The sequence below is a fragment of the Protomyctophum parallelum genome, assembly GCF_964188405.1.
Source record: "Protomyctophum parallelum genome assembly, chromosome: 1".
Lineage (NCBI taxonomy): Eukaryota > Metazoa > Chordata > Actinopteri > Myctophiformes > Myctophidae > Protomyctophum > Protomyctophum parallelum.
Window position 1 is genome coordinate 60,348,595 of NC_139697.1, and position 65,874 is coordinate 60,414,468.

General features: G+C 42.2%; 1 protein-coding gene and 1 pseudogene across 2 annotated transcripts; both read right to left on the reverse strand.

Moving 5' to 3' along the window:
* Positions 1 to 3,360: 3,360 nt before the first annotated feature.
* LOC310878869 (phosphopentomutase-like) lies at positions 3,361 to 5,844 on the reverse strand (annotated as a pseudogene). The gene is made up of 2 exons: positions 5,822 to 5,844; positions 3,361 to 4,719 (listed from the first exon to the last, which is right to left on the reverse strand). The product of its transcript is annotated as a phosphopentomutase-like (transcript).
* Positions 5,845 to 14,300: 8,456 nt separating this feature from the next.
* Positions 14,301 to 59,637, reverse strand: mtnr1bb (melatonin receptor 1Bb; the record flags this gene model as incomplete). Its single annotated transcript, XM_083793393.1, is given in 5 exon segments — positions 14,301 to 14,339; positions 14,343 to 14,699; positions 18,545 to 18,889; positions 20,974 to 21,092; positions 59,163 to 59,637. Coding segments are annotated over 5 exon segments (1,047 nt in total). The 5' UTR covers positions 59,350 to 59,637.
* Between the last annotated feature and the right edge of the window lie 6,237 nt (positions 59,638 to 65,874).

Consider the following 65,874-nt stretch of genomic DNA (forward strand, 5'->3'; position numbering starts at 1 on the left):
GCGGACATGGCAACACTGGTGCCAGGTTACAGGCACGTAAGCTAAAATAATGACAAATATACAAGTATATTTGTATTGTATATACTTGTATATACAAGTATATACAAATATACAAGTATAGTCCCTGCTGGCCCAGGCCGTAGCGTAACGGTCTGGGCACCGGACTGGTGATCCAGTCGCGGTGTGCCGCGGGTTCGACTCCCGAACCCGACACGGCCTTTACCGCATGTCATCCCCCCATCTCTCTCCCGTTTCCTGTCAGCCTACTATCTGTCCCTTAAAAAATCAATAAAAGGCGTAAGCCGCAAAAAAAAAAAAAAAAAAAAAAAAAAAAAAAGTATAGTCCCTGCTGTACTAAATATTATTATTATTAGTAATAATAATAATCAAATAATAATAATAATAATAGGACACTATTAATGAGTTTATACAATAACAGCATAAGAATAAAAACTAAAACAAGGCAAATTTTTATTTATACATATGATGCACATCTATGTCTGAGAGAGAGAGTCTGCAGGTACATATTATTATTATTAATAATAACAATAATAATAATAATAAATATAGCTGCAAGAAGAAGAAGTATAAAGAATCCACTTAATTATATTCAATAATAGTTAAAAAATAATTGATTTATACATATAAATGCACATCCTTGTCTGGAGAGAGAGAGAGAGAGAGAGAGAGAGAGAGAGACTCTCTCTCTCTCAGAGAGAGAGAGAGTCGGGCGGGGGAGGCAAGCCTTACGTCAGCGTGAGGAGGGGCTGTACATCGCTGTAAATTCACGAGGCATCAAAATGTAAATGAGCGCGATCGTTTGACGTGAAGACAGCGGGGCGAAGTCTAAGCCAGCCCGGGCGTGCTACGCTGTGAAATAGACAGCGGGAGGCGGTAGCTAGCGGAGAAATGTTAGCTGGGTACCCACACGCAGAGAGGATGGAGAGAAACAGGCACGTTTGTTTGAATCGCAAGTCACTCTTTTTTTGTCTCCACCAGGCCGAAGGCATGGGGAGAGAGTATGTTTGCACTCTCTCTGTGTGTGTGTGTGTGTGTGTGTGTGTGTGTGTGTGTGTGTGTGTGTGTGTGTGTGTGCATGTATGTGTGTGTGCGTGTGTGCGGGCCATGAGGCCAATTTTTGCTAAATACATTTCATTGCATTACTTGTACACATTTTATCCATGCATCACGCAAATCGATATACACTATCGCTATAGTCATGTGATCAACACGGATCTGTCCCATTTCCCATATTCCATCCCGATTGGCTAGTATTACCTTCCAAAGCTTGCAGGATTGGTCCGTTTCAAACAAAATGCCACAAATCATATCGGGAGTCCGGGGCATTTTGCACACACCTTCCCACTAGGCCGAGGACGAAATGCCACATACAATTTTTCAAATCACCCTCACGGTGGCCAATTCCTGTGTTTACCTATAACTGCACCTATTTGTGTACAACTTTGTATGCATACTCCCTGGAGGCCAAGGAAAAACCTTTGCCCTGCATTTTTTACATCTGCCTGTCATAGCGCCACTATGAGGCCGATTCTTTCAAAACACATTTCTTAATATTACTTGCACAGATTTTATCCATACATCACACAAATCAGTATACACTATCTCTATAGTCAAGAAATGTTTTATTAATTATAATAAATATAAATGAATCAATTCACATAGTAATTATGATTTCCCTCACTATCTATTTTTGTCTGCTATAGTGTCTGCTAAATGCCTACATTGTAAATTGATTCCCAATGGGAATTAACCCAAGGGTGAAGAAGACTTTTCAATCAACCATTCACACAATGCTTCACCGGCTTACTGAAATGAAAACTAAGAGAAAGTGCTGCGACACTCTCAATGCAGGGGTCAGGGAGGGCAGTGGTGCTTGAAATAGACCCTTATGAAAGCCATTGCAAAACGTGATCAAGTTGTTGTATTACCTATCTATGGCAGATGAAATAAAAACACCTGGGTTTCCTATAGGCTACTATGGCAGTGTTGGTCAACACAAATGCCCTCAATCTATTTTTCACTGATGAAGGGAGGAAAGGTGGATGTGGAGTGGTTGATACTGATTTTTGTGGGCATGCAGTGAATGCATGCGTCTAGAGGAGATACACTTTTGTGCAAACTGACACTGGTACACACACACACACACACACACACACACACACACACACACACACTTTACACTTAGCGTATCACTTTAATCATTTTATAGTTTAAAGTCATCATGCGCAAAGTGTAAAGTTTGTACAAAAATGTACAAACTGATGCTTACTTTGTACTTTTTTGTTTTATCTTTCGAAAGCCGCCAGAGACAGCAAATTGGGATATCAAAGGAGATTACATATTGCAGTTTTACGATGTCACACTACCACCCACATCAAGCCGCAACAATTGCTGTCCTTTGTCAGGCAGGAGGCCAGACAATTATTATAGAGCAGTGTTTTTCAAAGAGAGGTTCGGGGACCCTTAGGTCCCCATTTAAAGCTCAAATCCGTATGATGCATAGAGACAAATTTCTACCTCTCATGCAAAACAGAAGCACTACTACCATGCTGCGACTCTCTCAATGCAGGGGTCAGGGAGGGCAGTGGTGCTTGAAATAGACCCTTATGAAAGCCATTGCAAAACGTGATCAAGTTGTTGTATTACATATCTATGGCAGATGAAATAAAAACACCTGGGTTTCCTATAGGCTACTATGGCAGTGTTGGTCAACACAAATGCCCTCAATCTATTTTTCACTGATGAAGGGAGGAAAGGTGGATGTGGAGTGGTTGATACTGATTTTTGTGGGCATGCAGTGAATGCATGCGTCTAGAGGAGATACACTTTTGTGCAAACTGACACTGGTACACACACACACACACACACACTTTACACTTAGCGTATCACTTTAATCATTTTATAGTTTAAAGTCATCATGCGCAAAGTGTAAAGTTTGTACAAAAATGTACAAACTGATGCTTACTTTGTACTTGTTTCACTTCAAACTATCATTATATCTTTATCGTTTTCCACAGTGTGGTTTTAGGTACGTCAACATTTCACTCGCATACTGTGTGTTGTGCACAATATTGTACTGTTTATTCTTTTATATTTATTTCAAATTAATTACACTTTTTTTAAAAGCTCAACCAAGATGTGTGCAACTACACACAACCATGCCTCATTTCATTTGCCAATGAAAAAATACACAATCCCTGATTGGCCGAGCGACGCTACTTGCGTGCTCTGCTCGCGCAAGTAATAACCAGTAGTATCGGTACCACAACCAAACTCACTCCAAATGGTGTGCGCCTGAGTGTATACACTGTATATGCTGTACTGTATAGTATGTTATGGTTACTCTGGCTTGGGTTGCAAGTTGTTCTTTTTGGGTTGGAAAAAGTTTTCAACGATGGCCTCAACCAAGTCATCCAGCTCCTGCTGCAACTGTGCCACATCACTGTCTCCAGGGCCAGCACAAAGCTCTGTGTAGTATTTGATCTTTGGCTCGGTGCCACTGGTTCTCATGGTGGCCACACCCCCGTTGGAGAAGGAAAATGTGATCATCTGACTGGAACTTGTATTGGCCAGATAAGAAGTCATCTCTCCTGCTATGGCTGCAGCACTCACTCCATCTTTGTCCAGTACAGAGGTACTGCACATATATCCTATGGCCTCCTCAAAAGCAAACAGCACAGTCTTTCCCTGGTCCAGCAGGTCTTTGGTTCTGTTTCCCAGCCACTTGAACCCTGTCATTGTTTCGTCAAAGTGGAAGCCCTCCTTCAGAGCCATGGCTCGTATTATCTTGACATTTTTAACAGAAGCAGAATCTGGGTTTTGTTGTTTCCAACAGTGGAAGTGGAACAGCCACCAGCCCATCAAGGCTCCCAACTCATTACCACTGAACACACGCCACTGTCCACTACTCTTCTCAGCGATGGCTAGACGGTCAGCGTCTGGGTCATTAGCAAGCACCACGGTGGCCCCTTTCCGCTCTGCCAGAGAAAAGGATAGAGCCAAAACACCCTCTCCTTCCTCAGGGTTGGGGTATTTGACCATTGGGAACTCTGGGTCAGGGTCCTTCTGCTCCTCTACAGCATATGGAGGATGAAGGTTGAATGCATTGAATGCCGACTGTACAAATGAATGCCCCCCCCCCCCCCCGTGCACAGACGTGTGCACAATCTTCGCCTTGTTAATCTCCCTGTGGTGACAGTGTTTCTGGATGTCCTGTTAAGGGTCACGGACCAGGGGGCTCTTCAGGGCCCTCTCTGCATTCCAGGATTCAGGCCACGGCTCCAGGTTCTTCTCTATGGCATCTCCACATGTTTTCCCAGTACACTTTCTTTATACCCGTTGTCCTGTTTGGGGTTGTGTGATGCAGTAACCATGATTCCAGCACAGAGACCCAGGCGGGACACTGCGAAAGGCACAAAGGGCGTAGGTATACAACGTCGGAGAAGACGTGGACACTAGGCACCCCTTGATCGATGAAGACGACTGCTGCCATGGTTAGCAAAAAGCTTGCTGCTGCCCCCGCTCTCAGGGTGGGCCCGGGCATCATAGCCGATCGCCACCCCTCGTTCCTTCAGGTTGTCAAAGCACTGCTCTAGGTAACGACAAAAGCCCTGTGTGGTCTGGATTATGGTGAGGTTGTTCATACGGGATATGCCAGGGCCCATGGCTGCCCTCAGACCTGCTGTGCCAAACTCCATCCTGGAAGAGAAACATTTGGGCCACACGGAAAGAATATATTGATGTGTACAACCCACCGAGTCAGAAAGATCAGTATATACAGTAGACAAAAATATCACCAGTCTTTCCACCTCGGAGGACATGACGTAACACCGGATCATAAGCCTGAGGAACGCTGCCCAGGCTAGGTTGGTGCTAGCCTGGTAAACCCATCCCTCTTGAAACATTTCATTCACCCCTCCCTCCCATTCAGAATGATTCTTTTTCAAGGGGGAAGGTTTTACCAGGCTAGGTTGGTGCCACAATATAGGGGCCATGGTATACACAGTATAGGTAACATAATGGAAATGAACAAGGTAATCCTTTGTATCTGATACCAGAATGTTCGCCTCAAAACACAGTCGCCCTGGGCTCAATTCCGGCGAACTCTGAACGATCTCTCTTTCTACCTGCATGGTATTCCTATAAACGTAACCTCAGTAAACTAAAAACCTTATTCTTAACCTTAACCTCAGTAAAACGTGTTTGTGTGTGTGTGTGTGTGTGTGTGTGTGTGTGTGTGTGTGTGTGTGTGTGTGTGTGTGTGTGTGCGCGCGCGTGCGTGCGATTAGTCTTTGTCTGAAAAGAAAATTCACCAATTAATCACATTATTCTTTGTCTGTGCTTTGTTCATAAACGCCTGACAAACATGATGATCAAATGAACAAAAGCCTATGATTAGATCCCATGTAATTAGATTCCGAGATTCCACGCATCTAGAGTACAACCACTTGGCGCATGGTGTTATGTAAGAGATATTATGGAAATCTTTGTAAAGTTATTGGGAGTCGGATAGACAGTTCGTCTAGCAAAATAATATATGCTGGCAGATCACAAAGGCGGAGGATCAGCTCCTAACATCCCAGTATTATGATAATTTGACATTGATCATACTGTAGAGTGTAGAATGAAAATGGGATACCCCTTTTAACATTTTTAGGCAATTGAAAATCACTGGTTTTGAAAAGATTGCAATAATGATCTACCACCATCCAATTGATTTCCATCCCCTGTACTCGTGGCAAGGTTTTGCCCCCGGCCGGGGATCAAACCCCAACCTCCCAGTCTCAGGGCGGACACTAACCACAAGGCCATTGAGCTGGCCATAGTGATCCTAATGTCGAAGGCATAAATAACCTCTTGTCTTCACACTAGAGAACATATTGTACAAAATGTGTATTAGGGTAGTATTTGTGAGTTTCACCAGGAGGGTGAACACTCTATCCTTCCCACTGTCCCAGTTCCGCACCTTATTAACAGGTGCCCCGACCAACCTGTAGGAGTCACTAATGCATTATGCAGTAGCCTGCTTCAGCCTGTGTGATTGCTTTTGTAGAGGGGCGTGTTGCCGACTTAAACAGTTACAAATATATAGGAACCATACTGTATACCATATACTGTATGATCTTATGAACCAAGGTCTATCTGCCTGTGGTAACCCTAAATGTTTTAAACAGTACACTCAGCTCCTTATATTTAGTAGCATCATGATTGAATATGATTTGTATGCGTCCATATTCAAACAAGCTGTAGTTTGTCTTGACTTGCTGCCCTCGTAATCTGGCCTTCACGCTGTATTTGTTTATCGGTACGTAAAAACGGGCGACTGTGGCTGAGGTGGTAGAGCAGGTTGTCCAATGATTCATGGGTTGGCGGTTCGAATCCCGGCTCCTCCTGTCTACATGTCGAAGTGTCCTTGGGCAAGACACTGAACCCCAAATTTCTCCCGATGTGCTGGTTGGTAGTGGTACCTTGCATGTCTTCCGCTGCAATCGGTGTATGAATGGGTGAATGTAATGCACAATCTATGTAAAGCGCCTTGGATAAAGGCGCTATATAAATGCACCATTTACCTTCCCCCACTCAATCAACACCAATAGTATACTGCAGGAGAGACAGGTGTGAAACATTCATACTAAACACAATTCACAATCAACAGAAATGCTGTTAAAACCCAGGCACCATCTGTGTGTCCTTTTATAATTAATTGTCGGTACAAATGATAAAATAAGAATAACATGCAACACTAATGACCTCCAAGCTGGCTTGCTGTAAAATGGAAGCAGCTGGGTAGTGTATATGTCTGTTTGTTCCTCTTTAGTCTATACGGCACGGACTACCCCGTGACAGTCATTAGTAGATGAAATCAACATGAAAGTGTACTCTTTGGAGCGCAGATCTCCACCAGGCCAAAAAGCCTACCCAAGGCCAAGGCTGTGTCAGTCATGGGGTGCACATGACTCACACGTGCCACAAACTGTTTGCGTTTGCCCCATGAGCAGAAGTGAAACTGGTTTTGTAAATGTGCTCTCTAGAGGCCTATCAAATATCAACATGCCATTCCAATTTTGGTATTATTGCGTTGTGTTGTTTGCGTTGGGTTGTTGCATTGCATTCATGATATATGTTTTTTATAAGAAATAGGCCCCGCACACAATTTTGTAAATGTATTTGAAAATGGTATTGTATCAAAACCCTGTTTGACGGTCATTGTCACTTGATGCATGAGACGTTTGTGTCTAAATTGGTGAGAATAAGTCACATTTCTGAAAATGAAAGGTGCAAAACCTGCACCTCCTGCAAATTTGGAAGCCAATCGTAGCCAATCAGAAATAAACAAATCAGCCCTGCAATTTTACTCATATGGATATGAAGCATAAACTGATGGTGGAAAAAGTAGCCTATTCATTTATCCAAAGAGTAATACATAAATCTTCTCCAAACACATGCAGGCATTATCAAATGTAACTCAATATCCTATACACAGAGTCACATACCTTACAGAATGGCAGACTGATTTGTTTATTTTTGGAACACAGTTCTTATATGACGCAATCTCAGATTTCCCTTTGGTATTAATATTCTATACTTCGGTGACCCAGGGATAGCGTGGGATAGAGTGACATCAGGACGATTCAAGAAAATCTTGTCAGGCAGAAATGGGTGTGACCTACTGTATATTGGGAGTTTTGTCATGTTCCAAAGATTGTATGACAGGAGTCAGGACGGTTCAAACTTTAAGAGTTAATGGCCACATTTTGAAGAGGCTTGTTATTGCGTCACCATGAAGCTGATTTTAAACATTTGGGGTGGAGGTTACAGATGCAAAAACATAATCCTCGTCCCCGGCCGTTCTGGCCTGGCTGAGATAATAATTTCAATAAAAGTACAGAAGTTAAATTTGGCTGAAGAATAACACAATAACTTTTATTATTCACAGTTTCAGAGGAAAACACATACAACACAGTACATTTTTTAATTGTCAAAACAAGCCAACTCAGGGTTGAAATGTCAAATTTAGTTACATTCCACCTTGAACGATACATGGCATGATACAAGAGTGACAAAATACTTCGGTCCAGTGGTTTGTTCTCAATAAACACAACACTGGTCATAAATAACAACAAATATGACAGCATGCACATTCATCACTCACTGTTTGCACAGGTATTACAATAGACATTTACCTGGCCACCACAACCATAAAGCTAAATGTATAAAGGTCCACTTTTGGTCCACATTGCCCAGTGTAATGCACCAGAATAATAACAGAAATGCCCCCCCCCCCCCCCCTCCACACACACACACACACACACACACACACACAGTCACACACACACACAACAATCTATGACACAAAAATCACACCCGTGTGAAGTGAGGGGCGTTCTTATCATCATACATCATCATGACGTAAAAGAGACACTAAGCCGATTTGCTCTGACACTATGACGTAAAATTCTCCATGCATTGTCAATGGAAATTTGCATTGTGTAGGACGAAATTCTACACTAATAGCTGAATACAGGAAGGGCTAGCGCCCCTCAAAAAAAGAAACTGGAAAAGTGAGAAGTGATATACAGTTACAAATACTGCAACACAATGTTCGGTTTCAAATGAAACAAGGAAAATTAAATACTAAGTAAGTTAAAAATGTAGCACTTCCTGGTGGCCTGTTAGTATCTAAGGCAGTATTTCCGTATGAAATAAGACTATAACGCATCATGTCAATAGTAGGCCTATAATGTTTGTCACATCTCCAAAGACCAGTAATAACTCACTCCAACAATAATTCATCCAATGCTTTACCAGCAAATTAAACTTCTGTAATGTACATTTAAAAGAGTCCTCAGGAGACCTGCATTATTTTGTTCAGACAATGTGACTTCCTTCTTTCTGCATGTCAGTGTGTGGGCATGGGTTTTCCTTTTGCTGCTCTCTGCAGTATCTTATCTATTGACAGGTCCCACCCGTCACCAGATTGTACTGTCCGTGGCTCTGCCTGGCCAGCCACCGTGAGCCACGCACGTTTGATGTTTCTGCTGTTAATGCCTGTGATTGTTAGACTGCATTGTGTATTTTGGTATAGTCTTTTGAGACTTTATTGTGTTTCTTTTGTTCCTATATCAAACACTTGTGGATTGCTTTTCAATATATCTGTCCTTTACTAGTGTACAATCTATGCTGTGAAGTTGTGCCCTTTGAGAAAACATGACTTGAAGCTGCGTCAGTTCAGTTTTTAACTCAAGGGCACCCTGTTTCTTCCATTTAATACAGTATAAATAAAAACGACATACAGAATCAAAAATCTATGGTATTTTCAATGATGCAAATTGAATACACACATATATATACCCAGATAGGTTTCAGGGGAGTTTTAGCTGCAACCTTTTGGTGTTAAGAGGTATTGTTACAGTAGGAAACAGCAAACTAACACATTCCATTAAGGTCACGTACCAGCACTTGTCTATAATACATTATGGGTAGAGAAATGGAGTAATAATACAACGTTCATTACAGTTGAGGCCACTTGTGTATTTAAGAAAAGGATGGAATAAATTACACAATGACAACATTATAAATTCTAAGAGTTAATTAGAAGAGTGATTTATAATATATTTATCGCTATGATGGTATTTAGGATGGGTATCTTTTAATTGTATAGTGGGTATTGTCATACAACTGATTCATAGGGTAAGAGCTGTTTAGCTAATCTGATCATCTGATTTAAATAATACAAATATGAATGTTAAATGTAGCACTGGAAATGAGAGATTTAAATTGTATAGCTTTTTAAATAATATTAAAGTCTATAATATGTAATTATTCCAGGTGATAGGTGAATACCAAAATGGCAAGATAGGCAGAAAGATGAAGCTTAGTTATCTTGAATACATTTCTGATGACAGTACAACACAATTAAAAAATGTCCATAATCTTAATTTACATGCAGTGGAATTCACTCAGTCAAAATAGGTAGCTGGATTTAACGTTTGTGTTTGGCAGACACCCTGAGCTGTGGATTTAGATGTGCGCAACTTCCAAACAAAAAATGACAGCTTACAAATAATAATACAACAACAAGGCAACCTAGAGGTAGTGCTGTATTCAAGACACGGTCAACAACAAAACCAGTTTTCCATTACAGAAGTTGCTATAACGGAAGGCAATTTTTGTGGAATGGAAAAGCTCATGATTAGGTATAGCAGGTCATAAGAGTGTCAAACACCTTACTATTGCTATAATAATGAGAGAATTAGGCTTTCTACAAATCTACATAATACTACACCACCTGTATTTAGGGTCAAAGACTTTAAGGATCTATTCCCTAATAATATTTATAGTCATGAATAAAGCCAGTAATTCTGTTTTATTGTCATTCATATAAATGTTTGCCATGAAATCTCATTCAGTGTAACATTAAAGGTTTTATGACATTCATTTTCATTTATTTTTCTTTTTCTTTTTTCTTTTAGGTTTTATGACCTCAATTACACCCAAAAAACCTGAACTTTGAACATTCAGTGGATTTTCTGTGGTCTGACGTTTTCTTTGGGGTTTGGAAGACTTTTGAGCTACAATGAAAACAGGCAACACAGTGAAACAGTGACATCTGCTGGCAAATCCCATTGACATAATATGGGATTTGCAGTAAGTGATGTCACTTACTGCCGGCAAATCAGAGCACCTGTTTGAGCCAGAAAACCCCAGATCACAGAAAATCTACTGAATGTTAAAAGTTCATGTTTTTTGGGTGCAATTGAGATTAGAAAACCTAAAAAAAATAAGAACAATTTCAAAACATTTTTTTTAATGTCACAATCCCTTTAAGCTTTTATATTAAATTAAATAAAAGGAATGAAAATACACCAGCACACTGTGTATCTGCTCGGTACATAAGTATTTTCTTAAATGCAACGTTTCGGTCCATCCGGACCTTCTTGGTCCGGAGCAGACACACAGTGTGCAGGTGTATTTTCATTCCTTTCATTGATGTCCACTGTCCTACGCACCTGTGCATACGCCTGACTTCTAGGCGAAAGCGAAAGCTTTTTCCTACAATATTAGATTAAACAAAATTACTTTTTTCACAATCGCAAGGTGTCATTGCTTAAACTGTCAGAACTGTCATTACTTAGGAAAACGTAGTAGTTTGTGGAATCATTGTTCTTGTTGAATAAATTGCATTTAATTAATTTTGTGGGCTTTAGTGAATACGTCATTCAGAGTAACAAAATGTCATACAGCGTAACATCAGTATTATTTATTAAAATGTAATAACTTTGTTGACAAAAACAAATATCAAAGGATGAAGTTAAAGATAGTTTCATAGATTTTTGCTTTATATTCAGTGTAGCCATTTATATTATAAAGTTGTCTTATAATACCTTAAATGCCATAGTTTAAAAATGACATTACAGTTATCAGTGTTCATACAACAATTACATATATTTCCTTCCAAATAGTTTTTTACTTAAATGTTGTAAACTAGTTAAAACAAGGTATAACAAAGGTATTGTCATGAAACCTTTGTTGCACTGAATGAAAAGTGTTTTACATCAAGTTTCTTGGCCCCATATGTGCAGCTTTAGCTATAAAGAGCATCCTTACTTTTCATATGCATTTTATATTTTAATTTAATACTAACATTATAAGTATGTTTTCTGCATTGCACTGAATGAAACATTCTTGTACTAGCTCAATACGCTATGGTCCACTTATGTTTTAGGATGAATTTCATCATTGATCCTGTATTTAAGGTTTGTTTGTCTTGTTTTCTGTTGTCCTTTTCTTTGGGGTGAAAATCTATTTATTCTTGTACGTTATACTTGTGGGGTTTATTAAGAGAAGCTGTTAATGCCACCACTTATTATTTCTCAACTCCAGTATTTAAATAATGCTTATGTGAAAAAAAAATATATAATTTCATCGTCTTTGACCCATTACAGTATACGTGTGTATAAGAAAAATAATTGTGTGCATAAATTACTCATATAATTAAGTAATTATTCAAGTACTGATGTAATTAATACAATAATAAATCTGAGAACTGCAATAGCCAACTATGGAGAAATGCGCAGAAAGAAAATCATGAGTGGTTTTGGTCCAAGACTGAGTCAAGACAGAGTACAATTGCATGCGAGATCAAGATGGGACCGAAACCTTTAACTCATTCGGCACCTAGATCGCCTTTTGGCTTAGGGGGACGTAGTTTTTAGAACCGTAATATCTCGGATTCTTCTTTTTGGGTCAAAACAAGCTTGATTTGCGCCTCATTTCTAGTCTATTAAAACGATATGATCCTCGGTTACAAAACGTATGTTTTGGGTGAATTAAATAATATTCGCGGCACCCGTTACATAGCGAAAATTCACTTTTCTGATTCTTGGATTCCGAGTGAAACGGCTTTCAGAATAAGATGCTGTGCCTATTAAATGACTGGATGGGGTCCTGAGACACCACCAGATGGCGCTGTTGGCGGTAAATGGTTAAAATGTGGTCTAGAGACCAGACTACAGCTCTACCTCTGGTGAGAGAATGAATGATTCTGTTTCTCAATGTCTGGTCAGGGGCCCACAACTCTTGGGTGTACAAATGGAACCATTTTTTTATGTGTTTGTTTAACTCTGACAATGTGACCTCTTATAGACTCTCACAGACATTTGTTTAAAGAGAAGTTACAACAGCATAACTTGATTCTATGAAGTACAAAATAGAAATGTTGTGATAATTATACATGAATGTACAAAATGCTAAAATATTGCTGCTGCCAAAGAGTTCCCATGAATCTAGCCTTGTTTAAAGGCTCATTTTCAACATTTTACTATGTCATTAATATAGCATAGAGCTGTGAAAATAATAAAAAGTCCCCCCTGTTTCCTAGAACTGGAGGTATGAAAAAAATCATTAACATTGTGAATCACATCTTGATGACATCATCAAGATGTGATTCACAAAGTTAATGCTTTTTTTCAGCTCTAAGGTATAATAATGACATATAAAATGTTGAAAATGAGTGGTATTCCCCTTTAAGTAAACCATATTGTGCCTTATGTGACAGATAACAAGATGGCAGGACGGTGTAATTTGTGATTCAGCTATCAAATGTCAGTACAGTAGTTGGTCATATAAAAGTAGAGCTGACTTAATAGCTATTATACATTAAAACGTTGCACAACAGGTCACTACTCACTACTGTACATATGTACACACTGTATCTCTCACACAAAAAATGATCTGTGCAACTTTGCTGAAAGATAAAAGCTGAGCTGTATTCGGGATACATTTTTGGATACTAGCACAACTTGAGTTGTCTTCGTATAATCCATTACTGTACCAACAACTAGGAGTACTCTAATCTCATACTAAGTATAACTACGTAGGTGAAAGGGTTCGTTGAAGCAGTAGTACTTTATGTAAAGTATTACCCCCTTTGAGGCTAGTTACCATTGAGGTAAAAGGTTAGTTGTAGACGTTAAAATCTACTTAGTCTACTTTTCTTGGCATGGAAAAATATAGATTTTTGACTCCCTTTAAGAAATGTTGAAGTCTTGTGGAAGAAAATGCAGAACATATGTCACATCGGATGCAGTGGTTTTCACGAAGAAACAAACACCCAGCGCCCATGTTGAGTAAATACATAATATGTACATGTGTGCCAATCTGTGCAACCATGGGTGTGTTGGCCTTAGCATGAGGTGTGGTCATTCACTTTGCCATCTGACGTGGGGTGAGAAAAGTCAGAAAGCGATTGCTTCTTGGACCAGTTCAGACCTGGTCTTAAGTCAAGTCTAGTCTAAACACAATCCCTTAGTGAAGCTGAAACTGGATGGTTTATAACCCTAAATTGTAGCCTAATTCTAAAAGGATGCTAAGGGTAGGAAAGTCATACAAACAACAGTGATTCACGGATTTATGTCTAATTTGGGCCAAAATGGTATTCACAAACAGTTACTTTTGCTGTCATAACTCACTGCATTAACAATTTGATTCTTTCTAGCTTTCCATAAATTAGCAACAAAGCCCAAAAACCTAAATCGTAAATACATAACATAGTAGAACCAACATTATTGATCATGACTTTTCCAAAACAGTAGAGATTAAGAACCAAAACTATTTTTGTTTCACATTGCAACCACCATGTTCTGGGGTAGCAGACTCCTCCTGGCTGCAGCGCGGCGAAGTACTCTTGCTCCCGACGAGCAGGTTGGTGCCTTGCATGAAATACATCGTAAAGCTCTTTGAAGCATTGGAAAGTCTAGAAATTCATAAGCTTAATTAAATTAGAGAGACTCGTTGTTGTGGGGTGGCGGAGGAGGTGACTACTTGCTCCTCACACTCTTGTGTGAGGAGACTCGCGACGTCTCCGTCACGAACAGCCGAGAGGACCAGACGGACGTGATGATGCGTCTGTACTCCTTCCTGAAGTTCCTGTTGAGAAGCCCATAGATGATGGCGTTCAGACAGCTGTTGAAGTACGCCATGAAGTAGCTGACCACAAACAGCCACTCGGGAATGCGCGGCGCCACGCGATGCGGGTCTATGGCGACTGCCAAGCCAATCAGGTTCAGGGGAGCCCAGCAGATGGCAAAGAGCACAAAAACAACAAACATAGTGATGAAGTTCCTTAAGTCACTGGGCTTGAGGTGGGGACTTTCATCAATTTTCACTTTGCGGCGTACCTGGAAAATATGAAGATAAGAGATTAAGACCGTAAATGATTCCACAATATGTACATTACTCACAGTCACGTGTGCTCTCTCTCTCTCTTTCCGTGTGGTAAAAAATGCCACAGCCAAAATTCCAGGTGGAGCGAAATGCCTTCACGACGGACGACGTACGTCGCGACGTATATTTTTCCGTCGCAACGTATATTCGAGTACGTCCTGGCGTAAATATCAATTCGTCCCGGCAGAACGGACTCGTCGCGGCTATATCTACCCGTTTGCGACGTAATATGTTGGCTATTATTTTCCGTCGCGCCAGAACGGGACTCGTCGCAGCTATATCTACCCGTTGTGGCGTGAGCTGGACTCGTCACGGCAGAACGTGACTCGTCGCGACTATATCTACCCGTTTGCGACGTGCGCCTCGCCGGTCCGGTCTCCAGGCGAGCCTGCGTCCTTCATATATTTTTTTTTCTGCTCTCGTTGGACTTAACTTTAAAAGTCCAATGGAACACCTCTTTGTAACGGGTCGCTGTAGTATAGTGGTCTAATTCCTCGCCTCTCTATTCTTTTTTGCTGAGGACGCTGGTTCAATTCCCGCTCGCGGCAAACCAAAATTATTATATTTTAGACAGACAGACAGACAGACAGACAGACAGACAGACTGCCTGTCTGCCTGCCTGTCTGCCTGCCTAATGTATTGTAAATAATGTATTCATTCCATACGGCTATTTCTTTTTAATATAAAAACTTTTGTCTTTCGCGCGATTCGAACCAGCGTCGTCAGCACCAAAACATTGAGAGGCGAGTGATTAAACCGCTGGACTACAGCGGCCATACGTTACAAAGAAGTGTTTCATTGGACTTATAAAGACAATAGCACCCAGCTGCAGTCTCGCAAGGGGAGGGACCGGAAGTGCTTTTATTTCCGGCTTCCACGTGCACAAGCGCACATACACGCACGCGAAATATAATGCAATATGTAATAATCAGCTCATACATTATAAAGACATTATTGCATTATGAAGTTTTATTACAGTATGAGTCGCCTATGTGGAGGTTCTTAATGTAACACATTATTACATTATAGAAAAATCTATTAAGTTATGTGCTCGTCTTTTAATTACATTATGAGCTGATTATTACATTATGAGGTCAGATGTAGAGTTGCTGGCCGCCTCAGCTCCATATATGGAGATCTAGGTGATGATCCAGTCTTTTCAATGTATGGCTATCCAGGGTTTGATGAGGTCAGTGTCGGGATCTTATATCATATGGAAACGGCCATATATGGCGGTGTGACGTGTCATGAGGCGTGACCATATATGGAGGCATGACACGAGGCGTGACATGACACACTTACTGACTGACTGACGGGAAATGCAGGTTTTCATAGTAAATTAAATGCATATGGTCGTGTGTCTGTGATCTATGGTCTGGACATGGTGTGTGTGGGACAGGGGTACGGGGTTATAGCAACTTATTACATTACTTAAATGCCTTGATATCATTATGTTATAATCGACCATATAGGCCTAGCCTATTATTGCATATCATTTTATTATTGTTAGATTTGCATTTCTTCAAATATGCACACTTATACCACCAACTAATAAGCTTTCAATTAAAATATTACCTACAACAAACTACTTCAAACTTTTCCAAACCGACCACGTAATTATGTTTAAGCACAGATGGTACTATATACCAGGGGGGCAGTCAGCCAGATATTTCGTGAAGCCTCATTTGAAATCGGTAGTTCATATAATGGCCTGTTGTGGCGCTGGACCGGACCCAAAAAGCCCCATAGCTCCATAGAGGCCCATGTATTTTGGCCCAACTTCACCTAGACTGTATTACCTTAATAAACATGGTCATGAATACTTTCTTCTTCCAGTCACTAGTTTAAAGTCTCATTTCTAATGTCATAATATTCTTTTTGGAAAATTATGGTCCCATTAATTAAAAAAATGACCATAAAGAAAAAAACCATCGCGTATGTTCTGAGGGGCGTGGCTACCATTACAGTCTATGATCGGGATTCCCCTCCCACTCGAGTCAAAATAAAAACCAACGGAGAAGAAGGGGGGAAGTCCCGCCTCGTTGTCTGGGCAGCCAATGACCAGCTGGTATACAAAACGGAGCCAGCCAATGGCCAGCTGGTACCAAAGATGGCGACTTACATCAGGAATTAGCATATTATTACAGGCTTCATTTTACGTTCATGTTAGACCCGGGGAACGCTTTGTCCATATTTTTTACAGTCTATGCTATATACACCCGGCATTTAAGCGCGCACCAGCAAGTGCGTGTCGTGCACGCGCATTATATTTCGCGTGCGTGTATGTGCGCTTGTGCACGTGGAAGCCGGAAATAAAAGCACTTCCGGTCCCTCCCCTTGCGAGACTGCAGCTGGGTGCTATTGTCTTTATAAGTCCAATGAAACACTTCTTTGTAACGTATGGCCGCTGTAGTCCAGCGGTTTAATCACTCGCCTCTCAATGTTTTGGTGCTGACGACGCTGGTTCGAATCGCGCGAAAGACAAACGTTTTTATATTAAAAAAAAATAGCCGTATGGAATGAATACATTATTTACAATACATTAGGCAGGCAGACAGGCAGGCAGACAGGCAGTCTGTCTGTCTGTCTGTCTGTCTGTCTGTCTGTCTAAAATATAATAATTTTGGTTTGCCGCGAGCGGGAATTGAACCAGCGTCCTCAGCAAAAAAGAATAGAGAGGCGAGGAATTAGACCACTATACTACAGCGACCCGTTACAAAGAGGTGTTCCATTGGACTTTTAAAGTTAAGTCCAACGAGAGCAGAAAAAAAAATATATGAAGGACGCAGGCTCGCCTGGAGACCGGACCGGCGAGGCGCACGTCGCAAACGGGTAGATATAGTCGCGACGAGTCACGTTCTGCCGTGACGAGTCCAGCTCACGCCACAACGGGTAGATATAGCTGCGACGAGTCCCGTTCTGGCGCGACGGAAAATAATAGCCAACATATTACGTCGCAAACGGGTAGATATAGCCGCGACGAGTCCGTTCTGCCGGGACGAATTGATATTTACGCCAGGACGTACTCGAATATACGTTGCGACGGAAAAATATACGTCGCGACGTACGTCGTCCGTCGTGAAGGCATTTCGCTGTCTCTCCAAAATTCTCACATGTCACTCCCCTTCTCCGCTCCCTCCATTGGCTCCCCGTCGCTGCCCGAGTACAAAACTCCACTGGAATGACTGACCTGGTTATCGTTATTATTACTGAGTATTATGATTATTATTATGTTATATCTTTAAGATAGAAAACTAATAATTTGTTCCAAATAATTTGGATGAAGAGGTAATACTTTTGGACAGAGGTGTTACTGTTAACCGTCTGCGTTGGAGTAGCTAAACGAAAAGCGCTCACATATAGTACACTTGTGTTGGACAGTACATGCAGCCACCCACCCACATGCATAACTGTACAGTTAATTGTCCACAAAACAGCTTAATAAGCACGCCCACTTTGATAGGGTTTCTTTGTTGTGCTTTTTTTCCCTCTTTTAATTTTTTTCCTCCTTAAATGTCACATTAGATAAAGTAACACAACGTGTCACTTCGTGGTATAAGTATAATTAAGTTGGCCTATAATTAATACAAAGTAATTTCTTTGTATATTCAAGTTATTTGTCATCATCTGCCCTGTGCAAACAGAAATTATTCATATGTGCCGATGTTTAATGCCCAAAACACAATTCAATCGTTAATCGCAATGAATTGTCAATTTTTAAATTGTAATTGTCACAGCCCTAGCATAAGATGCCATTCAATGACATTGTGGGATGTGAAAACATACAGCACAAGCCCACCTGAATCACTAGCACCCAGATACGCAGGTAGCAGAAGGTCACCACGCCGATGGGGACCAGGAAGTGAACGACCACTACCGCCACCGTGTAGGAGCTGCTGACGGTCTGGGAGAAAGTGCAGGAGTAGACGCGAGGGTCGTAGCGCAGGGAGCCGACAAAGTAATTGGGGAGGATGGCCACTACCGTGAGGCACCAGATGAGGGCGACGAACACCAGCGTGTTGCGGTAGCTGTACAGGCGGCTGTAGGAGAAGGAGTGGCAGATGTAGCAGTAGCGGTTCACCGCGATCCCTGCGATGTTGAAGATGGAGCCGATGACGCTCAGCCCCATCAGGAAGCCGCTGATCTGTGGACAGAGATCGGACAGGTGAAACTCGTCACCGATGAAACAAAATAGCTTGTTCAGAATGTGGATTGATTGATTGACATATCTGTCAAAAGGATCAAATACAATAAAGCTCAAGAGATTATATTGTCTCCACCGGGCCGAAGGCTTGGGGAGAGAGTATGTTTTGCACCCTGTCCGTCCGGCCGTGCATCCATTCGTCCTTCCGTCTGTGAACAGCTAATCTCCGGCACCGTTGACTTGCTCGCAGTGAAACTGTGCACAGACTCCCTGGATGCTAGAGCAGAACCTCTGCCACCAGGAGGACGATTTTTGTAAAGCACATTTCTTGACAGTACACCTACATATTTTGACCAAACATCAGGAAAATCGATACACTGTATCTCTATAGTCATTAAACGATACAGGTCTTTCAGATTTGTCATACGTTTTCATACTTTCATACTACTGGCTAAGATAGGCTTCCAAAGTTTGCAAGACTGCTCTGTTTTACACAAAATGCCTTAAACAGCGTGCGGTTTCCATGCAATTTTGCATGCAAATTCCCACTAGGCCGAGGAACACGTGCCACATTTAAATCAGCTTTGTATGCACACTCCTTAGAGGCCAAGGAAAGATCTTTGCTCCGCTTATTTATTTATTTTTTACATCTGCCCTTTATACTAGCACCGGAGGCCAACGTATGTATAACATAACGTATTCACTCACAGCAGCCACCACCGGAAGTGCCTATCTGTTCTGTTATTGGATGGACCATCTCTTCGGGCTATTGAATTGAAACCATGACTACGCAGTCTGGGAGATGGGCCCTAAAAAAGCTGTGCCTTGTGGCGGACTTCAAAGGCATTCCTTTAAAGAGCCGCCGAAACTTTGATCTGTGTGCTAATATCCTGACCTAAAACGTAAACATAAAGTGCTTGCATGCGTGTGTTGAACTGATTAAACTGCAGAGACCCTGAAGTGCATTTATATATCTGAAGCAACACCTTAAATGGATTTACTTTATTTATATGATGGGCTAGATTGCCTGTCAAACAGGCAACAGCATATATGAGAAATACAGCAGTGAGGGATTGGAATATGCATGGCTGTCAGTAGGACAGTCCTGCCTGCTTGATTCCTCTGGACTTTCATCTAATGCACGAGTGGAGGATTTGTTTTATTGCTTTATGTAGGTACGGTTTAAATAAAGTAGGCTATTATCTATTAAGTGTTGTTATGTTGTAGGTATGGATATGTTATGAGTTAAAAAATGTCTGTAACGTAATGTCTCCCAAGAGGTGCAGAGTCATCAATAAATCTACCCCCCCACCCCCCCCACCCCCCCTGAAACAGACCATCAAGCAGATAATGCAAATTGGTACGAAGCAATAACACAGTTAATAGTGTTTTCTGTAAGAAGAAATGTATCAATGATGCCTGGTGACAAGCCAAACAGGACCTGGCAGTATGGGTAGTCTATCTATTTGAGCAATCAGTGAGCCATTTATGAATTGAGAAACTTCAATATTCTCTGTTGGTCATCATGACGCATAACAGTTTTGTTGGATACAAGCATTTAACCATTGTCACAAGTGGCTGAGACATGTGTAAAGTTCTACTAAAATATACAGTATATTTATTTTTTCCAGCTTGAGGGATTCGTATAGAATCAATGTGTGTGTGTGTGTGTGTGTGTGTGTGTGTGTGTGTGTGTGTGTGTGTGTGTGTGCGTGTGCGTGTGTAAAGTAGCGGCTAGCCTACTAAAGCCTACCTACATTAAATAAACCTGGTAGGTTAATAGGAGTAGCCTACTGTCTACTCTACACAAACCACATACCACTTTTATCTGACTCCAGATCAGTGGATCAGCCGCCCGTCAGGATTCACAGCAAGTGCATACACAGCAAGTCCCCTCTGGAATTTGTCAATTTGCTTTATCTGGTGTGCGCTTGACACAAGTTTGCCAGCGCTAACATAGGTAGGGCCCAACACAGCACACAAGATGGGCTGTGGAGAGCATTTTCCTACTGCAACCACTCTTGTGTGTGTGTGTAATGATAGAATAGCATGGTAGATTGATAGAATGATGGAGGTCATCTCACCATGCATTGTGTGTCCCCCAGTGACCATCCATCATGAAAGAGAGCATAGAGGACCAGAGGGTATGGGTAGATCGCTGCTACAAGGTCTGCAAACGCCAAGCTCACCACAAAGACGTTACCTGTGAGGAAGAGAGGCATGCTTTCCATTAGATAAGATTGTGAAGAGACGGAAAGGGAGGGCAGAAAGACGGGATCACATTGCACGACGTGTAGCGTTGACTTGAATCACAGACAACACATTAACCAAGCTATAGTAGTCCAGAGGTGGGACAAAGTCCCTATGTTGCAAGTCCAAGTCGAGTCTCAAGTCTTTGCTCTCAAGTCCTGAGTCAAGTCCAAGTCAACACAGGCAAGTCCCAAGTCAAGTCCAAGTCCTGAACTTTTTGTTTTTCGAGTCCCAACCAAGTCCTAAGCATTTTGTTTCAAGTCCCAACCAAGTCCTTACATTTTATTTCGAGTCCCAAACAAGTCCCACCAAGACATAATACTAATTAAAGGTATATTCAGTGATTTCACTCAAAAAACCTTAGGTTTCGTTTTTGGCTGGGACCTAAGCCTTTCATCCAATCAGGATAGAGAGCCAAAAACGAAACCTAAGGTTTTTTCACCCCCAGGGGTTAACTGGGGACAGGGAGGAACTCCTTATATGGTCAGCACACTCTATAGTAGAGAGGATTATCACAACAAAACAAAAAAATAAGTGATATTTGAATTAAGTGAAATCACTGAATATACCTTTAATGATATGTAAATATTTACATAAATCATGAGCATTTTCCACAATTTGCATTTATTATTAAACAAGGGTTCTGGAGTCCACCAACAAAATGCAGATACTGTACTTCAATTTCCTCCGTGAGGACAGGGTTTAAAGCACCACTCTGTACAATAGGGTGGTTGTAGTTTGTCTCTCTGCTCTTCTATTGAGCCATTTAGATCATGTCAAAGGTCATGTCTCACCGAGACACAGGATCTGACACAAATTCAATGTTTCCCCTGAGCAAGCAGGCTATTATTATTACAATGGTAAAATGTCATTACTTGCACTGAAACCGTGTTCAAATCCAGGGTAGAAGAGGAATGTTACATTATATACCAATACCAAACCATTTTACATTTTTTTCATACAAAAGATAATCAGATAAACTTAAATAATAAGAAACTTAAACTGTGCACAAAAATAAGGAAGACTCTAATACAATCAAACATTAAACTGATGCTCTAATTCACTGTTCCAAAACAGCAGCGACGGCAGGAGTCAGAATCAGAATCAGAATCATTTTATTTGTCATTTTCCTATGTACTTGCATACAAAATAACATGAAATATCGTTTCCCCTCAGTTATTGGCAGTGCAACATAAAACATAGAGCCTATTTAAAAACACAAGCTAAAAACTAAAACCAAACATGGACAAACATTTAAAAAGAGCCCCAGTATGTATGATGACGTGCAATTCATATGGCCAAGTTAAAAGTTACCAACACCACGCACAACTATAAATAAATAAAGTGGCATGGTGCAATCCTTAAAAACAAAACGTTACCAGCACTGTTTTTTTAAAGTGCTGTTGTGCATCCAAAAGTGCATTTTTTGTCCAGTTCAGTCCAACGCTTCATTCAGTTTTGCCGGGGGAGGGGGGGGGAGGGGGGGTAGGGGGCGCAGTTCGTTTATGAGCCTCACTGCACTTGGGGAAAAAACTGTTTTTCATCCTGGTTGTCCTTGCCCAAATACTCCTGTACCTTTTCCCTGAGGGTAGGAGCATAAACAGGCCGTGGGAGGGATGATGGGGGTCCCCAATGATGCTGGTGGCTCTTCTGGCACAGCGCTCTTTATAGAGCTCCAACAAGGGGGGAACAGAGGCACCAATGATCCTTCCAGCTGTCTTCACCACCCGATTCAGCTGGTGTTGTTCCTGTGCCTTGAGGCTGCCGAACCAAGAGGTGAAGCTGTAAGTCAGGATCGACTCTATGGTGCCCCTGTAGAAGATGGTAAGGAGGGGAGTGGGAAGGCCTGCCTTCTTGAGCCTCCGGAGGGGGTAAAGTCTCTGCTGAGCCTTCTTAATGATGGCTGTGGTGTTGATCGTGGAGGTCAGATCGTCTGCCAAATGCACCCCCAGGAATTTGATGCTATTTACCCTTTCCACAGGGGCACCACCGATGGTCAGTGGTGTATGATGGCAGCTGCTGGCTCTCCTCCTAAAATCAACCACCATCTCCTTTGTTTTGTCCACATTCAGAAAGAGTTTATGTGAACTGCACCACTCTGTAAGCAGATCCACCTCCTTCCTATAGTCAGACTCATCATTTTTACTAATGAGCCCCACCACAGTAGTGTCATCAGCAAATTTGAGGATGTGATTACTGCCAAATTTGGCAGAGCAGTCGTGGGTCAGCAGGCTGAACAGCAGGGGGCTCAGGACGCAGCCCTGAGGCGATCCTGTGCTCACTGTGATGGTCCCAGATGTTTGGCCGTTGACTTTGACTCGCTGTTGCCTCTGAGACAGGAAGTTGAGGATCCAGGTGCAGGTGCCATGGTCCACATTCAGCAGCCGCAGCTTTTTCACCAACTGTTGTGGAATAATGGTGTTAAATGCTGAGCTAAAATCAATGAACAGGAGCCTGGCGTAGGTGTTCTCTTTCTCTAGATGTGACAAGGTGAGGTGGAGTGCAGTTGAGACGGCGTCATCTGTGGAGCGATTGGCTCTGTATGCAAACTGTAGTGGATCCAGGTCTGCAGGCAGGCTGCTCTTGATGTGTTGTAGTACAAGCCGCTCAAAACACTTCATCACCACAGGTGTAAGGGCCACAGGTCGGAAGTCATTTAGACCAGTTGGATTTGGCTTTTTTGGCACTGGCACGATGGTGGCGCTCTTGAGGCAGGTGGGCACAACTGCCTGGCTGAGCGATATATTAAAGATATCTGAAAAAACATCCTTAAGTTGCTCAGCACACCCCTTCACCACACATCCAGGAATCCCATCCGGTCCTACCGCCTTGCGTGGGTTGACGCTGGCGAAGGCCCTCTTTACCCCAGCTGCCGACAGCTGCAGCCTCTGCTCGCTGGGAGATGGTGGGGGGATCTGTCCCTCGGTGGTGGTGTCGACCTCAAACCGTGCATAAAAGTCATTGAGTCTGTCTGGTAGTGAGGGGTCGTTGTGGCCAACCTGCTGGGAGGGGGGCTTATAATCAGACAGTGTCCTAAAGCCCTGCCACAAGCGTCTGGGGTCGTTGTTGTTCGCGAAGTAGCCGTTGAGTGTCTGCCCATACAGCCGCTTCGCGTCCCTGATGCCCCGAGCCAGGTTGTTTTTTGCCAGCTTAAACGCTGCAGTGTCCCCAGATTGAAATGCCACATCTCGAGCCCTCAACAGTGTGTAGACATCTCTGGTCAGCCAAGGTTTCTGATTGGCTCTCTTCCTAATGGTCTTAACCTCCGTCACGTCCTCAATACATTTATTGATGTATCCAATGACAGTCTCTGTATACTCATCCAGGTTGACAACGTTGTCATATGTTGCTGCCTCCTTAAATATGTCCCACTGTGTGTCTTCAAAACAATCTTGCAGTGCTGGGATTGCCTCCTGTGGCCACATTCTAACCTCCTTCAGTTCTGCTCTGCTCTGTTTCACCCTGGGTCTATAAATAGGTGTGAGCATTACAGCTGCATGGTCAGAAGAGCCAATATTGGGGAGGGGGGCTGCTCTATAGGCATTTTTTATGTTGGTGTACACATGATCTAATGTGTTGTTGCCCCTCGTCGCACAGTCAACATGCTGATAGAGTGAAGCCGGTATGTGTTTGTTTATGTGCAACACGTGGAACACAGGCGACGCTAGTACACGCTACTACATGATTAAGGTTACCAGTTTAAATTAACAGAAATTAAAAGATGTGTCCTGTTTTGAACTGATACTGATACTTTAATGTCGGGGAATCAATACGAATTACAAGGCGATTTATGTGCTGTCCTCCTGTCTCGTTGTTGTTGTGTTACCGTCAATGGGACTGTGAGTTTGTCAGCATTGCCATGTATCGTGAGAGAAATAAGCAAACCGACCAAAAACAAGCAATTATTTTCTCCAGAACGTTACACTTTTTAAACATTTTAATATTATTTGGGCTTGCTGTAAGGCAGGGGTCCTCAACTAGAAATGCTGAAGGTCCACAAATATTTTTTGATCAAGACCATGGTCGAGTCTCATGCGCACGCAAATAGAATTGCTGCGCCCCTCACCTAGAAACAAGTAAGACGCGCAAACGCGGGAAGCGAACGCAGCTCGTGTGTGTGTGGTTGTGTGTGTGTGTGTGTGTGTGTGTGTGTGTGCTACAGCTGCGCCCTGTGTGTGTGTGTGTGTGTGTGTGTGTGCTACAGCTGCGCCCTGTGTGTGTGTGTGTGTGTGTGTGTGCTACAGCTGCGCCCTCTGGTGGCGGGCGGGTGGTGTAACAGCGGGACAGACACACAGACACACAGACACACAGACACACAGACATTCAGCCCTTGCTGTCATAGTAAGTGGCTCACTGCGTTCGCAACAACCAATTACCAAGGTATACAAACCGGGTTTGTATAGCTCTTTCACTTTGACAAAATATTCAATAAATATATTCATTATTCACACCTCCAAAAATCCAACTGAATGTGTGAATGTGAGCCAGTCAGCGCAACATTGTCATCATGACATGCCGGCCCATAATACACACATTAAGAGTGTTAATTGCGTGCCAACCTTGAAGGGTGCGATCTCATGTATTTATGATGAGATTTGTTGTTTGCGCCCAGAGTCTTTGGATTCATTAAAGGCTCGTTGGGAGGTGGATATTGGAGAGGAGATAACTGAGGAGGTTTGGGATACAATTCTACATCGGGTACATGGGTCCTCTATTTGTGCGAGGCATGCTCTTATTCAATGTAAATTACTACACCGTGTCTACTACACCAAGGCCAGGTTGTCTAGATCTAGAATATATAACGATGTGTCTCCTGAGTGTGATAGATGTCAGCAGGCTCCCGCAGACCTCATCCATACGTTCTGGCTCTGCCCTTCTCTACACAAATATTGGACTGATATCTTCAATTCCTTATCAAAGATAGTCGGGCAAAGAGTGGAGCCCACACCTTTGGGGGCCCTGTTTGGTGTTTTTCCCTCAATACCGTCGCTCTCCAAACCAGAGAGTTATGTTTTGGCCTTTGTCACTTTGTTAGCGAGGAGACTAATTCTGACCAACTGGAAATCGTCCACTTCCCCTTCTCACACTCATTGGGTTAGGGACACCTTGTACTGTGTAAAACTGGAGAAGATTAGACACTCCTTGAATGGTTCTTCCGATAGGTTTGGGAAGATATGGGGTCCATTCTTTCAATTCATTCAGAATTTGAATCCGTCTCTGCTTGGGGATGAGTGAGGTCTGCTGGACTTTTGTTTTAAAAGTAGCTTATACTGTGATTGGATTGTATGGATTGTATTGTATTGGATTATGGATGTATCATGTACCTATGTTTATTTTTATTTTTATATAAGATGTTGTGTACTGTTGTTTTGTCTGTTTTTGTCTGCCTTTCATTTTTCAACTTTTACTGATCTTGTATTTAAGGTTTGTTTGTCTTGTTTTCTGTTGTCCTTTTTCTTTGGGGTGAAAATTCAATGTGTTTACTCTTTTATGTCATACTTGTGGGGTTTATTTAAGAGAAGCTGTTAATGTTAATTATTCTTTTTCAAACTCTATCTCAATAATGCTTCTGTGAAAAAAAACAATAAACAAAGTTATAAAAAAAAAAAGAGTGTTAATTGCGTTTCTCTGCATTGGGGGGTCACGGGGGGTCACTCCCCCATCTCTCTCCCCATTTCCTGTCGGGATCGGGAGTCGAACCCGCGGCACACTGCCAGACTGGATTACCAGCCAAGGTGCCTGGACCACTGAGCCACGGCCCAGGCCTTTTCTCCAGGGTGAGCAGAGAGGTGTGCCGCGGTCCGGTCGTGGACCGCGGTCCGCCTGTTGAGGACCACTGCTGTAAGGTATTAAGTGACTTGAAAATGTTCAAGTCAAGAGGGCTCAAGTCAAGTCAAGTCTCAAGTCCTTGGCGTTCAAGTCAAGTCAAGTCTCAAGTCTTTGGCATTCTAGTCCCAAGCAAGTCCAAGTCTATTTTTGATTTGATCAAGCAAGTCTAAAGTCATCAAAATCGGGACTCGAGTCCAAGTCGAGTCTCGAGTCCAAGTCCCCACCTCTGAGCAATACTGTACTGTATTGTGTGACAAACAAGCTCACAACATGCCATGATGTGTTGTGAGCTTGTAGATGGGCAATTCTTGCAATGTCTGAACCAAAATTATTTTATTGCACGCACGCACACACGCACGCCCACCAAATTATTCCATGCAGATAGAAATCAGAATTAAATCATTTTTAAACGCATTAATTCTGCAAACTGTGAACATTTTACAGTTTGGACATGATGTGCTGGACACATAGACTGTAAAAAATATGGACAAAGCTTTCCCCGGGTCTAACATGGACGTAAAATGAAGCCTCTTATTCCTGCACTGTAAGTCGCCATCTTTCTAGATCCGTTTGGGCCCAGCTGGCCATTGGCTGGCTCCGTTTGGGCCCAGCTGGCCATTGGCTGCCCAGACAACAAGGCGGGACTTCCCCCCTTCTTCTCCGTTGGTTTTTATTTTGACTCGAGTGGGTGGGGACTCCCGATCATAGACTGTAACGGTAGCCACGCCCCTCAGAACATACGCGACTTTATGGTAATTTATTTTATAAATGGGACCATAGTTTTCCAAAAAGAATATTATGACATTAGAAATGAGACATTAAACTAGTGACTGGAAGGAGACAGTATTCATGACCATGTTTATTAAGGTAATACAGTCTAGGTGAAGTTGGGCCCAAATACATGGACTTCTATGGGGCTATGGGTTTTTTTTGGGTCCAGTGACAAGGCCACAACAGGCCATTATATGAACTTTCAGGAGTTTCAGGCTTCACAAAATATCTGTCTGACTGCCCCCCTGGCTGGACATGATGTGCTGGACATGATGTGCTAAAGAGATTCGTTATCCAATATCTAAAGAAATAATTGGATTGAAGTTCACACCATTATGCAAATGTGAACTTCAATCAAACATTAATTTGGGAATACAAGGGATGGTGAGTCTACCCCAACCTTGCGGTGAGGCCGGCTCATTCATTTGAAGCTGAATAAATAATAAAAGGTAAGTAGCCAATAGAGACAGGAGCCTACATATATGTTTCTGTAGCATACCGTTATTTGATATATGCCATATGATGTACATGAAGTACATCCCCTGGACATGATGCTAGTACAGTATGTCACAGGGACTTCATAGCCTCAATCCAACCCTTCTTGTGACAAGCATTGGGTGCCATTTTTATAGTCTTTGGCATGGCTGGGGAATTCACCATATTCACACAGCGGCAATTGCTATTAAGTTAATTAAATTAACCAACCCGCAAATATCATGTGAGCAAAATGGCCGCTGCATGTGTGAATAGAGTCAATTGTCAATCTCAGGGACGCCACTAAACTACAAGGCAATTGCTCGGATCGCCGCCATCTCTAGTTGAGACTGAAGTTTATGGCTGCACTGCAATTCATAAGGCTTCTAGTAGTCTACTTTAGAAATAAGTTGTGAAGCAATGTATGTCATTAACCCGTTCAATCCGGGCAGCGCCGTCGCTAAGTATACGCACAATACACACTGCGAGTAGGGCAACATGCCGAGGGGGGGCAACAAAATGTGCCAAAAAGTGCCAAGCTGACCCTCATAGTAGCAATTTTTTAAGCGGCTCTGCCGTGTAATAAAGTACGCCCATGTGTGCGTCCTCGCAGATGGCGAAAGTAGCCGATCTGCATGAGATAACGCAGCAATCTCGTTGGGAGGGGGAGCAGCACAAATAATATGAGAGTATAGTATAGTATAGTATAGTAGGGCACATCGTCCATGTCCCTGGTATATGCATACTTGCCATGCATATACATGACTAATATAATGTATAGCTCCGACATACATATAGGTATGATGTCTGTGATATGAAATGTGAGATTAGTTTACCATAATCACAGTAATCCTTAATGCATCAAGGAAGGCAATTATGTTTCTGCAACTGTCAAAATAGGTATTCTACATCTATTCTCAGATGAATGAATGAATGAATTAATTAATTAATTAATAAGCTAAGTTTTGTGCATCGTGGCCCTCAGCATGGCACCCTACACATAATTTAATTGGGGAACCTGGCTTATACTGTGGCCCAGCCATGCCTCATTAACTCAAATCCGACTATAGTTTGCCACTATCATTTGCACACTCTGGAGATTGTTCATGACTGTCCTCTGGTGTATGGTATCAAACGCTTTTTTGAAGGTGATGATCACCGCTGACAGGTTCGACTCCCTGACACCTTCCAGAATCCTCCTCAGAGCCCAACAGGACTATTTATGTGCGCAGCGCGAAAGCCATTCTGTGAGTTTCTCAGCAAATGTTCTAAGCCAATTGACATCCGGTTAGCTGTCTTGGCGACTAGTGAGCTTAAGCTGCTGCCTCGGTAGTTTTCCGTCAAGTATGGGTAGGTCATGTAAGGTCGCTTTCACACCTCTAATTCGGTAAACTCGATGCGAATGGGCGGATTAGTTGCATCATTTTTGCATATTTAATTTGCTGCGTTTGCCTTCACACTGCGCTGTCATCCGCAGCAATTGGAAACGCAGCAGGGACCTTTGTCAATGTGTTAAATTCATAAACTACACAGTGAAATATATATATGTTAAAAAAGTATATACTTTGAGTAATAGTTTAGGACATAAAGTGATGGTAACGTGGTTGCAGTGTGTATCGTCGGGGACTGGACGTGTGTGTGTGTGTGTGTGTGTGTGTGTGTGTGTGTGTGTGTGTGTGTGTATTGACTGCGTAATAACGGATGTCTACAATTTACCAACTTGTTTTATAAAGTAGCGGCTAGCCTACTAAAGCCTACCTACATTAAATAAACCTGGTAGGTTAATAGGAGTAGCTTACTGTCTACAGTACTCAAACACACATACCACTTTTATCTGACTCTAGATCAGCTGAGCCACCCGTCCATTCCCGGTCCAGGTCTGTAATACGAGCACACTTTATGCAACCTGCAACATTGTGCAAATGTGCGATGGAACCTAATCACCTCCATTCTCTTGCTATATATCCTGTACAGTGCATTGTTTGTGTGTAACCTTCAGCATAAGCCTATGATGGTCTGGCCATATTGCAATAAGGGCTTCTATCTCTTCATTAAACCATGTGTGTACTGTGTCCACGGGACATCTTAATAATGCCTTCTCCTTCCTTCTTGTGTGCCAAATAGGCAAATACCAACCATTCACTCCCTATGTTTAATGCGATTGCATTCATACCTGCAGTGATCCGCACTCTGCTGCGTTTTGAAGCGAAGCGAAACCCCGTTTTTTTTAGTAGTAGAATGCGGTTCTTTGGTGCGCATTAGGATGCGATTGAGCTGCAGGATTCGTTTTATTCGCAGTAAAGCTTTCTGTTGTGAATGCGACCTAAGACTGGAGGCGCTATCGGGTCATCCTCCTGCTTGGTTTCATTGATGAGCTTGCAGCGCTGGTTATTCCTTTGGGTAACTCTGCAACCTCCCTGAGCATTTGGGTCAGCTCCTGTTGTTCCAGTGTTCCAGTATAGCTCCTATTTATTCTGCTTATACTCCTCCCTCAGACCCTGATTACTATAATAAACAAGCAATCAATTGTGCTTGATTACTTTGAAAAGGTTTTGTAAACTAAAGAGAGAGAAAACATTACGAAGCCAATTCCATTGAGAGAAAAATTACCAAGCCAATTCCATTTAGAGAAAAATTACCAAGCCAATTCCATTTAGAGTAAAAGTTACAAATAAGCAACATGATTAAGACTAAGAGGCTAATTATTTTTAAATGAGCAATGACAAATTTTCTCTCTTTTGTAAAGTTTAATAATATTGTGCAAACTGCAGAGAATCCGGTTTCACAGAGTGCTTTGGAGTCTTTTCAGAAATGCTTTTAAATGCTATACCCTGGGATTTTAGGTTCCTCCTGGAACGTCCCTATGCCAATTAGCAAAAAATGCTTTCCACATTTTTGTGCCCAAGGCACAAAAAGGCAAGTAAAAATATCAAGGCACTCTCACTTTTTTCTATATTTTGGAAAATGTATGTAAAATGTATTTACAGTAAGAAAAGAAAATGCAACACAATCACGGCCCAAATACACCATGTTCAAAAGTGGTTATCACATATTTTGGGAGGTATATAATTGGCTTCTGAGTGCACACAACTGATCAGTTGTGCAGTATATGTTGCAGTAAAGTGCGATTGTCCCAAAATCCCAAGGCACACCTTGAACTTGTCTCATGGCACACTTCTGCCGTGTAACATCATGTCCCCAGGGGGTGCTGAAGGTCCATGTAATCCTTCTTTCACACATTGTTGCCAATGTCTGATAGATTGGAAGAAAGCCCATCCAAACCATCACAAAAATGTCTCACTACATTGGGATTATTAATCTGTGAGAGTGTTCCAATTTGCTGCTATATTAATAAATACGTACATTTCTAGTGAGTGACACTTACACTAACCTGGCTCATTGGAGCAGGGGACTTGAGTAATGTATATAGCCCAAGGTGAGACATATTGAAACGTGCTTATTCAGCACCACGGAGAGAGGCACAAAAACATACACATTCGGTACACAACCTACTGCAGTGATTCTCAACCTGTGGGCCGGAGCCCACTGGTGGGCATTGCAAGTGGGCAATCAAATAATTGGCCAAATTTAAAAAAGATATAATTTTAATTGTGATACCGATGTACCGAAGTGTACTATGTTACAGTAGTTATTGCATCTGATAGACGGGTGGTCAGACGGGTAGGCCGCAAGTGGGCCCCTCCCGTATCGTCATCAATAATTTGTATTACCGTAATCAGCCATTAATAGTAACAGCTCTCTCTCTCTCTCTCCTAGTTGGAGTAAACCTGGATAAGTTTACTTTATACAGTACAAATTTTTAAGTATATACTATAGTTACTATACACACACACATCAAGTATATGTCAACGAACTTGAGCCACATGAGACACAACCGAGTTGCCATGTTGAACGTTGCAAAGTTCGCTTAGCCGACTCAGGGCCATTCAAGTTGTGAGACTAGTAAATAATGTTCTGGTGAGAGCGTTTGCCCCGACTGCCACTCAAAGTGGCAGTCGGAGTTCTGTGGACCGCAGTTCTGTGGACCTCTAATATTAACCCCCAACTGACTGCCGAGTGTGACCGTGGATCAGGCCTCTTCATGGAGCCCACCAGAAGTGTGACCTGGACCCGGCCTCACAGAGCTCGACCAGATGTGGACCAGACCCCTCCACGGAGCCCACCTGTCTATTTCTGTCTATTTCTCTCTGTCTATCTCTCTCTCTCTCCCTCTACCCCCCCCCCCCCCCCCCCCCCCCCCCCCGAGGCAGATGGCCGCCCACCCCAGAGTCGGGTTCTGCCTGACGTTTCTCCTCTCCTAAAGGGGAGTTTTTCGTTACCATTGTCGCAAATTCGCAATATTGCTTGCTCTGGGTCGATCTTTGTTGGTTGTAAAGTGTCTTGAGACAACTCGTTGTGATTTGACACTATAATAAAATTGAATTGAATTGAATTGAAAGTGGCCAATCACAGCGTGTCCTTGCACAACCCACGTAGGCTTTCGAGGGACGCACCCAGTCAGAACATAAAGTTGTACAATAAAACCCCAACAGAGCATACTAAGTTACAAAATGAAGTTGTCTCAAGGATAGGGGAAAGGAAATTGCACTCATAATGAGTGCACAGTATGTTGCTCAGGGAACCTTGACACGTAGAGTGAGTTAGCCGACTGTCTGATTCCCAGACAGCCTTCCACTTAGCTCCGGCCGTCTCAATGGGAACATAATTGTGTCATTATGTGTAGTTTCATTATATAGATATTCCACTGTTACTTTCTTAGCTTACGCATGTTTCATGATAAATTATTTTTATGTGATGTATTCCCATGCTTTTTTTTGTTCTTACTTAATGTAAGTCGCTCTGGATTAAGAGCGTCTGCTAAATGCCTAAATTGTAATTGTAGATGACAGCTGTTTACGCATTTTCAATGTACGTTACAAAGTTATTTCACAAAATACTGACATACGACATACTTTAGCAGACTGCAGGGACAGAAACTCCGGTACTGAAGGTTACAAAATCAATTCAATTCACTTGCTCCCTCTTTCTCTCTCTCTCTCTCTCTCTCTCTCTCTCTCTCTCACACACACACACACCCGCAAACAAAGATGGACTGACAACATGGCAGTCTGCATTTGATGGTTCCAGATAAAAAATAAATGAAGCACAAGGCTTGAACTTGAAGCACAATAGACATTTTGCAGAGAATAAAAGGCTAGTGCATTTGACCTGCAAAACAAAACTGAAATGAGAACTAGAACTGTAATGCCAAGTCTGATTGATTGTACTTGTCATCTGGTGTGCATGCTCCTGTATTGTCTTGTGCAAAACATTTAAAAACGTCAGTGCAAGACAATACATTCTGTGTTATCTTGCACTGCTCTTTTCCAGTTGCCGCATAGCGGCCTGAACATCTACTCTACTCTACATGACGCAAAGCATGGCCAATCAGATCCTTTTTATGAACAGGAATCGTATTCTCGGTGAGAAAGGTTTACTAATTCATCTAGCCATAATAATGCATGTGTGCTAATTACCTAATTATGTAACAGAGTGCAACAGTTTATACAGTAACTCTGAAGTCTGATATAATGCATAATAACCTGCATAATTATCTCAATTGAGAGGACATAACAAAAAGCATGCAAAATCACAAACTGCATATAATATACAATATCAACATGACATAATGCCATGGAAACCATCAAAAGTGTTACGCAATCTCTCCGTTCATGTGATGCTCATGCAATTATGTACCGTAACAGTGTGGCGGTTTATATTTCAGCTTCATACAGTAACACAGTTTCATGGCTGATGCGTGTATGTACTGTATGCAGCCTTGGGGCTTCTTTTCCACTGCTGGACTGCAAGATTTAGCACTTATATTTCATTTCTCAATTTAGGCGTAAAGGTGTTTGCTCAGTAACAGGAGCCTCCCTTTCTCTCCAGCTCGTTAATAAAGACGTCTGAGGGCTGCATCCGCCTATAGGTCAGTGGTTTGGGGACCACCAGTGGTCCTTGAGGCGGTTCCAGCCAGGTGGTCCCCAGCTAAATTATGGAGAGTTGGTAACCAAATGGACCCTTATAGATGGTTAAGTATACTGTATATAAATGTAGGCCTATACTATCTATACCCTTCCAGGGGCGTAGATGGCTGTGAGCTGTGTATGAATTCCTATATTTTTGCACTGTATTCATGTGGTCCTGCCAGGATCAATGTATAAATGTTGCACATTTATACACCTTAAATGCACATTAAATGCCATGCTTCTTGATCAAAGACATGAATGGCCCAGAGCTATATATACCATTACAAGGCTGCACTTTGGTGAAATGGAATATATCAAAATGTATTATACTAAAGTTTTCATTCTTTTTACGTTCTTCTTTTTTTGTCATATAAGAATACACAATTCTATGTAATGAAAGAGAGTAATGCTGGCTGGCACATTACTGTACATGGACACAAAGAATATGGAGTGTTTTTGTGAAACTGAAAAGGAATCTCTCTGCTAGTGTCAGACTGTTTATACACAGTATGATGACCCAGCACATTAATGTTGTGCAGTAATTATTATTACTAATTTGGCACAATTTCAGAGGAAGGTGTGATGGGAGGGGGGCTCTCATAAGAATCAGCACTGGACCATAACAAATGTAATGATTCATACAGATGAGTATAGCACCTAGCTCAGCATTTGACTTTGTTTTACTTTGGAATCAAAAGTAAAACAAAGTAAAACGCTGAGCTAGGTAAGCATCAAAAGTTTTGATGCTTTCCATGGTATTAGGCTATAGGGTACTCACCCTATTGTCATTTCACCAAGAAGGATTAGTAAACACATTAAGGCAAAGAATATTTATATATTGAGGAGGAAAGGTTCATCGTTCCTTATATCTTGTACCCACCATCACTCTCCTGATTCCTGATCCATGCAGCACTCCCTCACCAAAGCCTTTTTGTGAACCCCAAAGGACTGCTGTAATGCACACGCACACTCTTTGATCTCATCTCAGCTCAACCCAGTAGTAAGTGAGTAGCAGAGATTTGAGTTGTGGTGAGACACAGACGGCGGGGGGGTGGAGAGAGAGAGTGAGAGTGTATAGTTCATTACTGACTTTGCCAGGGACGGAACGGCCATAAATGTACGGGCATATCATGTTTGTTTATGGTTACCGGGTATGTCTGTTTTACAAACACAGGATATGATGTTATTATCCAAAGTGCCTTGAACTCTGCATGGCAGGGGCGTTCTCCTCCCTGAGCCAAGCTTGCGCCTAACCGCATACCTGACTGGGGTCCGTACAATCCGTTTATACCATCAGAAACATCAGAAACAAAAGAGTTGGTTGAGGCAATGTCTACCAGTAAGTGCAGCGAATCACCGGCCCGGCACATGTGGCATCAGAACTTGTCATTAGCGTGACAATGAACAAAGTTCACCCAAGACTCCATGACATCTCTGGCGTCCACCATACCAAACCAGCAACCTGTCGCACCCACTGGCAGGGGCATTAATTGATTGATTAACAGTTTGCAGAATTACATTACATTTCAAGCACAACTCAACACAAAAACTGTTAACTGTGAGTGGACAACACTATAAAGGCATTACACTTGTTTACAACTAGAATTTCGCGGCCGCTTTGCGGCCGCTCATCCCAGAGTTACGTTGCTGCGCACTATGGGAAGAAGGATATTGCGGGAGTTGACTCCACATGTAGTAACGGATGGGTTATTAGTTGTTATTATGTGTCCTTATTAGTGTAGTGTAGTGTAGTCAACACGTTATGGCTCATACACACTGCCCGGTATTTGCTCCGATTATGCTGTCGGGGAGCATTTTTGGCGCTGGCCGACAAAACCGCTGATCTGACGTTAAGCGGTGCCCAAAAGGTAGATCAGGATGTACCAGTATAGATCACAAAGGCTTTGCAGTTAGACCACATGACATGGCCCTAAAAATATATATAATTGTAATATAAAAAAAGATTTTTGCATCTGCCGCTTGAGATGACCTGAGATGACTTGATTGATTGACATCAAAAAGGGCCTGTCAGCTCAAACACACAATGCAATACTTGTTGTTGTGTACAATCATCAGTAGCAAAGTGAAATACCAAAAATAAAAACCCTACCATTTCCATTTCCCCCCCTCTATTTCCCATTCCATGTGCGTTTGTGTTATAGTTCTCTGGCCTCTGTACTACTGCCACCTACCGTCCATTTATTGTATTACACAGTGGGTGAAAGAAACACACCCCTTAACACTAGGAAGTCTGAGCAGCCGTTCTGACCGAATTTGAAATTTCAACGTTTATTTTCTTAGCCCATGGAGTCCAGAGAAAGTTCCCCTTGCATGACTTTGTCTAAATATTCGGTTGAAATCATCTCTGTTTTTTTTTCCATTTGAAACATTTTGTAAATATGATTTTAGGCATATATCTCTTACTCAGTCTAACTATAATCGGCCCAATCGACCGCCGTCACCCTTTCTCCCCCTCTCGTCTTTTGTTTGCGCTGCTTGATAATGGTGTTAATGGTGATTCCCCGACATTTCCTTTTCACTTGATATCGTTTCGTAGAGAGCGCCTACACAACCGATTTATATACCAAATGAAAGCCCCAATTCCATAGTTTACATGGTATTTTGATTTTTTTTAAATGAGCAAAAAATGAGCGAGTTATGGTGGTTATGGTGGTAGGGGTGGAGAAAAACACACAAAAGACAGCTGGAGACGGCATTGTTGTTGTTCAAGCCTGCATTCCATGTCCAACAAATTAAATCATATACGTTTGGCTGGTTAATTAACTTGGAATTTGTTTATTATTTTGATAAGATAATAGGAATATGAATACAATGATTATTATCATTGTTGTTATTATTATTATTATTATTGAATGCTCGGTTAGACTCGACCCGACATTTACTTTCCATGAAGCGAGAACGCTTGCCGATGCGCGATACAAAATAAAAAGTGTTTGAATAATTCCAACCAGATAGACCTCCCGAACCGCTAAATGTTTTGTCAGTCAAAAGAACAGTTCTTTCTGCAAGCGACGTGGAACTTATGTAGGCATGCTGCTTGGATTAATTTGTTCTGGCATATAGGCTCAATATCGCCAGCTCTTTGTCAGTCAAAAGAGTTCAGCCTGTCCGTCCTTCTTTATCTGTAAACTTTTTCTCTCTCTCTCCCTCTCAGGGAAGCATGCAAATGTTCATGAATTCAATAACTGCACGATGTTTTATAAACAGCAGCTGAGCTGGTGTTTCTCCTCAACATGCAGTGCATTTCACGTGTGGAGTTTATTTTTTGTATCACCAGGCTGCAGGCTTTCTATTTAGTGTCTATTTAGTGTGCAAGGCTTACATCCGGTAAGCCACTGTATGCGCTGAGTTCCATACACAACACATACACGAACCGTATCCTCTCCTCACCGGATGTTGAATTCACAGTGCTAACGGCCGTATTCTGAACGATGTTTTTTTATTAATTAAACTGATATAACAACATAACGTGGCTAATAATTGTTTATTTGGAATGTACTTTGGCTGGTAATTTAGGTAAATATAACGCGACTCACTTGTATAAGTAATTTACCGCTGACAGGCCGCATTTAATGCAATACATTGGCTTTAGTAATGTTGTTAGCTTACAATATTAGCAACTGTAAGCTAACGGCTGGAGGACTACGGACAATCCGGTCAATAACATCATTACACTTAAACATTAATACAATTATGTCATGTTTACATGCCTAGTCAAGCAGTCTGTACATCGCGTGGGGTGACATATATTAATTACATCGATAACACACAAGAAAAGACAAGTGATCTTGCTCTTTTGGAAGGAAAAAAATAACAACAAAAGGCAGCAACGTGACACTATTCCATGGCTATGTTGCAATATAGTACTAACGGGCAACGGCAAAATATATATTTTTCACATGTATTATTAGTTTTATACATTTTAGGAGTGAAAACATGTGTTAAGAAACATATTATGATTTAATTCGTTGGAAATGGGATGCAGGCTTGAACAATGTCTTCTCCAGCTGGAGAGGGACGTGTGGGGGAGAGAGTGGCCAATCAAATCGCACCAAAAACACGGTCCCCCTGACCGTTCAGCCGACTGAGTAGTAGTGATTTTTTTTCAGACTTCGTAGTGTTAAGACTAAACCCCACCCATCAGAGGTGTGGTGTCCAGAGGTACCTTTGACATGACATTTTGTGTGTGTGTGTGTGTGTGTGTGTGTGTGTGTGTTTCGATGTGCAGGGCGTTGCTGAAAATGAGCACGTGTGCTCAGCTACTTCCCTGGGTAAATAAAAAAAAATTAAAAAAATGAAAGGTACCTTTCAAAACCTATAGAAGTCAGCCTGGTACAGACGAACGGGACACCATTACATTTTGTAACTATTTTCAGCAATGGGATGATAGTTTTATTTGGTAGGTCTAATGAGCTGGTCGTTTTGAAAGTAGCTCTGAAGTAAAAAAAAGTGTGGGCAGCCCTGGTATAGATGATTATATATATATATATTCATTCCGTGGGTAAATCCCTGTAGGCTACCCACATATTGGTAGCCTATATTAGCCCAATATTGGCGTTACGCATTTCACTTGAATAATGTTGTGTGCGCACGTGCGGAGAAAGACAGTTATTTAATGAAACTCAAGATTATAACGTCCTGTCTCGCTGCCGCCGTGTATAGGCTGCACGGCTATTCCTGTGTGTGTGTGTATGTGTGTGTGTGTGTGTGTCTGCGTGCGTGCATGGCGTGGCGAGAGAGAGAGAGATCGTGGCTTCCAGGCGTGCGTGTGTGTGTGTGTGCGCAATCAAATGTACTCGGCAGTATGGCTGGCAGGCGAAATGGCGAATTCGAACGGTGTAATTGTAATAGTTTGTCACAAACCAAAAACTGTCATAGAACAATATTGATGTAACTAAGAGATTCGCTGAGAGAGCGATATTTAATATACAGAGATTTAGAAGGAATAAGCAAAATCGTGAGGCGAAAGTTCCTCTCCTTCCTCGTTTTTTTCTCCTGTGGAGTCCGCACAGTGGACAGGACTGTCAGGGAGACTCGGAGATCAGAGCAGCACAGGCTGAGAGGCAGAGCTAGTAGCCAATTAAAAGACGGAGTAGCAGTTGCCAGGTTCGCGAATTGTAAGCGAGTCGTAGTGTGTGTTGAATGGCATTTGAATGGCATTTGTGGGCTTGTGAATGAATTTTCTCACATGTAATTTGTGCTCACTTGCATAGACCTGGTGAATTTAGCGTGGTGATAGGGCAACAGTGTTCCGGGGGTGTGGGTGCTTGGGGCGATAATGTTTGTAGTAAACAAATGCATTGCCGCCGTGAGTGTGGACGGGAGGCATCTTTGGTGGCACTGCAATGAACATTTGTTGGCGGGTGGTGTTGAGTGTGGTCGATGGGCGCGATAGGAGGAGATAGCGTTGCAACACTGCGAAGGGTAACTGTGTGACGTCACTGCCCGTTAGGGCATTCATCAAAAAATCGATTTATCGATAAATTATCACGAGTCGACTCGCAGCAGTGCGAGTCGAAAGTTGAGCTTTTTCTTTTGTTTTTCTCCCCTTTTTTCATGCGATTGTGTGTGTGGGACACGGAATGCAAAACCTGATTGGCTTACTTTCATATTTATCATATTGTTTGCTCTGTGTGCGTGTGTACAGAATTCAAACTGTAGCATTGATTATTGTCACGGACAGAAGTCATTCTTTCACTTTGCATATGCACTGGAGTGCACTCGCCTATTATGCATTGCATTCAGAACGCGCCCTTAATTAAAAACCAAATGCAGCTGTGTAGGCTATGTGGCTCTCAGCGAGCGGTGTCCCACTATTGAGACTGGCTGAAGTCTGTTTGAACTGCGCTGTGTCAGAGAAGTAACAGATAGAAGCACGCAAACGTTACCCCCAAACGATATCCCCCTCACCTCCGTGCTGGAAATATAACGTCTGGGTTCCCGAGGCTACATTCATGCTGACGCAATGACTGTCTGTTTCTGGCTAAGCTTTACGCGCAGGGCACATGAACCTCTCCGTCTCCGGTCAGTGCTGGTTGTTGTTTATTTGCATGGCTCAGAAAATGAGTAACAAACTAACATGAGAACGTTATCGAGTTGTGGAGGAGGAGGAGGAGAATAATAATGTTATATCTCTTATTATGTTATATCTCTTGTTGTGTTCTCGGGCCGCTGTGCTGCGCTGCTGCTGCGCTGTGTGCCAATACCACTACTTTACCTGGATCATCTTTTCATTTTGACATCATTCACATGAAAGGATGAGGATGTTGTGGGTGTTGCAATAGCGACGTAGCTGTTGTGGCTTTGGGTTTCTTGCCATGTGTTGGGTACAAGTTCTCACTTGTTAATATAGATAGGGCCCATCGCCCTCAGTTCATCAATACATTCAGAGACACACAAAAATCATCCTCCCTGAGCCAAGCCTGGTGGTGGGAGGAAGGGGCTAAGGGTTTCATTGGGGTCGTCAGGTGGGCACCCTCCATCTGGTTGTATTTTGTCTCCCTGCTCTTCTATTGAGACCTTTAGATGTCAACGGTCATGTCTCAGAGCAGACGTAGAATACGCACATCGACAGGCTGGGTGCTGGACTAAATTGTCAGTATTTCAATAAAGAACGTCTTTCTTATACCTGTGGTGTGCGGGCTCCATCCAATACCTACTAAAGGTCATGTCTCACCCAGACACAGGATTTCATATGAAGTTTGACCTGATGGTCAAGTACAAACAGCACATATACAGTACATGAGTTGCCTGCTCTAAATGGGATCTTTAATCTTAGGCTTTATGTGTTTTGCTGCTACCCTAAACAGAGCTGTCTCGTAAAAGAGATCTTTTTGTCTCTCAGTGGAACGTTTTGTAAAAGTAAAGGTCAAATAAAATAAATAAATGTGTCAATGTAATTCATACGCCATAGAGCCATAACAACATTGAATGCTGAATGTCACTATCCTATTGTATACATCTCTGTAAAACCGTACAAGAGGCCCTTATAAAAAGCAGCAATTTACATGTGATTGTGATGTCTCTGATGTCCGCTTGTGCGGCTTGAGATATGCTGCACTATGCTGACATCCGAGACATGATTCACTTGATTTGTACACTTCATGTGACCACCGCACTCTGACTTTAGGTGCGTTACCCGTTCAACCCGTTCTACTTGATTTTTTCACAACATTCTTGATTTTTCTCCATGTCTCTCCAGCTGTTTATTAATCGAAAAAATATTTTCAGGTTGGGATACCAATTGTATCCAATCAGGATAGAGAACTCGGACAAGATACAGATTTAGTTAGTGAAATTGGAAGAGATGACAAAATGAAATGATTAGACAAAATTGGAACTGGAACACTATAACAAATTAAGCTGATAAATGGCTACATATCCCAAAACATTTTTTATTGCTACCGCAAAGGTCACATTTACTATGAAATCATGCATTTCCCGTCAGCCAGTCAGTCAGTCATGCAGTTTGTTTGTTTGGTTGGTTGGTTGGTCACCCCGGTCATGCCTCGTGACATCATGTGACATCATCAGAGATGGAGATCCCTGATGTCATCAATATTAAGCCCATATGGGATTGCCCATACAGTATATGGAGTTCCCTGATGTCATCAATATTGGCCATTATTGTACATATATATATATTTTTTTAAGATTTATTTATTGATAATGCAGATATATCATTTACAACAATGAATTACAGAATCATGATTTTTTTTTTTTAAACAAGACAAGACAAACTCAAAAAGGAAAAGACAAAAAACAGTAAAAACAAACCCCCCCCACCCACCCCCCACCCCAACCCCAGAAAGGAAAACTACACAGCTCTCATTACTCTGTATTGTACACAACAGCTCTTGACAGCAACAACTCGGATAAATACATGAAAATAACAATATAAATAAAACCAAAACTAAATCAACCCAGAGGAGATATTGAAGGTAGAACCTCAAAGAACCTGCCCCATATCTTTTCAAAAGTAGCAGGCCTTCTTCTTACATTGTACAGTATCTTTTTAGGGGTACAGTATGATGAAAGCTCATTATCAATTGTACATCTGACCTCAAACCTAAAACCCTTAGATCTCCATATATGGCCCTGACCTGTTCGCACATTCCCCATCCATCCTTCCTCTTCGATGTCTCCCATTTGACATCTGATACCTGTCCATTTCAACTTTAGACGGGCCTGCTCCAAAGTTATTAGTGAAGCCACGCCCGGCAGCCGGCGAAAACTAAAGTTCTCAACAGGCCCGAAGATTAAGGCCCTGCTACAACAGGCCCTACCTGGGCCCTCATCAAACCCTGTGCATTCAAGACCCTGCCCCGCTGCCACACTAGAGTTCTTAACAGGCCCAAAAATTAAGGCCCGGCCCTAACTAGGCCCTCATCAAACCCTGTACACTCAAGACACTGCCCCCACTGCCACCCTTAGATCCCCATATATGGAGCTGAACTGTTCCGACATTCCATTATGTTGATCACATCAAACCCTGTACACTCAAGACACGCTCCATATATGGCCAGTATAGAATTAATTCCATATGTTGATCTGACCCCCATGCAAAAGCGTCAGCGCTCGCCCAGCAGTCTGCTGTCACCTAGTCCAGTGGTTTTCAACCCTTTTCATATCAAGGCTATTAGTTATTCAGCATTTGAGCCACGGACCTCCATTTGGTGAGATTTTGCCTCTCAAACCCAAAACGAAAGAATATTTTGTTGTCGTTGGATACAATTTTGTCTACAATAATATCCTTTGGGCAAACATTGATCAAAATAACAATTATTCTACATTCTCTAATTGTGTAGACTTCTTGTCAATGAAGTAATGCAGGTGTTTGACAATAATTTATATTTTCAGAGCATAAATGTTATGCTCTCAAGAGTTAAGCATACACTTCATAATACAACAAATAACAAACACTCTGAACACATCTAGTGTGAGCTTGTACAATTTTCACTATTAAAAAAATATGATTTTTTTGTAAAGTATAGAAAATGTGCTCAAAATAGGGGTTCCAGCGTTGAACTAAGCCGTTTTAACACTAGGAAGTCTGAAAAAACTTCACTACTACTCAGGCAGCTGAAAGGTCAGGGGGACCGTGTTTTTGGTGGAGACGACATTGTTCAAGCCTGCATCCCATTTCCAAGGAATTAAATCATATATGTTTCTAAACACATGTTTTCACTCCTAAAATGTATAAAACTAATAATACATGTGAAAAATATATATTTTGCCGTTGCCCGTTAGTGCTATATTGCAACATAGCCATGGAAGAGTGTCGCGTTGCTGCCTTTTGTTGTTTTTTTTTCCTTCCACCCAGCAAAGAGTCAAGATCACTTTTCTCATGTGTTATCGATGTACAGACTGCTTGACTAGGCATGTGAACATGACATAATTGTATTAATGTTTAAGTGTAATGATGTTATTGACCGGATTGTCCGTAGTCCTCCAGCCGTTAGCTTAAATTGCTAATATTATAAGCTAACCGCATTACTAAAGCCAATGTATTGCAGTAAATGCGGCATGTCCGCGGTAACTTACTTATACAAGTGAGTCGCGTTATATTTACCTTAAATACCAGCCAAAGTACATTCCAAATAAACAATTATTAGCCACGTTATGTTGTTATATCAGTTTAAATATTAAAAAACATTGCATTTCTTCTTCGTTGGTATAAGGGGAAATCTTGAAACACTTCCGCATTTCTTTGTCCCTACTTGCAAGTAGGGATGCACCGATCCGGCTTTTTGGCATTCGATACCGATTTCGATACATGGGGGTCCAGTATCTGCCGATACAGAGTACCGATCCGATACCCCCCACAAAGAAACGTAATAACCTATTAAGCTGTATGCCTCACTGTGTGGAGTCTGGAATCATTATTTTGTGTAAGGCAACATCAAGGCTTGACTTAAACATTACTTTCCCAACTTTGTAAAACAAAATGTAACAAACACAGATATAAATGCACTGAATTATTTATTAAATAACTGTGCAACAATTAGACCAGGTTAATGTGTGCGCAGGCTAGCCTGGCTGCATTCCACATTATACTGTCAATACTACACTGCTGTGTCACAGAGGAGGTAGAGTTGTTTTCATACTGTAATTACACGTAATTATCGGATCGGATCGGATCGGATAATGGATCGGCCACCGATCCGATACCCGATCTAGAATTTTAGCCTGGATCGGCGCCGATCTCCGATACGAGTATCGGATCGGTGCATCCCTACTTGCAAGTACATGAACCACATGACCGGGCAGTTTTCTGCCCCCTCAATATCGCAACCCAACTATTTTATAAGATGGCTCTCCGCATCATAAGTGCATAATACTTGTTTATTTGGAGTGAACATGACAATGACGAGTAAATAAATATTAACACGACTCCCGTCGATAAGTTATTTAGCTTGGACATTTCCGCATTTCGCTGAAAACGGGCTTAGTAGCCTACTATTATATTTTATTGATTGTGCCAAAGAATCACGTCGGGTCAAACCGGCCATGCAAACGAAAAAGTTTGGGAGCTGATAAAACACTTTCCGACTTTGTTTTACGTTTGGGTAGGCTAGAATTGCGTGTGTGTGGGGGGTGAACTCTGCAGATGTATTTATTTTCCCCAGATGGTCTAAAAATGAGTTACTTTGACCAACGTATTACCAATCTTGTACACCATTGCTCACGAAAGCAACACCCTTGATCAAGCAGCCTAGTTCACATACATGACGAAATACGACATTAGAGTTATATATTGTCATTTTAATATAGAGGGGGAAACATTATAGGCTACGCGTGTTATCGATGTAATTAATATATATTTGATTGATTGTGCCAAATAATCACCTAGTTAGCTAGCTGTCTGTGTGTTGTGTGTTCTTTTTTTCCCTCCACCCCTCTTTTCTTTAAATCATAACTCTCATTTTTTGCAAAATCAAAAATCAAAATACCATGTAAACTACGAAATTGGGGCTTTCATTTGGTATATAGATCGGTTGTGTATAGGCCCTCTCTACGAAACGATATCAAGTGAAAAGGAAATGTCGGGGAATCGGTTTATAAAAGACACCATTATCAAGCAGCGCAAAAAAAAAGGCGAGTGGGGGAGAAAGGGGGACGGCGGTCGATTGTGCCGATTATAGCCAGACTGAGTAAGAGATATATGCCTAAAATCTTTAATCTTTAATCTTTAATTTACAAAACGTTTCAAATGGGGAAAAAAAACAGAGATGATTTCAATCGAATATTTAGACAAAGTCATGCAAGGGGAACTTTCTCTTGAAATCTCAAATCCGGTCAGAACGGCTGCTCCGACGTAGTGTAAAGGTGTAGCGAAACGGAAATGGTGATCATTTTATTTTGAAGTTTCAGACGGTTTCAACATGAAACACTGGTCTGAAGTTTCTGAACCAATCAGAGCGTCGCATCCCTTCAGGCGATGGGACGGTAACTATAGGGACGGTAGCTATGCTATACGCAGCAGCATGGTGTGTGTTTGTTTACAAGTCAGATACTGTAGTTGGCCAGCTGTACCAGTTTACTGTTATGTGGCTTATTTCTACCCTATAATGTTTTCAGATACATATTTTAGCGTGATGATTAAGTTGAAACCGAGTAATACACTGTCTGGATGTTATCTTGAATGGGAATAAAAACGGAGGATTTCTGTAATCAGTATCAGCTGTGCTGCACGGATGCGCCAATATGGGGAATTAAACGGGTTAGCTTCATTTTTATTGGCTTTTATCGATGTGGGCCTCGACACGTCATCACGCAGCACGTTTTCGTTTTCAGGAAGTAATAAAAAAAATATTGTTATGGACTTTTCTTTTTTTTTTTTTAAGATATTTTTTTGCGGCTTACGCCTTTTATTGATTTTTGAAGGGACAGACAGTAGGCTGACAGGAAACGGGAGAGAGATGGGGGGATGACATGCAGTAAAGGCCGTGTCGGGTCCGGGAGTCGAACCCGCGGCACACTGCGACGGCACACACTACGGCCTGGGCCATGGACTTTTGATATAAAAACACACAGACATTTTTTTGGCGTCCATTGCCCATATGATGACCACGGGTATGGTCTAAAAGTGTGAAAAACATATTTTCGGGTCCTAATTGCCTGCTTTATGATCTTTGTAGAAAATGTTCAAGACACCCTTCCTCCTTGCATGGTCGAAGTCCAAAGCTTTTTTGTTTTTGTTCCCCTCAGCAATAATGTAAAATTGTAAATACTTTCGTTTCTTGGTTGTTTGTTTTTTTGTCTTTGTCTTTTTCTTTTTCTGCCCACTCTTTCTTCTTTTTCTCCTTTTGAAGTGTACACTCTGAAGCGATATTGCCCTGCCCTGTTGCCCCTGTTAAGTATGGACCCTTCATATGTAGTCCATCTGAAGAAAGAGAGGATTATACCGAGACATTGGGGATGAGGGGGGAGGGAGGGAAGAGGGGTGAATTATTTTCCCCCTGGGAATTGCACTTGTGTCCTATGTAATGTATACATAGAAATGCTGTTTATACTGTGCTGCTTTTTCCAAATAAAATAAATATTATTAAAAAAAAAACGAAAAACTTATTTTTTCATTTCACTACGCCTCATCATCAATCATGGGCATTCCCTCTGGATCAGTTACTTCCCTCTTATGACTTCCTTTGGAATGGGTTTATCTCCCATGACCAGCGTATATCAGATGAGTCATCCCATGATCAATTACATAATACAGTAAAGTGTAAAAGACTTTCAGCATGCATGCATGCTCTCTCTCTCTCTCTCTCTCTCTCTCACTCTCTCGCTAACCTGCTGATTCCCTCCCTCTCTCATTTATACTTAGACAGGGTAAAGAGAAAATGAGAGGCATTGTATGACCATGTAAAAGTCTTGTAAAGCCTCTCTCTCTCTTTATACAGTAATACAATATTCCTTGTCGTCCGGTACTTTGACAGGCCTTGTAAATCTTCAAAATGTGTTCAAGGAAAAACCTTTGACCTGCATTTTTCACATCTGGTCTTTATAGCGCCACCAGGCGGCCGACTTATGTAAAACACATTTCTTTATATTGCTCTTTCAGATTTTATACAAATCTCACGTAAATCGGTACACATGATCTCTATAGTCATGTGTGCTCAATGCTGCTCTGGTTGATTTCTCATATTCCATCCTGATTGGCTAAGATTGACTGATTTAAGTTTTCAGAAGTGGCCCGTACAAAATGCCGCAAATCATTAACACAGCGTCCGATTGCGGTGAAACTGTCCACGCAAATTCCCACCAAGCTGAGGAAGAAATGCCACTTGACATTTTTCCAAAAACGGTCCTATCCTGGTTGAGACCTCGGGGCACTTATCTTCCATTCACATTCTTTATTTTATCATCTCTCCTCTTTTGTCTATTATTTCCTCATCTTCCAGCAGGAAAGATCCCTCGTTCTGTTCACCTCTATACCCTGCAGGCCCGAGGGCCTGGGAAATGGTTACATAAGGCTCTTCAGCTTATCCAAGTGCATGTATAATGCATGGTAGACAGGGGCTTCTAGCACGGGCAAGGGGATTTGGTAAGGAATAAAACACAAAAATGACTGATCTTTAGCTGAAATGGTCCATCAGACATCGCTGTTACTGAAATGATCTCTATGTTAAGTGAAGATGAAAATGTGAAAAGTGTCACATCCAATTAAACATTTGTGTGTGTGTGTGTGTGTGTGTGTGTGTGTGTGTGTGTGTGTGTGTGTGTGTGTGTGTGTGTGTGTGTGTGTGTGTGTGTGACTGTGTGTGTGTGTACTGGGTCACACTAGTCTTAGCACCAAGATAGTGATTATAGCTAACGGAACGTGATTGTGATGGCATATGACAACCGTCGGTCCATCTGTGCCTCTTGACATAATAGGAGCTCGTCGCACTTTATCTTACTGGCACCCATTTCAATATTGCACAATGTTCTTTTCTATTTTGCATTCCCTTCCCATCATCCCACAGTACATGCATTCGTATGCAATTTGTAACAGGTTCAGACTCAAGCTCTTCACTTCTCCATGGTGGACAATCTTTCCAACTGTCTTTCCCTTTGTCTTTCCATTATCTGTCCTATAGACCGATTCCGTAGCTGGTCTCATGGTCGCAGCCTACGTATTTCCTGTAGGCGGACTCGACGTAGCTGCGGGGATAAAACCCTCACCAGGCGCACCTCTTCCACTACAGTGAACGGCAGAGTGACTGATGTTAGTTTGCCTCAAACTTTACTCCTTTACCTGCTTTTTTACTAACACTAACATTACAAAGATACCCAGAACATCGAGATGAACCTGTGTAGCTTATGGCTGCTCCAACAGTAGTGGCAACATAAAAAATAAAATAAAACGGAATGTCTAATATCCACCGCGGTGGCTGAGACCAGAGCCATTGAGTAATGGTTGAGACGAAGCAGTGAAAGATACATAACGCCAGTGTACTTTATACCTCATACTTTAAATGCTTAGTATGAGGTATAAAATACAGCAGCCTTGTGTTCATAAAACAGAAAGATTTGGTATTGGGTAAGACTGGCGATATGTATCTTTCCCTGCTTCATCTCAACCATTACTCAATGGCTCTGGTCTCAGCCACCGCGGTGGATATTAGACATTCCGTTTTATTTTATTTTTTATGTTGCCACTACTGTTGGAGCAGCCATAAACTACACAGGTTCATCTCGATGTTCTGGGCATCTTTGTAATGTTAGTGTTAGTAAAAAAGCAGGTAAAGGAGTAAAGTTTGAGGCAAACTAACATCAGTCACTCTGCCGTTCACTGTAGTGGAAGAGGTGCGCCTGGTGAGGGTTTTATCCCCGCAGCTACGTCGAGTCCGCCTACAGGAAATACGTAGGCTGCGACCATGAAACCGCTACGGAATCGGTCTATTGCCAAATGGATAAACAGAACCAACAAATGACCCCAAGCTTAGTGAGGGAGATATCACAACACATAATGTATCCAATAGAGAGATATGGAGCAAGCAAACACTCATACATAATGTAGGATAAATCGTCTCAAATACGAGACAAGCCTGTAGCTCAGTTTAGAGCAGAGTCCCACTGCGATTTAGAACTGCAAAAACATCTCTGGCAGTCATGTCCAACCATGTGTCTGCCTAAATACCCTGCAGTGCACTGAAAAAGAGAATACAGTCAAACCAGAGATGAAAGAATTAAAGCACATATCCAGCAAAGCCCCATAGACAAACTCTCTTAGCCCATATACAGTATAATGGATCAATAGAAGCCCAGCTCTACCATTTACCAGGTCTCCTAGTTGGATAAAAATACACAAACACTATGACTTTCGAGGGCTGTATTTTGTGTCTTAAGTACCAGGTCGTATTACTTAACTGAAGACCTGGAGGCGTGGTCAATGCTCTTTGGCCACTCAGAATAGCCAAATGGCATTGATCACGCCTCCAGGTCTTAAGTTAAGTAATAAGACCTGGACACGCAAAATACAGCCCTATATAATATTCTTTATGGAATAATGGGATATGTATTAATAGGATCACCACATGCAAATTTCATGCATGACTTAAATATAAATCAAATCTGAGGGCGAAAACTGATCTCTGATCTCTTTTTCTTTGATGATAACTACATCAACTCCTTTTCTACATAAAATCATGGTCACAGAAGGATTCAGTTGCACAAACCCCCCTTTGTTTTAAAAGGAAAGTAGGCTATGCTTTAATTGTGTTGGCAATTTTTTTGTTGGATAATCTGTCTAGTTCTTAATAATGTACAGACAACAATCAATTCTGATGCAGTTTGATTTACTATGGTAGCATGCTTTGTCCATAGGCAACAATGACTCAATGTATGTAATAAATTGCTTTAAAAATGACTATTCTGTTAACACTTAATCTGCCAGCATTTATTAATAACTTTGATATAATTCATGCCAGCATTTTCCCCCGTTCAACTCTTATTTTGAAGAGCCAAAAACCCAGACCGGATGTTGTGGTCTTATGTTAGTGTGTGTGACGATGCATGATCACTTCCTGTTTACCGTCCGTGATGCTAAAACATGATGGAAGATGACATCGTCAGCTCTGGGCCGTGGAGTAAAAACCTTGTTTTGCCATCTGGGACAAGGAATAGGAGATACAGGCAATTGAAAGAAGCAGATAGAATGGGTGTGTCTCAGAGCCCTGCACGGGCCTAAAATATAGGCCCTGGCCCGTGGAGTTAAGGCCCGGCCCGGCCCTAAGTCCGTTGGCCCAGCCCGAAGCCAGACATATTTTTATTTCATATTTCAAGAATGCGCGCCGCGGTCGCTCTATTGGTGCACGGACGCAGCAGCAGCTACTCACTCACAGCTGCACTATCTGGCGCTCTGATAGACCCACATTAAGGAATACAAGAAGTCAATAACACACAGACATCACACTAAAAAGTAGCCTACTTAATTATAGTTTTATACAGTAACTGCTGCGCAGCACGTGCACTGTCAATCAGCGCAACGCGTTTGAGCTTGTAGATCGGCTATCGTGGACTCACGCTGCATTATAAAACCCAGAGTAGACGGACAATAATAAGAACACTTACGTTATGTATCTGCAGTTTCTGCAATGTACAAATCCAACTTTGTTTAGTGTGGTAATATAATGCCCTTGCAGTATTTAAATTGTTTTTATTGCGGACTGCGGAGCTCCTGAGATGTGTGTGTGTGTGTGTGTGTGCACGCACACAGCTGCGCTGCATAATAGTTAGGAGAGAGAGGACGAGAGTTTAGGCGCGGAGCGAGAGAGATAGAATGTGAAACACGTTGTTTCAAAGTCTTTATAGTTTTGACCAGATTTTAGTGTGCTTGTGTGTGTGCGTGTGTGTGTTTGGGTGGGTTATTGTCACGTCACTATGGAGCAGACAGCAGCATGCTGCCGCGCTGCTGAAGCAAGCGGATCGCCCAACCGTCCCCGGGACCGCATGGGGGGCGGGTCTCTGGACCGTTGGATTGTATTCGCATACGGATCGTTCCAATGTGAATGCATGCGTACCTAAAGAAGGAAGTGGACTGTTTTTTCTTTTACAACGTGACATAATCTCTAGTCGACGAGCCAAGCGTCAACAAACAAATCACACCCGTGTGAACTGAGTGGTGCAACTCCCCCCCCCCCCCCCAAAGTAAAACAAATAATGATAATGCTAAAGTGGAATCCATAGCAAACTAATCAAACACGACACTGGAGCACAGAACTGACTGACACAATAGCAGGCAGACTGACAGTGAAGTAAGGGCAAAGAGGCATTGCAAATTTGCAATGCAGTGTGTCTGGATTTAAAGTATTGGAGACGATGTCGCAGAGTTGATGGTCAGTGTCCGTGCGTGCCAGCCATCAAGCACACCTGGAGGATCAAAGTGTGTTATGCAAGTACCCGAGTACGCTGTTGAATCTCGGGTAATGTGAATCATGGCCAGCAGGGACCAGGCAGCTGTATTCGTAAACGGTCTCAGTGTGAATCCCCTATATAAGCCCTGCTAGATTCCCCTAGAGGCAGCTGTGCTGCTCCTTAGTCCTTACACCTGACCAGGCCAAAGTAGTTTGAACTCTATTGTACAATATATTCGCTGGAGGACACATATGATATGACCTGTGATGCCCTGTGACCCTTACATCCCTTGTTACGCAGGCCTTTGAATATAATTTGGAATGTGTGTTGGACCCGGCATACAGTTTGCCTACAGGGCAAGTGAGGGAGCGGAGCTACAGCTACCCTGCTAAGTCTTGTACTGAGGCACCTGGAGGAAAACAAGAACCATGCATGTTTACTTTTTATTGATCTAACCAATATCCAGGCAATCAAAGATCTTCGCTTATAGATACGTTTGGGAAATCTAAATTCAATGTGTGGGCTGAATTGATTTAGATTACCAGAGGTTACAGTAGGCAGAGACCTCTGACTAACCTTTTATCAACTTTTCTTCTACTTTCAATTGTATTCAGCCACAGGTTCTTGCATGCTCGTATCTCATGTATTGGCCTTTAAACAGCATTGCCACTTATTTTCCTTAATGTTTTGATCAATTGTTTACTTAAGATGTATAGGCACCTGAACCCCCTGAAGGGTGCCTAACGGTTGCGATAGCATGGAAATGGCTGGGCTTGCATCCTGTGTTAGTGTATGGTAAACAGATTGAGCAGAATTCTGTGTACGTTGGTTGAATAGACCGAGCAGCATCTTGCAGCCTCTAATGTGTATCTCATGTCTTCTGTCTTCTGCTCATGTAAAGTGTCTTGAGACGACTTGTTGTGAAATTGTAATACATTCAAATTGAATTTAAAAATATATACATATTGTTTGCAGGTTAAGATTTTGGCCAAATATGGTACTAAAAGAAAGGCCCTGGGGTCACTACCAGTAGGTTTCATTCTCTGGCGAGCATGAAGATGCCCAGCCAATTCCATGGCAATCTAGCCAGTAGTTTTTGCGATATCTTGTTTGGGATCAAAGTGTTGGATGGACGGATCAAAAGATGGGCCAGCCATCACACCTATGCTTATACAGCTTAACCCATTCTGACCTGAGATCAGATTCATACGAGGTTTCCACTGGACACACGCTGGTCTGACGAACCCATTCTGACCTGAGATCAGATTCTAAAAATGTCAGTCGCTCTTCGATTTTTCAAAAATAGCAGACCTACAAGCTCGTATCGCGCCACTCGGTGGCGCGATATGAGCTTGTAGATCTGCTATTTTTCAATAGCTAAAGCACGACATGATGCCAACACCAAAATGGGTGCCCGGTCAGAATGGGTTCATGTACAGCATGTTCTGTGGGACAAAATGTGCTAGCAAGTGCAAGAAAGTAAACCAACATGACCCACAAATGTTTTCAGTAGTAACTGCACAATGTGCACAATGCACATTCAGGCCCATAAATGTTTCAATGCAAACAACATATTTTATTTAAGATGGCTTAACCAACGCATTTCACTTAAGAGTTTCATCAGGCTCATGAGGAAATATTTGTGGCACTTAGCCTATGCTTGTTTATGGTTTGCTGTGTGGTGGAAGCTGGAAGGACTTGTTTGTTCTTGAACCGCCTGGAATAACTTATAACAAATTATATAATATGCTTATATGTATAAGAAAAGTTATGTTTCTTCTTTGATTCTTATTTATTCATGTTGTATAGGGAAAGAAGCTGTATAATAGCGAAGGTCGCATATTACTATGAAAACCTGCAGTCAGTCCGTCCATCACGCCTCCATATATGGTTTTCAGTCCATCACGCATCGTGACACGTCATGCCACCATATATGGCCATCAGTCCGTCATGCCTTGTGACATTGCTCCATATATGGCCGTCTCCATATATGAATAACACAACACTGACCTCATCAAACCCTGGATAGCCATACATGGAGACATTACCTAGATCTGCATATATGGAGCCGGCCAGCAACTCTACATCTGACCTCAAACCTCAAACCCTTAGATCTCCATATATGGAGCTGACCTGTTCTGACATTCCATATGTTGACCTACCCCACACGTCCTTCCTCTTCGATGTCTCCCTTTTGACTGATACCTGTCCATCCAAACTCTAGACGAGCCCGCCCTAAAGTTATTAGTGCAGCCGGCGAAAACTTGTGTCCTCAATAGGCCCGAAAATTAAGTCCTGGCCCTACCTGGGCCCTCATCAAACCCTGTACACTCAAGACACTGCAGCACTCACCCAGCAGTCTGCTGTAACCCAGGTGGATGCGTGCACGCGACCTCGCCCTTTAGGGGTCCGTTCATAATGCCAACATTCCATTATTCTGACCATAGAGAGATGAGGGAGAGAGAATATAAAGAGAATTGCTGTGATGTACTATGATCTTTTGTAAGTAACACCATCAGTAATACCCTTCAAAGACAATCTCAGGGGAACAACCCTGTCTTCTCCACCCACACTGTTTCACACACAAAGTTAGAGATTGCATTATGTGTGAATGAAAGCAACTTCACGCACATCCTGCACCAACGCACACTAGGGCATTAACCAAACGTGATTTTTGATAGTCGACTCGACTACCATCAAAATCGATTTATAGTCGATTAGTCGGCGGTAAAATATGATATTTATTCCATCCAATCAAGCATTAAAACATCGCGTTCTGAAACAGCCAGCGAGTGAAGCAAAACAGAGCCGGTGAATGCACTCAATGCAGGCCGTGTGGAATAGTACTAAGAGAGTGGCGACACCTATGGGCTATAGTTCCAAACATTGGAACTGTATCCCATTGAGATAGAATGAGCACTTCCGCATTCCATTGTTACAGTGGGAGTCAACGCGAGTGTCGCCACTCTTACTAGATTACGCTGAATGCCGCTCTGGTTGGCCGAAATTAGCTCAGCTGTTTCAAGTCAAAGTTGCAAGTCCACAATGACTCACGGATGGACGCGTTGTGAGCTTGTAGATCTGCTATTTTTTATGCGCAGCACCGTTCTACGGAGCAGCATAGCATGTTACGTTGTTCACAATGTTTTGGAGTGGAGACTGAAGCGGGGAGGAGGCGAAGGAATGAACCTTGCGATGTTTTTCATACAACCATAAATGTTCAACAACAAGTTACAACAACAGTTCCTTTGGTTTTTAGAAGGAGCTACAAGCTAGGGGGAGGTTTGCTAGCTAGCAGGCTGCCAGGCTATGAATCAGATGATCAACTACTTAACTCCATCGCGAGTCTTTTGCGACTATTAGAACTATGATCGTTTGTTTTTAATAATGCCACACGCGGCACGCCTGGACTTTTGTTGGATAAGCATGAAGAAACATGAAATCACGGCAAGAGCTACTGTAGTTTGACTGTCACCAAACTGGATAATATTGGGCAGAGCGAGGAGGAACTCCTGCTATACTTTACTGTACCGGATGACGACGACACGTCTCCAATCTAACTTGTTGAACAAACTACAGTAATAAACTCACCAATAGTAAAAGTATTTACACACTGCAGTTGTCCCCATTGATCTTATGAGCCTATGAGGCATATCGCATATGCTTTTCCCAAAGAAAATCTGTCTTGAATGCTGCTAGTGCCACCGCCGCCCACCGCACCTACACGAGTGAGGGTGACGGCAAAACCCACGTACAGTAGGCTTGTATATGATATGAAAACAATCAGCCAAGAATGGATTAGTACTGAAGTTGGCGAACTACCAACAAAACAACCGAGCTCACAGCTGCATGACTGCATGTCTGCTGTAGAAAAAAAAAAAAAAAAAAAAAAAAAAATCATAAAAGAATATTAAAAATTAATATTAGCGAATAATCGGATGTCAATTAACAGTGTCGACTAGTGTTTTGCTAGTCGACTAGTCGACTATTCGATTATTATGTTAATGCCCTAACGCACACACATGTGCATAAGCATGGGTAACGCAATGCAATGAAACATGAAAGACAGGAGCCTGGGTCAAAGCAAACAACATGTTTTAGCAGAGGAAGCTGGGGTAAACATTTGGGTGGCACATGTATAAAGCATTAGGATAAAACTGGCAGCTGTTCTGCCACCTCTAAGATGTCTATGTCTGAATCAGTTTGGATGGAATATTCAGCACATGTTCAATATACCAATAATGCTAACTGTGAGGGAAATTCTTCATGGAAATGACTTGACGTTGTTGTGAGTAGACATTTGTCAGGTAGACACTGACCTAGGAAGAATATTGCTGCACTTTAGAACCAACAGTGGACAGTGGTCACATGAAATAAGTGATCTGGAGACTGCAAGTTGTCGGACGTCAACTTGACATCGTCAATGACACCGTCCGAACGCAACGCGACACAACGCATTCAGTGGAGCAATGCGAGTGTTGTGCTCTGACTCTGAAGGGATTTCATTCTGGTGTTAGTTGCAGTGCAATGGTAAATTGCGGTGCCCTTAGGGGTTGGACAATCTATGTGGGTGACCGTGCTTATCATCGATAATCGAAGCCTAAAAAGTATATATAATATATAATTATAATACTGTAAATAATATTATACCATTCTAAATAAAATATGTTGTTCAGTATATCTGACCACTTGTACTGATGAAATATTGTGCCATGTTGTGCAGTAATATAGAAAAATGCATCGTAGAATCAAATCAAATACCTGGTGAATTGTAATCGAATTGAATTCAACCAGCCAAAATTCGCACATGTTTCCCCATTTCTCCGCTCCCTCCATTTGCTCCCGGTCGCTGCATGTAGACATAGCACTATATAGTAATATGCATAGTTTCATTATACACTGTTAGGTTTTAGCTTTAATACGTATGATTCATGATGACTTTTTTATGTATACGATGTTTTACCATGTTTTTTCTTGCTTACTGTAAATCGCTCTGGATTAAGAGCGTCTGGTAAATGCCTAAATTGTAAATTGTAAACTGTGAGGGCCGTGCCAATGGATTTGTTTTTACGTTCGGATACCCCTTCCAGGCCTCACCTAATGTTACCCATGTGTTCTCCTTTATTTGCAGTGGCGTGTACAGACATTTAGAGGGGCAGGTGCTCAAGTGGGGAAAAAAAGGGCACCTTGTGCAGCGCATTTTGGGGCAGGAACCCATTTTGGTGCTTTAGCTATTGAAAAATAGCAGATCTACAAGCTCATAGAGCTTGTAGGTCTGCTATTTATTTATTTTTATCATAGAACCACTGACATAGAAACATGGTTTTAGATTGTGGGGGCCTAGCACCCCCTAGTGTCTATCTGTGCACGCCACTGTTTATTTGTGAACATAGTACAAATACTGTGCTCTATGGGAGGACTATATATACAAGTATTCTTGTACCGGTGATAAGGCTTGTTACTGTACCTTTCACAAGTCTTTTACACAGTTGAAAGGTTTCATTGATCGTCATGTTTCATAAACCTGCATGACCTTTTGGTGCTATCCTTTTAGAACAAGTGTTTGACTGTACTCTGTTGCTGCTGTTTGCATTTCTATCTAATAAAGTATTCAACCAATCAATCAATCAATAGTTGAGGTAGCTCCTCTCTTCTACTGTTATGTCAGGCATTGTGTGTGGGCAAGCCTTTATGGATGTTTTTATTGGACTTTGTCAGCCTGCCATTCCCACCGAGCCTGAGGCAGCCGTGCATGGGACATAATATGAGCACTGCACTGCCCAAGTTTATTATTATATTTGATGTACATTTGTTTTACAAATGAGTGAGGGCCCAAATATATACAATTATTTGTATTTATACATTAAGGCCCAATATTTCTACAAATGCTATACAACTGTCTACTACAATCACCATTTACACTCATTTTGGGACTAAACAACAACTTGTATAGGATAACTGTAGGTCTGATAATTATGTCAAAACTTGACTATTGTAACTCCCTCCGTACTGGCCTATACAGTATCGGCATAAGCACCTAAGCCTCTCCAATTGATCCAAAATACCGCAGCTCGCTTGGTCTTCAACCAGCCAAAATTCTCACATGTCTCCCCCCTTCTCCACTCCAGAGTACAAAACTGCTGGCATTCAAAGCAACCAAAGGTATGGTCAGCTCACCCAGATCAGCCAACGCAGGGAAGCTGCTATAGTACCCTCACTAAAAACACTCCACACGTCCCAAACTCTTCTCCGTTCTGGCTCCAAAACTATGGAATGCAATGCACTTCCCACCATTGCAATCAGAACTGCACTCACTCCCAGTCTTCCGTCGTAGTCTGAAAAATTAAAACCCACCTCTTCAGCCCGTAGCACTTGCTGTAGCACTTGCCCTAGCGCAGACGACCTTACAGGCGTATGCAAAGGCTCAACGTATCTAACTTAGATAGCATTTCATGTAGACATAGCACTATAGTATATGCATAGTTAGTTTTATTAGATATTCCACTGTTCATACTGTACGTATGATTGATGACAATTTCATGATGTATTACCATGTTTTTGTTTCCTGCTTACTGTAAATCGCTCTGGATTAAGAGTCTGCTAAATGCCTAAATTGTAAATTGATGTAGGCCTACCATGCATGTTCAAATCATATACTTTACATTAGCTTAGTATGACCAGACTAGAGGGCTTTTTTCCAGATTCGTCTGGTTTCCAGGCTAACTTTACATATTCCAATGCTGCTAGGATTCGAACCCGAGTCTCCCACTGGAAACCTCACTAGCCTAAGGGGGAATTCCCCCTTGGCCAGAGGAGATATTAGGCTTTTGTGTGTGTGTGTGTGTGTGTGTGTGTGTGTGTGTGTGTGTGTGTGTGTGTGTGTGTGTGTGTGTGTGTGTGTGTGTGTGTGTGTGTGTGTGTGTGTGTGTGTGTGTGTGTGTGTGTGTGTGTGTGCTCGCACGAGCGAGCTATTTCATCTATTTTTACATTTGCATAGCTTAACAGATAAGAAAGTAAAAGTCATAGGCTACTACAATTATTTTAATCTTTTTTTCCACCCAGTGTCATTGTCTAGTCTAGTGTAATCCTGGGTGCTAGTGCTACACTCCCTCTGCCAACCTGGGGAGAGCAATGGACTGAATACTTTTCATAGATCTTTGCTTTGCTTTGACAAAGTAAAAGTAGGATTTGTTTCCCATATGCCAAAAGGCCCATCTTTTATGATTACTATATAGGTACTCCAACTTCAACTTGCATTTTGTTTTACGGTAAGAAAAAAAGGACAGAAGTAGCATGTGCTTAAATTCATATTTAGAAAATGTTTCAGATCAACAATATCTGAGATGATGGAATGATGAATGATGGATGATGATGATAGATCATGGAAGGGGAACCTTCTGAAAACTTTATGAGCAAAGTTAATCAACTTCAAAATCTAAAAAAACGGTCAAAATGACTTGACCGATGAGTTGCATTGGTGTGGTACTTAAAAACTGTTTTGTCCCAACCCGACTCTTTGGTGTGGTTTGGGCTTAATTAGGCTACAATCAGTTTCTTACCTGAGTTCCTCAGCTTTCGGTTCCTGAACACAGAGCCGATGACAAGCAGGTTGCCGAGCACGTCCACCACCGTGGTGAAGATCAGCACGCTGGCCAGGACAGCTATGACCCAAACAGGCCGCGGGTTGTTCCCCTCCAGCCTGTGTGGCTCAGTCCGGTTCTTTATGAGTGAAAATGTCTCAGGCATTAGGCTACACTGGCCAAACCCAACATATAGGCTACGTTAGAGAAAACGCCGGTAACAGTGTTTTCTAACTCAAACGGGACACCCCGCCATGCAATGCTTCCCTTGCGCACATCAACGCGCCAAATTGTTATTGATGGTTAACATTTACTTGAACCTAAGGTTCCTAATATACTTAAACTCGTAGCCTGCTTTAATCTAACAACCTAAATCATCCAATTTGCCATAGGACCAAAAACGGGAGCGCATGGCCAGTGCGCATGGCCAGTGCAATGCCTATATGGGCTACTTGACGAAAGAGAATACATTATTCTCTAAATATTTAGTCCATAGCCTACTGATATTCCGTATTCTATCTCCGACAACTCACAGTTGCCGATATCAGCCGCGGTCTTGATGCGCACGTTGTCGATGCGATGGGTACAGTTACAGTATAGCCTTGTTCGTCCACTCCGAGCGTCTGTCCGTCTGACAGTTTTGTTGGGTTTTTGAACACTTCAAAATATCGGCTAAACTGGCAATTAAGCAGAAAATCATATCATATTCCTCCCTTAAGCTGCTCCTTGCATTACATTCCGCCAAACCTGAAAAAAAAAACACTTCGATGCAGGGAAACGGGCACTCTGTGCGTCGCGCTTTGGCACAATCACTGACTGTCACTGAACATCAAGTCCTCGGAGATAGATTCCACCTGCGGGCTGAGTCAGTCTCACATGTCAGCGGTAGGAGCTTCTCTCTCCCGTCGGCTCTCAGTCTCACACTCAAAGAGGGCGATTACTCAGAGCGAGCAGCCACGCTGGTTTATATACCCCGGGTCCTCCTCTTCACTCCGATCTGAACTTGAACTTGGCTATCTCTTTTACGCATCATGTTCAAGTGGAGTAATTACGCTGACATGCCTCGCGCTTAAATAGGCACATTCCTCCCAGCGTCACTTTTATTCGTCTTAAGTAATGTAATGTCACCACATCGCCCCGAGGCGCTGTAAATGGTTATTCCCCAGCAATGTGTCAGGTCGCTTTAAGCCTATACTACTACTCTGTATGTAGCATACCTCACAGTCAGACCAGTCGGTACAAAAGTGGACATAATTAGTCGCTGACACACACCATTATTTCACTCTTACGCAAAATGCAGCCATGATTGTGCAGTGCGTGGAGCTGTAGCATATAATTGATGTATTCCATCAGGTTATTGATTGTGAATGATTCATTCACATTAAATACTAGGCTAAGTGCACTAATTAAAAGGCCCTGGTTGTGATTAGGCTAATCATGGTTATAATAATGGTTGTGACTTGGCCTCACCCCCCGAACCCACCTCACCCCTGCCCACTTTGACAGGCTGGGATGGCTTAGGGTCGACGACAGAGTACAGCATCTTGCAATGGGTCTGGTCCACAAGATTCGATACACCACCAAGATACCCATGTACCTGTCTAAATACTTCCTTAATGTAAACGAAGTCCACACCCACAACACCAGAGAGAGTGCAACAAACCATGTACAACCCAGATTCGGCACAAACAAGGGACTAAATTATTTTCGCTCCTATGCCACCAAAATGTGGAACGCCCTACCAACAGTCATTAAGACATGTGAATCCCTTGACTCCTTCAAAACCGCTCTCAAAGGGCACCTACGGATGGCTGCAATTCGAAACTGGCCTCTGAATCCCCCCCCCCCCACCCCATTTCCCCTCACTGTATATGTATCTTTTCCCTTTTTGCTTCCTATGATGAATTCCTGTTCTGTTCTTTAGCTACATAGAAGTGTCTATTTGTATGTCTCTAAATGTTTTGATGAATTGAACAATGTGGACCCTGTTGTAAACAAGTGTAATGCTTAATTGGGTCGTCCACTCACAGTTAACAGTCTTTGTATTGAGTTTGTGCTTAAAATGTACTGTAAATTCTACAAACTGTTAATAAAGATTTCAATCAATCAATCAAAGACACCTATATACGTAAGTATAGGGCCTATTTGTGTATAGACAGGGAAACGCATGGCTAGATGAAAGCAACCCACACACACCTGGGCGCAGTGGGCGGTCATCAAGTTCTCCCTATAGGCCTACCTTACTGCGCGGGCCACCTTCAGACAAATATGTTTTCATGTTGACAAAATAAAGGCTCATCTGACGAGCCACAGATGATCAAAGGTTTATCAACCCCATGATCTAGCCTACCTCCCTATAGAGTCTGTCTGGATCCTGGACCTTTCACTTTTCTTCATGCAAGACCTATAATCTTTCACAGCTTTTGTACTTTACCACAACAATGCAATAGAAATGTATTTTATAATATCATCATCATCATCATCATCATCACTTATTATTTTGTAAGTTTGAAGGTACAATACAATGGGTTTGTATAGGAAGGAAGGGGGTGTGTCTGATAGAAATGAATATCAACCAGAGGTGGGGACTTGGACTCGAGACTCGAGACTCGACTTGGACTCGAGTCCCGATTTTGATGACTTTAGACTTGCTTGATCAAATCAAAAATAGACTTGGACTTGCTTTGGGACCAAAGACTTGAGACTTGACTTGAACGCCAAGGACTTGAGACTTGACTTGAGCCCTCTTGACTTGAACATTTTCAAGTCACTTAATACCTTACAGCAGTGGTCCTCAACAGGCGGACCGCGGTCCACGACCGGACCGCGGCACACCTCTCTGCAGACCCTGGAGAAAAGGCCTGGGCCGTGGCTCAGTGGTCCAGGCACCTTGGCTGGTAATCCAGTCTGGCAGTGTGCCGCGGGTTCGACTCCCGATCCCGACAGGAAATGGGGACAGAGATGGGGGAGTGACCCCCCATCTCTCTCCCCATTTCCTGTCAGCCTATACTGTCTATCCCTCCATAAAGAATATAAAATAAAGGCGAAAGCCACAACAAAACATTAAAAAAAACAGAATAAAGAGAAGAAAAAAAAGTCACCGCAACCGCGAGTTGCGTTCTCCGTTGTATTCGATCAATGCCGAGAAACGCAATTAAGGTCGCATTCATACCAGAGAGCTTTGCTGCGATTAAAACGAATCCTGCTGCGCATTGTCAGAAAGTGCGCTTCGTTTGGCAGGTGTGAAGGCTCATTCGAATCCTAATGCGCCGCAAATAACCGCATTTTACTCCGCCCAAAAACGTGGGTTTCGCTTCGCTTCGAATCGCACTTGACTACGATTCGGTGCAGGTGTGAATGCAATCCGCAGTAAATAAAGGAAATGAAGCAAACATAATGTGGCGGGTGAGGAGCTGAACACAGTTGGAGACAGAGAAGGCATATTTTACGCAGCGCAAAGATGTCCCGTTACTGTGGATAGACGTGAATGAGGAGACTGAAGCCCTGATCGAAATGAGGACGTGTACATTAATCAATTGCTTAAGAAAACACATAAAAACACTGCAGTGTATTATAGCCTATACATAATATTCTGTCTGTCTGTGCGTGCCGTAAACATGGAGTGCTGTTACTGTGTGGGACTGGGGAGTTATATCAGTGCGCTCATGCCGCGCTGTGCTGCATGCCCAAAAGAACAGTGTGTGGCGGCTGCGTGCGTAGAGAGAGAGAGAGAGGGGGGGGGGGGGGGGTCCCAGACGGCACGACACATGCACGTTATGAGTGTAATTTTATCACCATAGATTTCACTGTGTAGGCTATAGTTTATGAACGGAACACATTGATAAAGGTCCCCCCTGCTGCGTTTCCAATTGCTGCGAATGACAGTGTGAAGGCAAACCGCAGCCAATTAAATATGCAAAAATTCCCTTTCCCCGCCCATACGGATCTGAGTCTACCGAAGTATTAGGTGAGAATGTGACCTAACACTCTTAATGTGTGTATTATGGGCCGGCATGTCGTGATGACAATGTTGCGCTGACTGGCTCACATTCACACATTCAGTTGAATGAAACAAAATTGGATTTTTGGAGGTGTGAATAATAATATTTTGTCAAAGTGAAAGAGCTATACAAACCCGGTTTGTATACCTTGGTAATTGGTTGTTTCTAGGTGAGGGGCGCAGCAATTTTATTTGTGTGAGCATGAGACTCTTGTTCAAAAAATATTTGTGGACCTTCAGCATTTCTAGTTGAGGACCCCTGCCTTACAGCAAGCCCAAATAATATTAAAATGTTTAAAAAGTGTAACGTTCTGGACGTTCTTGTTTCTTTTTTGGTCGGTTTGCTTATTTCTCTCACGATACATGGCAACGCTGACAAACTCACAGTCCCATTGACGGTAACACAACAACAACGAGACAGGAGGACAGCACATAAATCGCCTTGTAATTCGTATTGATTCCCCGACATTAAAGTATTAGTATCAGTTCAAAACAGGACACATCTTTTAATTTCTGTTAATTTAAACTGGTAACCTTAATCATGTAGTAGCGTGTACTAGCGTCGCCTGTGTTCCACGTGTTGCACATAAACAAACACATACCGGCTTCACTCCTGCCATCGCTGCTGTTTTGGAACAGTGAATTAGAGCATCAGTTTAATGTTTGATTGTATTAGAGTCTTCCTTATTTTTGTGCACAGTTTAAGTTTCTTATTATTTAAGTTTATCTGATTATCTTTTGTATGACATGTAAAATGGTTTGGTATTGGTATATAATGTAACATTCCTCTTCTACCCTGGATTTGAACACGGTTTCAGTGCAAGTAATGATATTTTACCATTGTAATAATAATAGCCTGCTTGCTCAGGGGAAACATTGAATTTGTGTCAGATCCTGTGTCTCGGTGAGACATGACCTTTGACATGATCTAAATGGCTCAATAGAAGAGCAGAGAGACAAACTACAACCACCCCATTGTACAGAGTGGTGCTTTAAACCCTGTCCTCACGGAGGAAATTGAAAAGTACAGTATCTGCATTTTGTTGGTGGACACCAGAACCCTTGTTTAATAATAAATGCAAATTGTGGAAAATGCTCATGATTTATGTAAATCTTTACATGTCATTAATTAGTATTATGTCTTGGTGGGACTCGATACAAAAAGTTCAGGACTTGGACTTGACTTGGGACTTGCCTGTGTTGACTTGGACTTGACTCGGGACTTGAGAGCAAAGACTTGAGACTCGACTTGGACTTGCAACATAGGGACTTTGTCCCACCTCTGCTAAATACTGAATCAAGTAATTCAAAAACTGTCTGGGGTGCTCACAAAAGCCAGAGTAGATGATAAAAAAACATGTTTGAAAGTGAAATATCCCTTTAACACCATGCATTTATTTTTCACCAATTCTTTCGGGTTTAGGCATTTTACTGGAGCAGGTCAGAAAACAGCAACAGGACAGTAAGGGCTGTGAGGACAGATTTACATAGAACATGTCCTCAGGCAGGAAACAAACACCGGATGTTACAGAGATGTGGTCAATCAATGCATTAAACTGGTTGATTAGTTTCTTCTCAGAATAATGTGTGATATGAGTGCTGTGGGTAAAGCTCTGGGTGCATGGCATCAGAGGGATGGATGTGTGCAACTTCTGACGTGTGCAAGGTCATTCATCTGCATGCATGCATCATGTTAGTGACACAGACAGGCGTGACCAACTAGACATTGACACATACAGTACAGCTACATACTCAATACACCCACAGTATAATGTATGCTCAATCATGCACATAAGCCTGCACACACGCATGCCCTATTGCCCTCCCAACCCCCCCCCCCCCCCCCCCACACACACACACACACTGCCTTTTAATATTATATACGTATTCTATACATGATGTTCTCTTTTAAAGAGAACATGTAAAAGATTACAGGTACAGTATTATCTGTAATTTAGTTTCATCTTTACTGTAGTATTGCTGGCAGCTGAATTTCCCTTGGAAACATTAAATGTCTGTCTGTCTGTCTAGACACAGTTTTATAGGTGTTCGCCATGTGCATTAAATTCCATTGCCAGCTCATAACTTCATGCTTTGCTATGCCTCTAACTTCCAAAACAAAATAGATAGTCCTCACCTTTTTCTCACTTTCCTGCTGTGAGGACCATTTGGTCCATACAAGAATATACCAGATACACACACAGTTTATCTCTTTTCACCCCTGTCCCTCCGTGTGTCCGTGTCCAATCAGCGTGAAACTTCAGTTTCACGTTTCACGCTCACATTTCAGTTGGCCAAGTCACTCTTCCCTAGATTTTTCATATTGAGCTACATATAGTGGCACTATAACATGGCCCGTCACGTTTGACTCTTAAACCGTAGGTACAATAAAAACCTTTCTTTCCTTCTTTTCTTTCCAACTCCCATTATAGGCAAGGCCCATTTTCGCCTGACATGATTTTCCTCCATTTTCTTCAAAACACATTTGTCCATAACTGTCACAAATCGTTGCACATTATTTCTGTGGTCACGTGATCAAGCTGTATCTGTCAGCTTTTTCAGATTCCATTCAGATTGGTTACGATTGCCTTTTGCATTTTGCATGGATTGCCTGAATATACACATGCGCATGCACACTCCCGATGAGCAGGTTGTTTGGTACCTTGCATCTGTGTGTGTGCGTGCGTGCGT